This window comes from Pinus tabuliformis, chromosome 8, assembly GCF_031772625.1.
Source record: "Pinus tabuliformis cultivar Carrire ecotype Pingquan chromosome 8, CPIR1, whole genome shotgun sequence".
Taxonomy (NCBI): domain Eukaryota; kingdom Viridiplantae; phylum Streptophyta; class Pinopsida; order Pinales; family Pinaceae; genus Pinus; species Pinus tabuliformis.
The window spans coordinates 903,590,092-903,662,180 of record NC_142294.1 but is presented as its reverse complement, the minus strand read 5'-3'; the positions used below and the strand labels follow the sequence as shown (position 1 = coordinate 903,662,180).

Sequence of the window (72,089 nt, the reverse complement as noted above, 5' to 3'; positions counted from 1 at the left end):
AGTATCTTTGTTGAGTATCATTATTTTTTTGTGAATGGCTTCAACCCAAAATATTTTTGAACCTTCCTTTCATGCGTCATAGCTTTGGATAGCTTCTGAACAAATCTATTGGTTTCCTCTGCTACACATTTTTGTTGTGCAATCTACCTTATTGTGAAATTCCTCTTCATTACATCCTTCCTACAATAGTCATGAAACTCTTTTGAAGTAAATTCACCTCCATTATCAGATCTTATGCTCTTGATTTTACAATCATATTCTTTTTTATCCATGGCTTTGAAATCTTTGAAATTCTCAAAAGCTTCATATTTTTCTGTAAGAAAATCAACCCACATCATCGTGCTGAAATCATCAATAACAAGCATCAAGCACAATTTGCTTATGGGTGTCTGTGTTCTTGATGGTCCACACAAGTGCATGTGTACTAGTTGAAGTGGCTCTCATGATGAGCTCTCCATAGACTAGAATAGTACTCGATTTTTCTTACCTAATTAACAAGACTTGCAGATCATATTCTTGGGTTTTCACATGCTGGGTAAATCCTTGACAACATTCTTCTTGCTCGATTTGACTATCTGATCAAAATTAAGATGTCCAAGTCTCTTATGGCATAACCAACTCTCATCAATATTTGATAAGAAACACCTCTCCATTTTCTCTTTCAATACATAAACATTAGTCTAAGTTCTTCTAACTTCATCCACTATTTCAATTGTTCCTACAATCATGATTTGAAAATTTTTAGACTTAAAAATCACATCATAGCCTTCGTCACACATCTAAGATAAATAAGTAGATTATGCTTCAACCCATCAACATATAATACATTATTAGATTTACCTCTTCCATTTGACATAACAAAAACTCCTTTTCCAATAATATTACTAGGTGTATTGTTACATTACCCTTTTCAATTCCATGTTAAGAACATTCTTATGTCTCTTGACATGTGCCTGGAACAACCATTGTCCACATACCAGTTACTGCCTTCATTCTGAGCATACAAAAAATATGGCATTGCTATGTGTTCTCCATTTTTTCCCAGACCTTGGGTTCTTGTCTAATTTTATCAAAACAGGTTCAAGCCTCTTATCCTTAAGTATGCAATCAACTACTCTATGCCAAATATTTTGATATTTAAAACAACAAATCAAATTATTCAAAGGAGAAAAAGAATTGGTGTACCTGGGTCTACTATTCTTTTGTCTAATTAACTGATTTTTATACTAATTTCTTCTTCTTTCCCTAAGATTCACGTAGGATAAATTCTCTCTGCAATATGATGCTTTATGTCCATAATTAGTGTAGGTGAAGAAATAGCCTAGAAACATATTAACATACCTAGAAAACTATCTTCTAATAATTGGTCGGGCTTAGTTCTACATAATTCGATTTTCCTTTCCAATATTTTTCTTTTGATATGAAAAATTTCTACCTTCAATTTGTTGCAGTTGATCATTCTATGACTTTGCATTGGGCTATGTGTTGTGTTTGTATTTTTGTTGCTGTATAGTCCCTTCTTTTTCTACAAGTAGAAAGGTGATTGATTTTTTTACCTTTCAATTCTACTACTGATCTAGATTCAACCTCAAATCCACTACCAATTTGATATTTGGAGACTCTCTATGCTTCCAAAAGCTCATTTACATTATTCATCCCTTTTAAAAACTTTTGATTGAATCTCAAATGAGTTGTTTTTCTTTTCTAATTTTTTTCTCAGCAAAACAATTTCACCCTCTAGCCTTTCACAAGCTTGATTCTTCTCACTCAACTACTGAATTAAATATTCATTAATATTCTTACCTTCTTCAATTTGTAGGAGCAATGGTTCAACAACTTTAACCTTTTCTTTGATCAATAACTTCTTCTAGGATTCATTTTTCTTGATCAACTTTTCAATCTCTTCAAGTCCACTTACCAACTCTCTTTCTAAATCCACTTCGTCATATTCTTCATCATAATTAATATCTTTCACGTTAATATCTTCTATAACCATGAGCATGAATTCTTTTGGACTTTCATCATCTTTGTCATCATATGAGGATTGGATCATTTCACTTTCAGAGGATCTAGCTTCTTGGATATAGAGAATCCTCTTATTTGCCTTCTTCCTATATTTTTCTACTTTCCTAAATTTTTCTCTAGGATCGTAGTCCTTCTTCTTCTTTTTAGGACATTTAGAAGCATAGTGACCAAATTTTCCACAGTTTAAGAACTTAAAAGGTAACCTACCTTTATATTTTCTTAAGCCTCTCTTGAACTTCCTCACAAACTTGGTTTCTTCTTCATCTGATTCACAACATGAACCATCATGCTTTTCCTTGTGATGTTTATCTTCTTTAAAGGATGAATCTTTTGTTGTACGCTTTCCATTGGAAATTATCATCTCATAAGTAGTAAGTGTTCCTAGTAGGTGATTGAGAGTAACAGTGTTCAGATTATTCATCTCTTCAATGGATAAAAGCTTGAAACTAAATCTCTTAGGAAGAGATCTGAACACATTTTCAACTACTACAAATTCTTCTAATTTCTCATCAAGTCCTCTTATGGTGTTCACAACTTCATAAACTCTTAAGAAGTACTTTTCAATATCTTCATCATCATGCATCTTCAAAGACTCAAATTACATTCTAAAGCCTTGAATTTTAGCTTGTATGACCTTACTATCACCTTCATAGGAGCTCCTCATCGTGTCCTAGATACTTTGGTAGATGCACAGTCCATTAATTTGACCAATTTTGTTTTAGGAAGGATAGAAAGCAAGGCATTCATGGCTTTAGCATTGGATGTAAACTCCATCTTCTAATATTTCATAATCAATGTTGAAGGTTTTTGATATTCTTCTTCCACAACATCCCATATATCAACTCCAAGTGATTTAATATAGATATTCATCCTTAATTTCTAAAATACATAGTTTGTTCCACTGAACATACATGCCCTATTAGTAAATCGTCCTTCCCAGTTTCCCATGGTCCTCGATCTTTGTTCTAGATGTTAAATTGATTTGAAGCAACCTAGATCTGATGCCAATTGTTATAAACCAAGACAACACTGAGAGGGTGGGTGAATTAGTATTGTAGGAATTTTAAAAACTTTATTTTACTTGTAGTGATATTAGGACACCAAGGAATACTTGAACAATTTACTTAGATGTGCATGAAAAGAAATAACATAAGTAACACAAACAAACACACAAATTCTTCGAACTTTTCTTCAATTTCTTCACAAGGCCAGTTACAACTTGTTGTTACAAAATTATCTAGCTACAACCAGTAGGAAGCGACTACTCTTTGCTTTATTAGCTACAACTTAAAGGAGCTACAACCCTTGAATTTATCAGCTTCTACTGAAAGGACTTCCAACCCCTAAAAATTTACTAGCAACTATTGAAAGGAGCTAAAACCCTTGATTTGCAAGCTACAACTTGCTCGAACTCAATGATTCATCTTTAATGCAATTTTCATACTCAAATCAAGAAGGCCAGATCTTTACATAAAAAATTAAATATGTCTTCCATCACCAACACCTTCAACAATATTTTATTACTGAACACACCAACAACATCATAACCACACTTTCTCACACAATTGCTTGCACCATTGTTCAGTTGCACACCCATGCACAATGCACACACATCTTGCTGATTTTCTCCCTAAATATAGGCTTCTTCACCTTTCAATTAACTTCAAGTCTCTTCTTGCGTGAATCTCTTATTTTTGTATTTCTTAAGTCTTCAGTCACTGATCTAAAACCTCTCCAAAACTATTTGAGCTTAAACTTAATTTGTTATTTAGAACTCCAACTAAGTTTAGTTATTTTTTGTTTAAACTCTTAATCTTGAGTTTTCCATGTGTGAAACTCAAATTCCATCTATGCATGAGGTTTTTAACTCAATATTTTATTTGATATACTAATTTTAGGCAATCGGTGAGCTTATTTTCACTTTTTACTGTAGTTCCAAATATTGTTAACTGCTAATTACAAAAAAATACAAAAAAATGCCAAATATGGCATAATAGCGCCAAATTTCACGTTGTCAACTCATCCATGCATAAGACAAAATGATTTATATAAAAATACTACCAAATATGTGCTATAAGCTCTATTGGGTTTTATTTTGTTCTATAGCCCCAAGGGTTAATATAAATCACTTCTTGCCTTTGGTCACTATTTTGCACAAAACCAAGTCCTCGTCCTTAAGGCTTCGCCCCCAACTCCCTTATCCCGGTGCTATTGTATAAATAACTTTGGGGTTTTTGTATTGAGATGAGTTATTAGGTGGGTCCACCCACTACATCCAACAACCAATTAAAGTTTGTGTAGACTGAGTTGTGTCTCACAACTTCCATGCCCTCCTTACACTCAATCATTTTTTCATTCCTCCTCTACACAATCTAAAGATATTCCATGACCATACCACTGAGATGATGTGTTTTTGTGGGTTTTCCTACTACTTTTAACAACCAATCAATAATAGGTTAGGATGATTTTGTTTCTCACATGTACCACATATGCTCAATGCCTAGTTAGCCTGTAGGTATTAACATGCACACCTTATGATTCATCTCAGGTCAGCGATCCACGATGATGTCATGCCAATTTCATTGATGCCATGTGGTGCCATATGAGTGGTGACATGTGCCAATAGTAATGATGATGCTAATGCCATCTATCATTAGCAAAGACGGTGCTAATGACGTCTTCCACATTATTATAGGTTGTTTCATTAGCTCGTAGCCAATTGAGAGCCACTCAAAAGACAAAGAAAAAGGAAAATACATCTAGAGTTAAGAAAATAGTTACCAAAGAATAATTGCTACAACTACCTTAGCAAAGGATAAAAAGAAACATGGAAGACATCAAAGGGGTCGTTGCTTTTGGCAGATGTATTGAATGTTATTTCATTAGACTAGAAATTAGTCATTAAATTGACACTTTGATTATATTTTTATTATGTAGATGATTCACCACTAATTTAACTAGTTTTATTAGTAATACTGCATTTGAGACCTTTACCTTTGATTCATTTGTGGTTCCGGAAACTTATCTCTCAGCGAAAATTATTTGTAAACATTTTAAGGGATACATTTGCATTTCACTTAATCAAATTTTATTCGCATACTGTGTATATGTGTTTATATTTTCTCATGGTTATGCTATTAAAATAATATCTAATGTTGACAATAATTTGAGTAAATAATTTTACTTATAATCTTTAACTTGCTTTTAAGTTATTTTCATATCTTACTTTATTGTTTTAAAATGATTTTCTTGTATAATTGTTTTAAAAAAAAAATTCATAGGGGAACTCAATCGGTGATTGTCATATTATGAAATAATACGTAAACAATGATAATCAAAGTTCAAATTCCCTATCAGTCAAAACAACCAATACAAAATTTCTCTTTCTTAATTTGACTTTACAATATACTATACTATACTAATCCAAAAAGATAAAAGTCCCCTTTTCTTACTTAAGGTTTTTTATTTTTGGAGATGCTTTCTACTTTTATAATTCATATACGTACAATCTAATGTCATATACCTCAAGACTCCAAATTTGCCTATCATGTGGAAATAAATTAAAGCATACAACAACTGATTTGAAAGTTGCTAAACTTTTCAGAAGCAAAGAGGATATTGTCCTCCATAGGGTGCCGGGTCACTATTCTCTTTTATAAAACAATCTCGAAAAAAGGAACACTTACCTCGTAAAAGTTTTCATATCTAATTAACTAATTATTAACAAAATTTATTTTTATCATAAAATAATTTTCGTAATGTTAACTTATATATATATATATATATATATATATAAATATGCTTTTATTGGGTTTATTATTAATTTCTTAAAGCAAAATATCTACAAAAGCTTATAAAGGAAATTCACTTTAGGTAAAGTAGTCTCCTAATCAATTCCTTAAGATGGTAAGGTATGAAATTATCCTTTCTAATATGTAGATTAAAAGGGAAATTAGAATTTTTAACTTAAAATGAGAAAATACAAATTGAATTACATTTTAAAGGTATTAAATTCATTTCAATAAGAAAGGTAAGACACATTAGTAAATTGAGTTTATCTTCTGTGGTTAGGTGGAATAATTATATTTCAAATTTAGGTTTAATTTTCCTAAGATGACATGTTTATGTTTTTGAACAGTGTATATTGTTGTGTTGTTAAGTGAGTCTATACTAATGAGTGGTATAGTACCAATCTCTCTCTTGCCTTTGGTTTGAGAGGGAGGTTGAACTTCTTCCCTGGGTGGTACCCAATGCTAAAACAATTTAAGGCTTGAGGGTTAGTTGAATTGGTCAATTTCATATCATTAAAGCATATTTTCTATTGAGAGGTCATAGGTTCAATTCTCTTGACACCATCAGTGTCATACTATGTGGTTGAGCCAATAGGAATTAATCCTTTTGGGTGGATCTTCGTGGTACAAATATTCCTTGGACATAGCGATCACCGATATCTAGGGTCTGTGAACCACATAGAAGAAAAAATAAAGAAAGATAAAAGTTGATTAAATTCCCTGAACGAGGTGAATATCGAGAGAAATGGAGGGGGGAAGGGTTCTCACCATCCAACATGGTTGAAGAAATTAGGGGCATGGTAACTCATCCCCAAGGTATTTAATGCACTCAGCAAGTCTGTAGGACCAAATCATTTATGTGATTTAAAACGAATGAACATAATGTTGAAGAGGAGAGGTGGTGGATGATGTGCAAAATTATCAATCTTGCAACTCTGTAGAGGAGGACGATAACGAGGCTTCTCTGTTGGTGATTTTCATGCCAAACATTTCTTCTTTTGGATTGTTACTTGTCGACTTGTAGAGTTTGGTGTGGGAAGGGATGATGGAAGGTGGAGATTTTATACTCGGCCAATGGTGGAATTATGTTGCTTTGGTGGCCAATTTAATAGGAATAGAGGAAGCCCAAATGTTTCTTCAGTTAAGAGGGGAGACTTTTTACATCAATTGCACAAAAAAACACTAAACTCTGGGTAACTTTATTTTATTTTTTGACTTTGGTTTTCGAATACTATTCTTTTCTATTTGCAAGTTTCTTAGTGCCTGCAATGCGTAAAGAAAGAGGGTAATGTCATTGATGTTTTATGGAGTGAGTAGTTTCTTGTTTTTGGTTTCTTGGGTTGGTATTGGAGGTGAATTCTCAATATCTCATGGTCATCTATTCTCATATGCCTACAATTATTAATTTTTTTCCCATTTCTTGAATTTTGGGTGTATAAGTATCTACCTATGTGGTGATTTTGTCTTACTCTGTAAAGTATTATGGTAAAAATCTTTTACAGTGTCGTTGGAAGAGTTGAAGTGAATGTTAGTTGGATTGTTTTGACCTTTTCTCTATTTTATTGGCTTATCCACAACCCTTTCTAAATTACCCCTTATATGAAAGCAACTGTGTTTGTAATTTTAGTGATAAAGGGAGGGACATTATACTGGAACCTATATGGGCATAGGATATGGGGGAATTAAATATTCCTATCATCTATTCTTATCCTCAAGGCACAATATTAGCTCCTTGTGTTTCCTTGTTCAATTGTATCCTCAATCCCTTGTTGTCTCCTGGCTATGTATATTTTTGGTCCAATAGTCTAACAATGAAATTTCATTTTTCCTAGGGAATTCATTATAAGAATATTTTATGTTGGTGTCTTATAGTCTAGAAGAAGTGATTTTAGATGATTATTGCACCACCCTCCACTATGCGTGCCTAGAGGGAAACCTGCCTAAGTAATCCTTTGTTTAAAACATGTTATTAGTATGACATATATATGGTGAGGTAGACTTCTAGCAGATTGGAGTTTACATGTTGTATTCAAATTTTATTTTAGACTCTAGAATAACTATCTCCTACTTTAATGCCATGTCATAGCATGTGGGTGAGGAGGGGGGAACATATTACTAAGAGAAAGTATGAAGGCGGCACACCTGCATGCATCATCATTTGGAGGACTTCATTGTGTGGTACTAAGAACTAATATCAAGTCTGATTTGGGAATAAATCTCTCGACCCAAGGGAGAAGAATCCACTCACAGAGTCACCCTCTCAGACTTAGAGGTCTTGGTAGAATGTACTAATTGGATCCATGAAACAGGGCACACCAAGGGTCATTTTAACTAGTACATGCAAATGATCAAACTTTATTGGCAGATGGAATTCATATTGAGGTGCACACTGATGGAATGATAATAGCATATGGATGATTTCCTTCATTCAATGGAGCATTCCACTTCCATGTGAGAGGCATGGATCACCGATTATATAGGATAGAAAAAAACCTTGGTCTCCCTCTTTTGACGAGAATTGCTTATGAAAGCTCAAAGGTGCCTATACAAATTACAGTTGTGGATTTGAATCCCTTATTGTAGCTATCTCATGTCAATTTTTTGTGTATCTTATGTTATTAATATTTCCATGTAGTGTATCTCGTGACAAATCTATAGTTATATTTAGAATTTTATAGTCTTTTGTTGTTTTTTGTTATCATTGTCCTCTCTACTGAGAATATTTTTATGGTTATGGTTAGGTTTGTTGAGTGAAAAACTAATAAGCTAAATCAGTTTCTTAATGTAATATCAAGTTTTTATTAGCAGTAAAATTTCACCCCAAAAAACAATTAATTAAATTCAAAATCACAATTGTAACAAAAGTTAACAAAACAAAATTTTACTTATAACAAAGAAAAAAAATTAACTTTATATAAAATTCAAACATTTTTCTTTAAAAATTCATAAAAATTTAAAAAATATGTCAACATTGAAATGATTTTGAAAACTTAAAAGCTCTTAAAAAAATTGAATTTCTAAACCTACATTTATTTAAGCATAGTTTGGGTGGTAGCATTTGCTATGGAATATAATTAAAATAATGAAAATGGGACTTGATTTTAAATGCCACATGCTATTATACGTCTCAAATTGTCAACCTATTAATTAAATTTGACATTTCAACTATAGAGTTGATATTCCATCAAATTCTTGTCTTTAAATTAATTAAAGATTTAGTAAAAGATTTCAAATTATTTTTTTACTGAAAGTCATGAAAATAAAAATTTATTTGATCTACAATTATTTTATTAAGGAGTTGTCTATAATGCGATTTTTTGGAGATTTCGGTGACGGAATCCGGCGGAAGAAATTGAGGTTAAATCTTGATTTGTTGTAGTTAAAATGGTTTTTTAACTACATATTTGGATTCAGCACCCTGAAAAACCCCTGAGACGCTTTGATTGTGCAGAAACTAGCTATCAAACTTGCGATTCCAATAAATTGCTGTTAGATTTTGACCGAAAAAACCCACCAGAAAAACTTCTAAAAAATCGCATTATAGACAACTGCTTTTATTAATGATGGTGATAGTGACCTGCCTTCATTTACAAAAAAACATATGTCGTTGTTTAAGAATTTTGAAATTAAATCAACACTACTCCACTCTCCACTCTAAGACGTCCGTCTTCGCTGAGTCGAAAGTTACTTGGAACCATGTTTGACTCAACGGACCATGTTTCCCACCATCAACGAAATTTCCCACGTGATTGATTGAATTGAGCATTGACATTGTCTCAGCAATTTCTTGACAATATATATAGACTCAACCATTGTTCAAATATTCTCAAAATTTGGTCATTCAAGTCGGCGCATTCATTGTCTCCTTAAGTGCATATGGGTTTATCAATTTATTCTTGCGGTTTCGTTATAGTCAGGGCAGGCATTTCAGGTAACCAAACTCAAGTGTGTGAATTGGAGAGTATGTTTAGTGACAAAAAATTAAGAAATCATGGAGTAGAGATTGTTCTTTTTAATATTCAAAATAGTTAAATATAATACATAAAAAATATTAACAATAAGTTATTGGAGTGAAACTCGACTAAATTGAAGTAACATTAAACTAACTCTGACACCTAGGAGATAGTGAGATTAATACATCATCATTCCCTCCTAATCTCAATTGTTACCAGTAGAGACACTTGCAATGCATAATTGCTCTCTTTGAAATTCAAATACATTTTTTCTCACTAGCTTTGTGAAAATATCTGCAACCTAATCTTTGGAACCAAAAAAGCAAGTACTATTCCCCATTATTGATAAGCTTACAGATGAAATGAAAATGTGTGTCAATGTGCTCACTCTTTTTGTGGAAAACATGATTTTTTTATAAAGAAATTGTTGAACTGTTATCACAGTAAATAAGAGTTGGCTCCTTTTTAACATTTGAAATATCTTTCAATAATCTTCTCAACCAAACTACTTGACAAGCTACTAAATATGTTGCTATATATTTTGCCTTTGCAGAAGATATTGAAATGATTGACTATTTCTTGGATGCCCATGAGATCAGATTAGTTCCAAGGAGAAAAGAATACCCTGAGGTGCTTTTGCGATCATCTCATTGTTTGTATAACATGAAAGTGAACAATTTTCAGAATGTGTGTAGAACAAACCATATTTTATGTTTATCCATTATTCTGCTACATGATGATGTTCTGATCTGCCACTACCTTAGTTGTTGTCGCCTCTATATCCTCTCCCACTTCCTTTGCCTCTACCAAGAGAGAGATGTGCTTTGAAAACTTGTTCCATGGAATCTTCTAACAAGTTGAATCTTGTTTAGTGTGTTAGAAGTGATCCAATTAGTTGTTCTACTAATAAAGTTGTAAAATATTTGGATTTCAGAACAACTATTACAATCATGTCATATTTCTTGGGCAAGATTTGAAGGACTTTTTCAACAATATTATGATCTATAATGGTTTCACCAATGAGTTTGATCTTATTGACTATTCCCATGACTCTAGTCATGAATTGGTCCACATTATTTGTGTGAGTCATCTTCAAGATTTTCAAATGATCTATCAATGTCTCCAATTTAACAATCTTCACTAGGTCATTAGCTTGATACACAGTTTTCAAATATCCCAAGCTTCTTTTGTTGTTGATGCACTAGTTATCTTGTCCAAGATAAAGTCATGGAATGAGTTTTGTATCCAACATTTGGCTCTGTGATCTTTCTTTTTTAGTTTTGTAGCAACATTCCTCATATTATTATTCATGGCTGCTAATTTTTCTTCTATCATCTCTACATAACCATTCTGCAAGTTATCCCAACAATATACCGCTTGCAAAAATGTCTTCATCTTTAAATACCAAAACTCGTAATTTTTGCCTTAAAAAATCAGCTCTGAAGAATCCATTTTTTAATGCATATATTCGCACCTTTTTACAACCTTCTTTCGAAGAAAAAATGCAGCGCCCTCTTTTTTTTTAAAAACTTAATTTTTTTGTTTTGTTTTAGTAACAAACTCCTCCCCATTTTCTAAGAATAAGTGGATCACAAATAGAGTTCATTTAAATAAACTCCTTTTCTTTAAATATTTTAAATATAAAATCACAAATCAAAACGCACTTTTTGAAGAGGAATTTCATCTTGAACGAGGACCTTTTTAATGTTTCATTTGAATAGAACACATGAAACCTTAAAAAAAAAACTTTTTAATATTGGAGATAACGATATCTCGTGACCTCTTAAAACTTGAATCTCGTGCATGTTAGAAAAAACATTGTATGTTGAGTTGAGGTTCGAAACACCGTATGGTTGGTGGTCCTCTAGGTTTAGAATGAAACCTCATCTCCAATTTTTTCGTTTAGTGGAGGAACAAAATAACTCTTTTTTAAAATTTAGTTTCAACCTATCATGCTCCTTGTTTGTCATCTGTGAGCTTAAGTCGATTGTAGATTCCTGGAATATTCGGGAATCCGATTGACATGGGCGTGGTAAAAAATTGACCGCATCTATGTCCGTAGGATTCCCAAATATTTCGGGAATCTGCAATCGACTTAAGGATGGCCGCTTCTAATTGGGAATGTCATCAGCATAGAGGAAGTTGAAATGAAAATATAATCAATTTCATAAGTTGTTTATCGTCAACACACTTTTTCTTGCGTTAGGTCACTAGATTTTTTTTTTTTTAAATTCATAGTTCTTTTGAAAAGAGGGAGATGATCTATCTTGTCCTAGCTTCTTGGCCCTCACTAGCTTCTTAATCTTTGCAGCTCTCAACGAGTCTTACACAGACCAAGCTCTGATACCATGACAAAGAATGAAGAGAAATTTTGGAGCAATCATTGCTCTTATCAATATTCCAAATAGCAAAAGAGAATACATAGAAAACATTAACAATAAATGGTTGGAGTGAAACTTGACTAAACTAAAGTAAAACTGAACTGACTGTGACACCTAGTAGACAAAAAAAGAACAAATGTGATGACACCTAATAGATAGTAAGATTAATATCTCAACATTTTTATTTTCTTATCCTTGTCATTTGTAACTAGGGTTGTAGGAATCATGTATGCAAAGGTTCTCACAGAAAATGGAATAAAAGACATCCTCATTATGGAGGATATAAATCGAATCGGTGGGTGGCTGATGAAGCATTAGTTCCCTGGCCTTACAATAGAGATTGGTGAAGGGTGGGTACCAGGCGTTGGGAGTAACAACATGAATCCCATATGACAACTTTCCAACAAACACAGCTTCTGCACTTGCTATTTTGACTATAAAAATGTGGTATTCAACATATATGACCCAGGTATTCACCCATATTAATTTTTCCTCTATTTCACTTTAATTATGCACTAGCCATATAAGTATCCATTTAATTTAATTTAAGGTTGTGTGTGTATGAAAAGGATGCTCGAGTACTTGAATCTGTTGCAACAACTTCATATGAGTTAGCATTGCATTCTGCTAATCGTACGTTTGCCATTGAATCTACCTCAACACTGGCTAATTTTATTTCTCCATTGCAATAATTGAAATATCAGAAATTGTAAGTATTCAAAGCTTGCTTTCAGATTTATTTTTTTGTTTTCATACATTCACAGCCTCTAATGCAGTTGAATGTTTATGAAATGCTTCAACATTCCATCAACACCATTGGAATTGAAAATAGATTATATCTTTCATGCTTTTAAGATGGTAGCTATGCATTCTATAAATTTTCATTTTAGTTAGAGAATGAAATATGTGGATCAGAATGATGTTAAATAAGATTACATTCGACACATCACTATAATAAATCACTGTAGTGACACTGAACTATAACTCAACCTAGATCGAACTCAACTAGTTATGACACTTGGATGGAATTAGATTCTCCAACACCCTCCCTTAATTACAACCACATACAAATTTAATAAATATGTCCGCTAGTCTAACTCTAAAAAAAAGTTACAATTTACTTGGTAAGCTTGTGTATGTTGTGTTCTTTTCATCATCAATATTCTACTTACATAAGTTTATAATAAAAATATTTCTTCACGACTCCACTTCATGAAATATCATTAGTGTTTTCATCATCTATGGTGCCTTCAACATTTATTTTTGCAGGTTCATAGCAGAATTCATCAAAACATGGTGTTGCAAGCCATGCTTCAAAGAAATTTAACTCTTATTCATAATTGTCTTGTTTAACTACATATTGGAAATCAATGGTAAGTGTAAAAAATATCCACAGGACCACATTGGTTTTGTTCCTTCTGCTCTGTAATGAGAGATGTCTCTTATTGTGCTTCCTTCTTTCTCTCTTTTTTTGTCTCTATCTCTTGGACTTCATTACAAACTTGTGCTACTGCAAACATGTTTGCTAGATTCACCAAATGTTTATCCACTTGTGGCTATGCACAATGGGGTTCATGGGCATATAGGTGCTCATACTCTACTTCTTTCGCAAATTCTTTACAATCATATCGCTGAGCACAATGGTATTCACCAAACTCTTCATCTTCAACTAGATTACTCCCCCTTATGCAAAAAATACTATCAAGGGCATCCCAACCCTCATTGTTTGTGTTATCATCTATATATTATTTTATGCATTTCAATGCAAAGGAATTATCTGTCCTTTTGGTTTTGAAATCTTTGAAGAAAATCTTGAACATACAAATTCAATTTCCAAAAATAAAAAACATTTGAAGATAACAAATTCTTTTGAAAATCTTATGCTTTCCTTTAAATAAATCCTTAAAAGTGCTTTCCTTTAAAATATGCTTTGGTTTTGGAACTAAAAGAATACACTTTGGAAAGCTTTCAAATTACCATTGAAGGTTTTGATATGCCTGTTGAGCCTAACTTGTAAGTGAATTTAAATTTCAAACTCCATCCAAGACTCGAAGGTTGGAAATAAAATTCGTTCTTTCAGAGAGGACCTTCATGTTGACCTTCAACTTGTCATCAATGACGCTAATGACCTTTTATGATTTTTTGATAAATTTATGGTGCTAGCACATTTAGGCTGCAGATACCATGTTAGAGAATGAAAATTGTAAAGCAAAATTCTCTTCTTAATATTATAAATTAGTTAAATAAGATTACACTAGAGACATCACTAATACATGACTATAATGAGACTGAACTACAACATAACTGAACTAGTATGAACTCAACTAACTATGCAACTTGGATGGACATTTATGAAACTTAGCAGATGGTTCAAAATAGATTCTCCAACATAATTTACGCAAATATTGCAATTGTGATTGACTACTCATTAATTATGTAAATAAACATTATATTATGAAGTATTCATGGTGACAATGTTGAGATTCATCACCCTCAACAACTGGCATGAATCTCAACAGAGTCTTCCCATTGACCAATTCTCTCCCTCATGTTTTCCTGCCATAAATTCTCATTAAATACTACTCCCACGGTATTTTCATGCTCAGATCACCTAAAGCTTCAACAGTCGGAATGTGTGTGTGGCATGTTTATTGTGAGGCCTTAAATGCCTGTTTCTTGCTTGATACGTAGTTGAAGGAGAATCATTTGATTTCAAACAATTACAATGATTATGATGTTTCTCACCATGGTCTCATAGGAAGTGATCAGGTGCTCAAAATTATGCTAAAAAATTAAAATTTTATAAATTTGTTAAGCTTAGCTTCAGATCGAAGAGCTCGGTGTTCTGATTCCAACGGTGCACACAACACTTAAATTGATCTCGTATGTAGAAGTTATAGTAAGTTAAAGCTTAGATTTGACAAGCTTACATGGGAGGATTGGATGACATGGCAAGGAACTTCAACGAATGAGGAGGCACCAAGTGGCAAGATTCCATTGGCCCCTGCATGTCGCAAATCACAATCGCAGGCAGGTCAACATTAGAAATTATCCACCAACAGGTATCGGGTTGTGATGTGATCGCAATCGCACATCGGCGAAGGGAAGCATTGAAGATAATCACCCCCCAACATACCTGGGTTGCGATGCAATATAAAAATCACAAATCGCAACGTGGTGCAGAATCCTGCTTTATGATTGTCGCCTATTCTCTGCCAATGGCGAAATACAATAAGTTCTCGGATGCGAGAGGATTATCAATTCCAATTTAATGTCTCGTCGGGTCCGTCAAATTGCAATCTCATATCATCGCTTGATTCACAGTCCATAAGACCGCAGAACTCCACCAATTGCGATTTGCAATAAATGGTCAGCTGACAGATTAAGGCCCACCATGGGGCAAAATTCTCACTCAGTTAGTAGATTTTGGAGCGAAAATTATGGGTTTTTGTCAGGTTTGGAGCATTGTAAGCACAAAATTTCACACTTTTGAGCATAATAGAGAGGCCCAAGCCATTGGAAGTCGGACTGAGGAGACATATCCCAGGAGCGGTGAAATCCTTTATCATGTGCTTGTTGTAATGTGTTTTCGATGATGTTCTATGCATATTTATGTTGTTGTTTAGCTTCTGGTTTATGTTAAATTGCTCATAAAATTAACATAAAAACTCTTTATTTCACTTGCAAAAATTGATGAATCCTTGAGCACAATGAAATAATTTTTTTATAATCGGAGGAAGATCTTAGCACTGCAAACTAATAGTCTAAATCAGATCACGTAGGAAATGTCGTCATAACTTGTTAAATACAATTGCAATTAGGGTCAATCGAATGGAAATACTCGATCACAATCCTCCTAAAACTTTGTTGGGATGCGTGAATATGTAAGAATTTTAAATTCACGTCTACATCTTCCATGTGGAGTAGTATTTGTCAATTTAATAATCGATATGAGTAGAATGTCAGAGGAAATATTAGGAAAATTTATTAGTATCGAGACATAGGATTAGGCTTATAATTAGCATTGATTAAAGAATTCATACAGATTGCATAGAATACAAACAATAATCCTCACATTATTAGTAAAGTCAATTCTATATACCTATATGAGCATGATAGCTTGAATCTTTTTCAAAATTTTAGGTTTTGAGCAAAGTTGTTATTTATCATGATGTACAGTTCTAGGTGATCAAGTAGGGCCAACTTTGCAATTAATGCAGAGTTTGGGAACATTAGTCATGGTGAACTTACACATTATCTTTTCTTCAATTTAGATCAACGACTTCAATAGGCAAGTCATGTTTTCGAACGAGAAAAATTAGCTCCAAAGTTCCATATTTGTACTTTCATTTAGTATTAAGCCAAAAATTTTGTTATGTCAAATCAAAGGGAAGTGATGGACAACAGTGAAGGTAGTTCCATTGCATCACTTACTCTAAGGTTTTTGCCTATTTTCAAATTCAATGGCAACAGAATACACCTTGCACGAAATGATCAACAAATGCAAGAGATCCATATAGTTAGGACATAGTGAACACTAGTGTGTTCTTAATTCATTTTGAGGACACTGATACCTTATTGGTCTCTCATATTACTGCATTATCATGAGTGCATGCATTGTGCTTGTGTTTTTCATTTATGGTATACTTCATGTTTTTATTACTAAGTAGATTTATAATAATTTTAAATTTATTAAAATATTTTAACATAAAATTCTTACATTTACATAGTATAAATATTCTTTGATTTATATACATTGAGTAGATATATCAATTTTCATTAATAATCTCTTTATAATGAGAATTATTTACTATCTAGATCCATCTTAACTTCGAATCTATCAAGCACTGAGAGGGATCAAATATCTCGAGGTGCAAACCTCTTTTTTGAGTGCAAAACTTTAGGAAAGGTTTTCACCTCGAGAGATTTGATCCGTATAGACACTTAATAGATCCAAAGTTAATATGGATCTAGGCTAGTTTCAGTTGTGTGTGACCAAGGAATATTTGTCAAAGATATGATTAATTTTTTCAATAATATGTAAATACATCTAATATTAATATAATCATTTTAAATATGCTAAATATGTCTGAGATTAATCTCGTCATTTTAATTTTAAATTTTCTTATTTACCTAAGTTTGTTGAGATGATAAATATTGTTAATAACTTTAATGATGAAAATTTTGAATGCAAAGTGACAATGTAATAGTGTTGAATGATAGAAAATGTGAATAATAAAAATGTAGTCAATTAAAAATAGTCTTCATTGTGATCGATATCAAACTATTTTCTTCTACTAATATTATTGTCATCCTTATTAGTTTCTTCATCTTTTCATATTGATTATATGAAAATGACAGTTGAAATCATGAACCATTTAAATATTTATCTCAAGCTCTTGTAGTAAACATCATACCTTGTCTCTCTTGCTCTCCAATATTAATAGGTTGAATTACTATAACACAAAAACCAATGTACATTGCCAATAAATTTTTGTGCTTACACTAATATCAATGCACATTGTTAATCAAATCACTTTAAAAATAATGTACCATCATACATCCAATTACATCAAATCAAAAATCAACATTTAAACTCAAATCAATGCATCTAATGCAAGCAATTAAATAATATTAGAAAACAACTTCTATAGTGAAATCAATGCGTCTAATGCAAGAAATCAAATAGGATTAGAAATTAACATCTACACTCAAATCAATGCATCTAGTGCAAGTAAGAAAATAGGATTAGAAACCAACAACTACATTGAAATTAATGCATTTAGTGAAAGCAATTAAATAGGATTAGAAATCACTATCTACACTGAAATCTATGCATTTAGTGCAAGTAATCAAATAGGATTAGAAGTTATTTACATTGAATTCAATGCATCTAGTGCAAGAAATCTTCTTCCCTCTCTCTCCCCCCATATATATATATATATATATATATATATATATATATATATATATATATATATATATATATATATATATATATCCCCATATCTCCTTCTTTCTCTCTCTATCTTGCCCACCCAAACACACGCTCTCTCACTCCATATCTATCAATATATTCATCCGTCTATCTCTCTCTCCATCTCTCTCTTCTTCCCTCTCTTCAACTTCCATTAATATCTCTATCTCCCTCTGTCTCTCTATATCACACCCAAAACATACACTCACTTTCTCCAATATATATATCTATCCCTCCCTCCTCCTCTCCCTCTTTATATCTCCCTCTCTTCCCCTTCTCTCCCTCTCTCTTTCTCCACGTTTCTCTCTCTATGTATTTCTTCTTGTCTCCCTCCCTCTCCCCTCTAACTTCATCTCTCTTTCCCTCCCTCTCTCCACTCTCTCACATCCTCTCTCTTCCTTTCTCTCTCTCCTTTTCTCTCCCACCTTGCTCTCTCTCTCTCTTCACCCTCTAACTATGTTACTATGTCCCTCCATTCCCCCTTATCACTCCTTATCTCCCCCCTTCTCTCCACCTATCCTTCTTTGTCTCTTTATCTAACCCCAAAACATACACATTTTCTCTCCATATTTGCCTTGTCACTCTCTCTCTCTCTCTCTCCCACTTCTCACTCTCTATGTCTTTCTTCTTCCCTCCCTCTCTCCCCCTGCAACTCCATCTCTCCTCCTTTCTCGCTCCCTCTCTCCTCCTCTCTCTCAATTGATCTCTCTCATCCTTCATTTCTCTCCCTTTATATCCTACCTCCCTCTCCCTTCCCCTCTCTCTCTCTCTCTCTCCCTACCCTCCAATACTCTCTCTTCCCCCATCACTCTCCTCATCTATCTCAAGTCCTCTCTCTCCCTTTATCTCCTACCTCCCTCTCTATTCCCCCATCACTCTCACTCACTCTCTCTCTCTCTCTCTACCCTCCAATCCTCTCTCTTCCCCCATCTCTCTCTCTCCAGCTATGATACTATATTCCTCCCTCTCTTTCTCTCTCCTCCTCTCCCCCCCTTCTCTCCATATCTCCTTCTTTGTCTCTTTATCTCACCCTTAAACATACACACTCTCTCTCTATCACTCTATGTCTTTGTTCTTCCCTCCCATATATATCTAAACTTAATATATATCATAATATATTAATATATATATATTTTTTCTCAATTTGTCTACTTCTATTATTATACAAAAAGATTCAAAAAGTTACAGCAAGGCCATAGCCTTGAAAATCTTGCCATGAGATTGAAAATTAGCCCAGATGAACACATTCCAAAATTGGTGGACTTCCTTATGTTACGTCTTCTCCTAAGACTCTAAACATTGCGAAACAGGGACAAGCTCAGACAAACAACCATTACGCTGCTGTACAGCGCTAAACAAGCAATTTCAGACATACAGACCCAAAAAGTCGACACAGAGACATATAGACACATACTATGACCTGACACAATCAGAATTGTGAGTTTCAAAAATAGAGTAATGCGCCTACTTCTTAGGCTGCCAAGAGCAGAATGCCATACAAGATCAGTCGTCATCCGTAGTGTAGGGTTCCTCCACTACCCTGCACCCAAATTGCAAAGAGTCTTCCGAGTCTGAGTGAAGGACCACCGAGCCAGTTGGGACTCCCTGAGCAGGCTCGCTTGGACCAGCAGGGGCAGCTTGAGTCGCCAAGGAGGAGGTTCCCATGACCAGGCGTTGAGTATCAATTGGAGGCGTTGTCCCTTGTTCTGGCGGAATTGCCTGATGAGCTGCTACCTAGCCGCTGATATTTTCACAATTTTCTATAGTAACAGAAACTAAGAAAGTAGAATTGGCAAGAGTGCAGGGGATACGATAACGGACTGTTGGATGCACCGCATGCTCACATTCAACCATCCTTCCATGCCCGTGACCTCTGCCTCTTCCAGCTTTGGAAACATTAGGGCGGTTTTTCTCAGGTGCCAACTCGACCGAGGAAGAGGGGGAGATGGGGGCAGAGCTCTGAGTGATGGCACGTCCACAGGAGCCTCCACGTTTGCTTCCCATTCTAGGACGCTCTCTCAGCATTGCAATATACAGTGGATTAACCAGCGCACAAATACACGGAGGGGAGTGACTAACTAGAGCGTGAGCCCGTTGAACTTGAGCATATTGCCTATGAAACACTCTCGAGCCTGAAACAGAGACGGACTTGGGCACAGAGAGTGAATGCCCCTGAGCTACCAACAGCACCGAAGAGGAGTGCGAAGTGACTGTAGAGGAATGCGAAGAGGCCGCCGAGGAATTCCAAGAGACCGCAGAGGAATGCGAGGAGGCCGCGGGAGCACACACATTTTGAAGCGCCATTGCACACTTTACCAGGAGGTAGATGGAGGAGTAAAAGAACCGCATTAAAAACCCTGTGTGGGACCAGCTCATTTGATCTGCAAGGTACCTCGTGGCATGCATGGGCTGACACCTGCCCATGTGAAACGCCACCTTCGTACCATCATGCCAATTGAACACCCGCATCCGGGAGAGAGAGATCTTTCTGCACCAAAGAAGTGCAATCCTGTTTGAGTTGTTCATCGGCTGCCATTTCAAGAGATCCTGAGAAGTAGGGAAGTTGCTGAGTTGCGCCCTGGTTGGCCAATCTGTCTGCGACTTGATTTGCTGTTCTTCTAACATGCTGGAAGGTTATGCTTTGGGGATTTCTTAGCTTTTCCTCCAGTGATTCCAATCTACTGAGCAATCTCCAGCTGGATGCTATTTTGACTGTTGTAGTACCGGCTTGTATTCTGTTGGCTGCGGCTATAAGGATGGATGAGTCTCCTTCGACCTCTAGAGGGAAGAAGTGCTTTTGTTCTGCAATGCAGATCCCTTTCCAAAGTCCTTCCAACTCAGCTGCATTGTTAGTGTCCTTGCTAATAGATCCATAATATATATGCAATATAGCTCCCGTATGGCTTCTGAAAATTCCTCCAAATCTTGTCGGCCCAGGATTACCTTTGGCTGCCCCATCAAAATTCAGCTTGTAAGAGTTAATTGCAGGAGGGGACCAGGATAGCGGAGAGGCTGTGCTTGTTGGAGGACGGGCCTTAACATTGGCTAAAAAGGAGAGGTCCAGATTCCAGTCTTTCAGAATGATACATTCCTGCGGAGATTCTGGCAGATCTGTATCATACCAGGTTCTGATGGCTAGAGTTTCTTGAAGATTTTGTTTTAGGAGGAGCCATAAAGCTTCTATTGGCCGGCAGGTGTTGTTGAAGATTCTTTAGTTTCTTTCCTTCCAGAGAATCCAATAAAGAAAGCCTGGTATTAGACTCCAAAGAGAGTTAAGAAGCTGGCTTTTAAAAGGGTTCTTGGTCCATTTCCTTATGGTTTCTGTAACGTCCTCCATCCGAGCTTCCGATCTCCTGTTACATTTTTCAGTTCTCTCCCACAGTTGCATAGCTAGCGGACATGTTTCCATTAAGTGTCTGACGGTTTCAGAGTGGAGATTGCAATTTGGGCATCTTGATGGGCCAATGAATCCACGCTTTTGCAGATTGTCCCAAGTGAGTATGCACCTTTTACTTAAAAGCCATAAAAAAGTGGAGACTTTAGGCCATACTCCTGGTTGCCAGACTTTTTCCCATATTTGGTCCTTGTCTGTCTGGATAGCTGAGTAGCGCAATTGGTATGCTTCTTTGGTGGTGAATGTTCCTTTGGGCGTATGTCCCCATCTTAGTTTGTCCTGCTGATTGGAGTATCGAATTCTTCTGTAATTGAGTTCTTGATCTATGTTAGTGTGCACTTCTCCTTGCCAATCAATCTGCCAGAGGCTAGCGGGTTTCCAGATTTGGAAGTCATGGTGCGTGGGCTGTTGCTAGAATTGATGAACAAATGTGAGGTTCGCCTGCTGCATGTGAGTTTGCCATAGTGGCTTTTGGAATAAAGTTGCCAGTTTCGGGAGTTGTTGCCATGAATCTTCCCAGAACCTTGCCGTTGTGCCTGAGTGAATTTCCCAAAAACTATGCTCTTGAATGAAAGCACTGTGGAGCTTTGTGGCATTCCATATTAGAGACCCTTGGGTTGTTGTGCTGATTCTGATAAGATCATTCCATTGGCTGCCTGGGGCATATTTTGCTTGCCAGAGTCTTGCCCATGGTGAGTGTGGCTTGGAGATCCAATTCCACCATATTCGAGCTCCCATTGTATTGTTGCTTTGGAGAGGATCCCTTAAGCCCAGGCCACCTTCAGATTTGATTTTTCATACTTCTTTCTAGTTGACAAGAGCCCATTTTCTGTTCAGGCCCGAGGAGCCCCATAGGAAGTTGCGCTGAAGGTTGCAGATTACTTTAAGGACCCATTTTGGTGCTGCCAGGATGGAAAAAAGATACAAAGGCATTGCCTGGAGAACCGATTTGATCAAGACAAGTCTGCTAGCCATGTTTAGAGAGCGAAAAGTCCAAGACGAAAGCCTTGATTCTAATTTGTCTAGGAGAGTCCTCCAAGAAGCGTGCTTGATGGCAGAATCAGCTAGAGGAGCCCCCAGGTATTTTGATGGAAGCTTGGCAATAGTGAACCCCAGAATTCGAGCAATATTCCTTTGAGTAGAAGGGGGAGTGTTGAAAAAGAAGAGCTGAGATTTAGAAGCATTGATAGAGGTGCCAGAGGCGTCAGAGAAGAGGGAGAGCAGGGATTTGAAAACAGAGGCCTCTTGAGAGGATGGATGACCAAATAACATTGTGTCGTCTACAAACTGTTGATGGGAAAGAGGATTAAGACCATGGAGGGAAATTCCTTTTAAAGCATGGGTGGAGACAGCGGATTTGAGCAGTCTACTGAGCCCTTCTGCCATTAGGACAAAGAGGAATGGGGAAAGGGGATCCCCCTGCCTGATACCACGGGAGGGGCGGAAGGGCGAGGAAGGGGAACCATTCAGCAAGACAGAGATACTAGGAGAGGAAATTAGATTCATAATCCATCTGGTCCAAGTTGAATTGAAACCGAAAGCTAATAACATCTTGTGAATGTAATTCCAACTGAGTTTATCAAAGGCTTTAGAGAGATCCAGCTTTAGAATCATTCCTGGTTTTTTTTTAAGCTTTAGAGAGTGAATAACCTCATTCGATAGAATTATACCGTCCATGATCTGTCACCCTTCTACATAACCCATTTGCTCTGGAGAAATGAGTAGAGGAAGGAGAGGTTTGAGCCTGTTCGCTATTACTTTTGAGATGAGCTTATAGATGACATTGCATAGCGCTATTGGTTGGTATTTATCAGGCTTATTTGGTTCTTCACCTTTAGGTACCAACGCTAAGAAGGTTGCATTGAGGGAAGGAAGAATCCAGTGCATAATTCTTGATTCCTCCACTAGTTCCCATACCTCTGTCTTGATGAGCTCCCAAAACTCATGAAAGAAATTGGTCGTGAAACCGTCAGGCCCAGGTGCCTTGCCGTCTTTAAGTTGGGCCATTGCTTCTTCAACCTCCCTGAGTGAAGTGGGCTGGAGCAGTTTGTTGTTGTGGTCCTCCGTTATGATTCTTGGAATGTGCTGCGTGATAGCTCTAATTGCCTGATCTCTGTTACCTGTGGGCACCTTGAGAATATCCTGAAAATAATCTTTGAACTCCTTCTCCATATCTTCATGTGCTTCTAATCTTGTCCCTTGTTGATTGTTTATAAATGCAATGTTATTGTACATTCGCCTTTGGATGGCAATTTTGTGGAAGAATTTGGTATTCTTCTCGCCCTCCTTGAGCCACCTAATTCAAGATTTTTGACGCCAGAGAATTTCCTCTTGTTGCTTGCGAGCTTCTATTTGATTCCAGAGGATCTGCTCTTGATGTGTCTGCTCCTCTGTCCTACCTTCCAGGATGAGAGTTTGTTGAAGCGCGTTCATTTGCTGTTCCAGCCTCTTGCGATTCTCCTGGATGTTGCCAAATTGTGTATGATTCCAGCCTTTGAGGACTTGTTTTAAATTTTTCAACTTTTGTTGGAATTGATACATTTTGGCACCCTATGGCGGGATGAAAGATTGCCATGCTTCACTTACCACTGTCTTGAAGTTAGGATTTGTGAGCCAGAAGGCTTCAAATCGGAAAGGTCTATTGCTGCGAGTGCCCGGCCGAGACCATTGTAGCATTATTGGCCAATGATCGGATCCTCCTTGGGGTATGATAGAAGCGTGGAAGTCCCCTCCCAGATGTATTGCATTATCCGAAATGAGGAACCTATCGAGCTTAGAGGCTATATGATGTATGCCCTTGCGCTTATTGGTCCAAGTAAAGACTCCATTGGAGGTTGGAATATCCATGAGTTGATTGTTGTGAATGAATTCTTTGAGGCCATTGCTGTCACTTTCTAACCTGATTCTGCCTCATTTTTTCTCCTCCATTGATTTTATGATGTTGAAGTCGCCACCACTGATCCAGAGGGGGAACTGCCTGTTTTCATTGAGAATAGTAAGAGTTTCCAGAAGATCCAATTTTTGCTGAAGAGTCTGCGGAAAATACACATTTGAGAGATGCCCATGGATGTTGGTGCCAATGAGATGGAATGACACTTGGATGAGGTGATGGGTGGCATGAAAATCATATAGAGTGAGAATCTACGGATTCCACAAAATGGCTAATCCACCTGAAGCCCCAGAGGCATCGAATGAAACTGAGCAGCTACCTGCCCAGATCTTGTTACGAATTCTTTCTATAGCAATGTTGTTGCTTTTTGTTTCTTGAAGAAAAACTATTGACGATTTTTCTTGTTGAATCATGTTTTTTATCATACGGTGTTTTGAGGGGCTATTGATTCCTCTCACATTCCAGGAGATGAGCTTCATGGATAATGGGGTTTGGGTTTATAGAACTTTGTCAACTTAGGGAATCGCCCTGATTCCATAAGTATTTCTCCTACTATGATAGTCCTTTGAAGGTCTGTCTTGCGCCCCCTTTTCTTAGTTTCTTTGAGATTTTTTTTTTCTGTCCCAAGGGCTTCCTGCTTGTATACCAAGACTTTTGTTGTGCTGCGTTTTGTTTAAGACTCCTTCAAGCCTGTCAATTTGCCAACGGGGTATTGAGTTATATTCTTTTTGTTTGCAAGTCATTTCAAGTTTGAAGATATCTAGACCATCTAGGCTGACATGCTCCGGATCTTCCTCCATGATGATAGGGGAACTCTGGTCTTCCACATCTGTGACTTCCTGTAGACTGAGAGCAAGAGCTGCATCTAGATCCATGGCCAAGGGCTGCTGGTTGAAATCTAGAACAGATTTCCCCTGGGAAGAGGGGAAAGTGTCGAGGTCAAAAACCATTTTATTATCCGAAAGGGGATTGGTTAAAGGGCGAGAAGTGTCTGGAACGGAGGACTGCATGGGGGCAGAGGGAGTATGGGAGGAAGAGGGCAAGGAGGTGTTCTCCTGAGGTTCAGAGCTTGGTTTATCCTGAGGATCAGGAGAAGAAAGCAAAATGAATCTGTTCTGGGTATCTGTTTTGATGGAGCTGTCAGGGACTGCCTGGTTTTTCTTGGCATGCCTACGGCGGTTTGGAACTTTAGTGAATCCTTCCGAGTCTTTATTGGATTCATTGGTTGAAGATTTGGACTGCGAGTTCAGAGGACAATCTTGGAAGAGATGGCCGTGTTCATGGCATTTATGGCAATGAAAGGGGATATGCTCGTAATCTAAAGGCTGAGTCCATTCAAAATCATCATGAAAGAGACTTACCGAGTCGGCTAGAGCTTTGGTCAGGTACATCTGGACACAGATCCTGCCATACGAGGTATATTTGCGGTTTGTGTTTCCTCAGCAACTTTGATGAAGGTCCCTAGTTTGTTGCCAATATATGCTAGCGTGTCTTCTTTCCAATATTCCACTGGGAGGGAATACATACGTATCCATACTGGAGCCCAGCTGAAATCTTCTTTGTCAGGATTGAACCTTGGCTTCCATTCCGTGAGATAAAGTCCTGAAGAGTTAAAGAAATACGAGTCGCCTTCGAATATGCACGATTTGTCCTCCACACAATGGAAAATGGCTGTGAAGAAGCCTTTCGGTCCAAGATGTAGGGTAACCTGTCCTTTGGGCTTCCATTTTGAAGCTATCCATCCCTGCAGCACCTTTTCAGTAGGCCAAAATCCAAGAAAATTTCCTATTAGCGCATGATCCTCCATGTACTGGATCTCACCATTAATGCGATGACTTGGAAGATCAACTTTGATATGCAGGTAGCCGAGGTCGCCTTTGGCTGTGACGAAGAGGCTTTTTGTTGCGCATCTTTTTCTTTGTCAGCTGCATCGCTTTGTGCTGAAGGAATCGCTTTTCTGTTCGTCCTTTGTCCTCCCTAATCTATTTCAGGGAAAACGCCAGAAGGGGTCAGAGGAATCGCATGCTGGTCAATGTGAGAGGCTAGAGATGTGAAAGGAGGGGGGAGGATCCCACCCGTAAGGCCTCCGTGACTCGGGCAGGCATGCACGACGTGTGGACGGTGAACGTGACGGGCGGGCACCCCTTTGCACGGCAGACGGGCGGTGAACGCGACCCTGGGTAGGCGCGCACGACGGGCGGGCGCCCCAGGCACGACGAGCGAGCGCGGTTATACAGCGAGCAGGCGCGGTGAACGCGACCCGAGTAGGCGCGCACGATGGGCGGGCACCCCGGGCACGACGAGTGGGCGCGGTTATACAGCAAGCGGGCACGGTTAACCGGCGAGCGGGCACAGTTCTACAGCGAGCGGACGCGGTGAACGCGACCCGGGTAGGCGCGCACGACGGGCGGGCGCCCCGGGCACGACGAGCGGGCGCGGTTATACAGCAAGCGGGCACGGTTCAACGGCGAGCGGGCACAGTTCTACAGCGAGCGGGCGCGGTGAACGCGACCCGGGTAGGCGCGCACGACGGGCGGGCGCCCCGTGCACGACGAGCGGGCGCGGTTATGTGGCGAGCGGGCACGGTTCAACAGCGAGCGGGCGCGGTTCTACAGCGAGCGGGCGTGGTGCGACGAACAGCCGAGCTATAGTGCGACGAAAGTATGTAACAATGCGACACTTGGAAATAAACTAAGTGTTGGAACCTGAATTATATGCGATGCTTAAGAAGCTAAGCCGACTTGTATTAAGGCTCATTTGGGGTGTTGAAAGTGGAGTTATGGGGTCGGCCTTAGGGCTGGATACCCCCTCCAAATAGCACGCAAGGATGGGTATATATGCGAGGAGACTTGAGCTCATTTGCATCATCGAAGTTCATCACAACTTCGCTATCTCTTCTACATCGAGCTAGGGGTAAAAGGGGCGCAGTAAGTGCGCATATCTCATGCGCTTAAGAGAAGAGTGCGCAGTTTTACCGGGAGTTGATTGTAGGTCGACAGAGTACGGTTGTAAGGCAGTTTTGTGCAGAACCGAGAGGAGGAGTTCTTGGTGTCTCGGGTGAGCACCCTCCTACCGTAAGAGGTTGGCACATGGTTGTAAAAGGCTGTCTTTACCTTGATTGTAAATATTTCTAAGTGTTGGCTTGGATTTTTCCAGGCACACTTGTATGATGTATTATTGAAGATTATCATAATATATTGTTACCAGGCAGACTTGTTCAGGAGTTGCCCCTCCCTTTATACTTGGTTGCAATTGTTATTGTCTTGGTTAATTGCATATTGGATAATGAATGAGTATGGGCTTCATTAAGTATAAAGGCTAATGCATTTTACTTGGTTGCGAAACACAAACTAAGTATGTTAATGTGAAAAGGCGTAGTCCATGTGTACAAGTATTGTTAAAAAGAAAGTGCACGGTGGTGCCGCACCTCGCCGGACACGGTTGGAAGACTACCGTAGGCCTGGGGGCGTGACAGGTGGTATCAGAGCTCGGTCTAGAGCTGGTGAGCAGGGTTGCTCGTGACAGGTTCTTGCAGGTGAAGGAAACCGTTTCACACGAAGTGGAACAAGGGTTGGTTCTATTGCAGGTAACTTGGGAAGCTGTTGAATGGTTGAAACTAGATTGCAGAGAAGCAAGAAGTTGTTAGAAATGGCAGCTGATTCTCAGGCTGGGTCTAGTCACACAGTAAAGGACACAATGAAGGATACTACTCTTGGGTTCATTGAAAAGGTGATTGAAAAGATGGAGGCTTTGGAGACTTCTTGGGATAAGAAGATGGACTCACTTGCAGAAGAGCGAGAGACCAACTTGAAGACCAAGAAGGAGCTTGAAGAACTCCGAGTACAACATGATGAACTCCGAGCACAGTATGAGTACACTGATCTTATGTGTACACAACTTGAAGTAAGGGTCAAGGAGGTTGAAGAAGCAAAGGATCAGGGTCTTGCAGAGATCGTGAACTTGAAAGGAACTCTTGACAAGGTAAACAAATCTCTTGATGAAGCCAAGGATGAGATTGCGGTATTGAAGAAGGTCGTGAGGCATAACTCAGTTAGAGGAGTGCCTCATGTGAAAGTCAATGAACCGGAATCTTATGATGGTACAAGCAGTGCAAAGACTCTTGGCAACTTTCTATGGGACATGGAACAGTACTTGGAACGATTGAGTCTACCTGATGGTGAGACACAAGTCAAGGTGGCTGCTCAGTTCTTGACAAAGGATGCTAAGATGTGGTGGCGAAGGAGGGTGGATCAGATTGCCAATGGCAGTGCTGATGACATCATTTCATGGGATGACATGAAGAAGGCTTTGCAGACTCATTTCAGTCCTCAGGATGAAACATGGGAAGCAAGGATGAAGATTAAGTTCATAAAGCAAACCGGAAGCCTACAAGCATACCAGCGAGAGTTTTCAAGTGCAGCTCTGGAACTTCCCGACATGGCAGAAAGGGACAAGGTGTTCAACTTCATTATTGGGTTGAAGCCTTGGGCACGCAATGAGGTGAAGAGGCAGAAGATTATAACATTTGAGGAGGCTTTTGCTGCGGTTGATAGGTTGGTGGATCATTACGATGAGACTTCTAATGAGAAAAAGAAGTCTGACAAGCCAAAAGAAAAGAAGAAGGATGATGCTTCGAAATCAGATGATAGTCCGAAAGCGAAGAAGCCTTTGAAATGTTGGATATGTGCAGGACCACATGTGGTGAAGAATTGTCCCTCTAAACCGAAGGTGGCCGCTGCTGCACAATCTGATGATGATGATAATGCTTCTGTGGGGATGATGCAGATACTTGGTGCTTCTGCTACTACAGAAGTGACTTCTAGAAGAGATCCGGAAAGGAACAGGTTGGAGTATGTTCAGATGAAGGTTGGAGGTGCTGATGTACTCACTATGGTGGATAGTGGGGCTTCACACAACTTCATGAGTGAAGATACTGTGAGAAGGATTGGGCTGAAATTTGTACCGGTGAAGGCACAAATGAAGACAGTGAATTCTCCTCCTATGGGGATTCTTGGTATAGCTGAAAAGGTGGACACTACACTTGGTGAATGGACCGGGAAGGTGGACTTCACTATAGTGCGGATTGATGACTATGAAGCTGTATTGGGGATGGAATTCATGAAACAATTTGAGGCTATGGTTGTACCACATTTGAGGAAACTCTTCATTTATGATGGAAGGGAAGATGTGCCCATTGGTGTTCCAACCATTGGTGTGACAAAACCTGATCATAAATTAGGAGGAATGCAAATGGAGGATAAGGAGAAGGTGAACAAGCGGTTGTCCACTGTTGAGGCAAAGCTTGTGGAGCAGTCATTGGTCATTAGATCACTTTCAGATAGCATCTTGGACTTGTCAAGAAGGCTAGAGCTAGTGGAGGACGATGATGATGATGATGAAGTATATGTGAGGCCGAATATCCATAAGGAAGATCGGGAGGCATACCTACAAAGGATGGAGATTGAGGATCCTGATAGATGGATTGAATCGATTAGTGAGGGAGAGCCTTCAGGCTCTTCTCCCTCTACGTCTTCTTAGATGACATAGAAGATGGGGCTCATTGTTAGCTGCTCATGGCAGTGAGCCCTTAAACATGTTGAGAAGGTATGATTGATGGTGCAGGGATGATTTGGCATCAAGCATCATGACATGTTGTAGATGGATGGGGTTTCCATGGACCTGAGCATGGATTGTAGATTCTTGATGAGTCGAGGATGTGGCTGATGTTTGAGAAATAGTTGGTGAGGACATGAGGATGTTCACTCTCATGGATTGAGCGTGATGGTTGGATTAGCTACCCAACTAGTTCAGACATGGGTTCGCGAAGTGTACAGAGATGTGTTGGCATTATGCTGGAGTATCCTGACATTGGTTCACATGATGATCATTGAGATGACTACTACATGATGGAGATGGAGCTTTATATATGTTGCAGTGATGTTTGCCTTATATGGAGAAGTCTACATCATGGTCGATGTTGATCTTGGTGGAGAGCTACCAAGATGGTATGTTGTCGAGGATGACAACGATTTCAGGTGGAGGAGGATGTAAGGCCTCCGCGACTCGGGCAGGCACGCACGACGTGTGGACGGTGAACGCGACGAGAGGGCGCCCCTTTGCACGGCAGACGTGCGGTGAATGCGACCCTGGGTAGGCGCGCACGACGGGCGGGCACCCCGGGCATGACGAGCGGGCGCGGTTATACAGCGAGCGGGCGCGGTGAACGCGACCCGGGTAGGCGCGCATGACGGGCGGGCGCCCCAGGCACAACGAGCGGGTGCGGTTATACAGCAAGCGGGCACGGTTCAACGGCGAGCGGACGCGGTGAAAGCGACCCGGGTAGGCGCGCACGATGGGCGGGCGCCCCGTGCACGACGAGCGGGCGCGGTTATACAGCAAGCGAGCACGGTTCAACGGCGAGCGGGCACAGTTCTACAGCGAGCGGACGCGGTGAACGCGACCCGGGTAGGTGCGCACAACGGGCGGGTGCCCCGTGCACGACGAGCGGGCGCGGTTATGTGGCAAGCGGGCACGGTTCAACAGCGAGCGGGCGCGGTTCTACAGCGAGCGGGCACGGTGCGACGAACAGCCGAGCTATAGTGCGACGAAAGTATGTAACAATACGACACTTGAAAATAAACTAAGTGTTGGAACCAAAATTATATGCGATGCTTAAGAAGCTAAGCCGACTTGTATTAAGGCTCATTTGGGGTGTTGAAAGTGGAGTTATGGGGTCGGCCTTAGGGCTGGATACCCCCTCCAAATAGCACGCAAGGATGGGTATATATGCGAGGAGACTTGAGCTCATTTTCATCATCGAAGTTCATCACAACTTCGCTATCTATTCTACATTGAGCTAGGGGTAAAAGGGGTGCAGTAAGTGCGCATATCTCATGCGCTTAAGAGAAGAGTGCGCAGTTTTACCGGGAGTTGATTATAGGTCGACAGAGTACAGTTGTAAGGTAGTTTTGTGTAGAACCGAGAGGAGGAGTTCTTGGTGTATCGAGTGAGCACCCTCCTACCGTAAGAGGTTGGCACATGGTTGTAAAAGGTTGTCTTTGCCTTGATTGTAAATATTTCTAAGTGTTGGCTTGTATTTTGCCAGGCACACTTGTATGATGTATTATTGAAGATTATCATAATATATTGTTACCGGGCAGACTTGTTCGGGAGTTGCCCCTCCCTTTATACTTGGTTGCAATTATTATTGTCTTGGTTAATTGCATATTGGATAATGAATGAGTATGGAATTCATTAAGTATAAAGGCTAATGCATTTTACTTGGTTGCGAAACACAAACTAATTATGTTAATGTGAAAAGGCGTAGTCCATGTGTACAAGTATTGTTAAAAAGAAAGTGCACGGTGGTGCCGCACCTCGCCGGACATGGTTGGAAGACTACCGTAGGCCTGGGGGCATGACACCACCCCTCCTACAGGCGAAGCCATTGAAGGCTGTCAGAAGGAGCCTGGCGGCGCGAGCTCGGAGGGTTAGGGGAGTGCAGCGATTAGGGTTATCAGAGTTCTTGCGGGTGGGACGTTCTCATCATCAGAGCTCATTCTCCCAAAAATATATTATTAATATATATTATAATATAACAAATTTAAAATTATATTAATCCAAAGTTATTAAATTTAATAATATTAATATTATAATATATTAATATGAATATTATGTTTAATAATAATATTAATACTAATATTTTAATATTAATATTACAGCTAATAATGTTTTTTTGCATGGTATTAATAATAATCTGGCCCATAGGCTTCACCTAAATAAAACCTGTTTTTTTGGTGTTCGTAACTATAAAGTGGATTATGAAATAAATATAAAAAGAGGTTTTATGTATTTACCATACCTATGGTTTATTTATATTTTTATTTATTTATTGATGTTCATTTCCAATCATATTTGATATATTTTTATTTATTTACCATACCTATTTATACCTCTTTTATATTTATTTATTTACCATGCCTCTTTTATAAATATGGTATTTGGCCCATGTTATTTCGCCCATACGCTCACCCAAATAAAACCTCTTTTTTGAGTTTTCTTTAAATATAAAGAGGTTTATGGAGTAAATATAAAAGGATGTTTTACTTATTTACATACCTCTAGTTTATTTATATTTTTATTTATTTACCATACCTCTTGAGTAAGTACAAAAGAAGTTTTATTTACTTACTATAGCTCTTTTTTGAGTGTTGGTAAACCTCTTTATATTCTAAATTTATATTGTGTTTATATATAATAATAATTAGATTGATTTTTAAGAAGGGTTGACATTAAATTAAAAATGTTAAATATTAAATGCTAAACATTAAATATTAAATATTTTGTTTATGTTTACATATTTATCTAAGATCTACCCATACCTGATTGTAAAATAATAACAAATGTTATTTTTTCCATTTTTTATTAAAGTCCAAATAACTTTGTAACAATTAAATACCATTTGAATTTGGATGGATCAACAAAAAAAAATTAAAACATAATAGTAATACCGGCATTATGGATATTGAAAATTCTAATTACGATATTGATGAATATTGAAAATACTATTTACAATAATTAGTATTGAGAAGAGTTCTAGTTCTTATCTCATGATTAGATTAAGTAATCAATTTCCATGATAAGAAATAATCACATTAAACGTATATATTGATGGGATGTCATATTAAATTTATGTAATTTTAGAAATTTAATTAAAAATGTTATAGCATTGTAAGTTGTATATAATTTATTTTAATAATATTTAAAAAAGAGTTTTTCTCAGAGATTACATTGAGTAATTATTTGGAGCTCATGAATCACGGTAGAGGGTTTGAAATGTTGGCTCCATGTAATTAATCAATGTGATCTCTCAAAAAAAAAGTATTTTTTAAACATTATGGATTACAGAAGTCTAAACTTAATAATATTGTTAATGATGATTTCTATTTAATAAAATTCATTTTGGGATATATCATTTAATATTTATAATTTATTTAATGAATTAATATGTTACAAAAATATTTAGCATTTATATCCATGGGGTCTTGGTCGGGTGCTCTATTAAGACACTCCTTGATGTGAAGTTCAGTGGTTTAATTTCCTGCTAGATCTAGGTGATATATTGGACATGATAAAGATGTAGCCCTCCAAAACTTATATATATATATATATATATATATATATATATATATATATATATATATATATATGAGTATATTAGGAAGATGTGATAAAATTTAATTTCTAAAATCATAACTGTCTTTTGTTTTTTACTAGTATTATTGTTAAAATAAAGATTAATTCTTATGAGCTTTATAGTGAGATTGAGTATTTGTCAATTCCAAAAATGTTTTGTGATGAAAGAGTCTATCACCTATACAATCCTAAGAGGGTTGAAAATGAAAAACACTTCATCCTAGATTGTCCATCTTATCCTCACATTCTATTTAGTTTTCAAAATACTTATCACATTACAAATTTGTTTAATTTTTTTAGTTAGCAAAACTATGGTGATCTGGTATGTCACTTCTTTTTAAGTATAGAAATAAAATGTTAAAGAATTCTAGTTATTCTATTATCTTCTTAATGGCCAATAAATTATAGAGATCTTATAGGACATTAATCATCATCATCGTATACAATATTACCAGCATAAATCCATCTTAAGTACAGATCTAACATGAGCTGAGAGGATCACATTTCTTGATGTGAAAACTTCTTTAGAGTGCAAAATATAGTGTGTAACTTTTCATTGTGTTAAATTTGTAACACCCCCTCCCAGTTCTACCCAAAGTAACCATTCCAATTGGGGTAAACATGAGGAGGAATGTTACTAAAATCATATTCGATGTCCTATGTCACCTTAAGGAAGTGGAATCGACGAAACATCACATACAATCATCCAACATAATCAACAAACCCCTGAGGAAACAAGTCAACCACTGAGACAGCCTGTTCCTGGACCCCACTGCTATTCTGAATCTCTTAGGCCTCAGTAACTCTCATGCTATGGGAAAGGGAGCAACCAACAACCTAAAGAATCTTTCACATGCCTACTTGCCAATGAATATGGTCCAAAATTGCCAGTTCTGGGCCAGCAACCCTAGGATTTGAGCCATTCTTCTCGCCCAAAATCTCGGCCTCTGCCCATAACTTGTTGTAAGTTCCAGAATCCATGAAAAAACATGATGACAATTTCGATTAATCAAAATCATCTCAAGACTAGGCCCGAGCATCCCCAACCAGGACTGACATTCTATCAAACACTTGGCATCAATCCAACCTACAGGTCTAGGTTACAAGACAATGCATAAATGACTGAAAGAACTTATGAAACATAACCAGAAGGATCACATCATTCTCCATTTAACAGTACAAGTAAATATATGAAATAACCATGACATAAACTAGTCATTCAACCATGCTTATAACCATCATTAAACCATGTAAATATTAGAGATATGAAAACCATTAAATCGAAATATAAATCAGTTGAAAAGTAAGAGAACTTAGATTTTATTAATCATAGGCAAATTCGACCAAGTTTGGGACTTTGACGTACCACTCGACCATAGAAATGGTTGAACTAAATATGTCTTTAAGCTAGTCACCCCCGTGCCATATTCCAAGCATGAGTGTGGGATCTCATAGAAGAACCAAGGGAATCTAGAGGTTAAAACACCTCCACCCTCCCCAAACCATGATCACAGCAAAACTAGTGCTCCGATCACAAATGAACAAAACTTGGAATGCCATCTAGAATCCTTCACTATCCTTGAGGAATTCTCCATCTCATTGTCTGTTAAGCTTTACCGCAATCCAAACCGGATCACTAAGCCCTAAACTGAGACCAGTCTTTTAGGCTCTACCATAATCCACACTGAGATCACTATGCCCTAAACCGAGACTTCTCCCTTCGAATTTACCATGTATCCCACCAAAACAGGTCAAGGGATTCCTTGGCCTTTGTGAATGGAACTTGAGAGCACCTCCACCCCGGATTTTGAAATCCATCTGGTAAACCAAAGCTCAAAAAATGAAATAAACATCCCAACATAACATGGGATCCAGAAAAGGGATAGGCTAGGTTGAAAACCACTGTCATAACTTGGCAAAACCATGCCACCGAGCGTAAGAGAACCATACATGAACATGCAAAGCCATGCATGTCCAAACCAAATAGGAAATCACACATGAAAAATGTCACCTACAAGTATTCCTACTGAAGCTGCTCGATCCTACTTTCCTTTCCTTGTTCCTTGCTTGCTTTTCCTTTCCTTTCATTGCCTTCCATTTCCTTTTCTTTGAGCTAGAGTGCTCCAAGAAAACTCTAAGCGACGAAGAGACTGAGAGAGAGAGAAATGATAATTAGAGATTTCCAAACTTGAACTTACAAAAGAATAACATTGTTAAGACCTAATGTTGAGCAACCTACTGACTAATCCTCATAAGCCTTTTTATGAATGATTCCTCTATTTTCTTCATCTTCCATTATTTTCCTTCAGTTCCCTCCTCACATGAAACCTGTGACCTTTCACCTTATTTTTCTCCTAATTTCCTTTATCTTCATAAATAAATGTGCGAAAAATACCTTTTTTCCTTTTAATGCCTTGCCTTAGACTTTTCCAATTTTCCTTAGCCAAAATGCACATCCAATGATTCTCACTAGGATATCTTTTCCCAACATTTATCTTGGAATATGTGTCCCTTAATCGTGGTCTTATTTTTACCTTTATTTACATTATTACATGGAATTTTCACCAGGGTTTCTAGAGAATCCCTCCCTTGGGGAACACCATGCTCAGTGTTACACCATGCCAAGACCTCAACAAAAACCGCTAAAAATAAAACATGCTGCCCATAGAGGTTTCTGACTTAGCTCGTTACAATATTTACAATGAAATACTTTCTCAAAAGAAAAACATCATTACAACATGACAAGATAATAACTATACCGCATACTAGAGCTTTATAACACGACGTATTACTGTATTTGAAATAACCACATATACACATATGCACATTTGCTAAATCAACAAACAAAAGGATATCATGCCCATATCAATCAACAAGGGAATCCAGAGGATCACACTTCCACCCTCAAAGTAATACCAAGATTCACCTCCTTCCCAAGAAATCCAGAATCCACTGTCATAGTCAAAGCGACATCCAATGTCCAGTGCTACATTTCCTCTCAGTGAACAATTACAAGTTCATTTTTTCGGGGTGCACTTCCAATGTGCATCTGATTCCATTTGTAAATGCTAATGACAAAAAATATATATATCCCTGACATTCCCTTCTTTGCTACGCAGTCTCTCAGGAAATCCGATCACCCCCTCTGTGTAGTCACTCACCTTCCAAGTTCCCCGGAATCCACTAACTCGGGAAATCCATCCTTTGGCAAGGCTTCCTCGCATCAGAAGATACAAAAACCAAGGCATATATTTGCCTTAAAACCATCATACTAGTTATAACATTCTCATGGAAATCAATGGGCACTATTGGGTATCAGTGTCCCACAATGGCCCTACTATTGAAGTGTTTTACCAGAATACTGCTAAATGTTCAGATCATTTTGTTATTGTTGCCAATTATTATAGTCGATTTAGTCCACCCAACCATGCATGTTAAAGCATTCCTATTCCAAGAACATAGTTTCCATTAGATTTAAAATAAATTGAAATAACTTAAAATCATACCTCATTGGTGGTTCGTCAATAAGGTACACTTGCAATCATGTTCTCTTCCTGTCACAACAAGTTAAACTAAGTGTTTGATAAAAACATCAGGTATAAACATATGACATCTAGTTAGCTCAAAACACAACCATCATAGATCAACATCATAAATCACATGTAACCATAAAAAAGCATAATCATAGATCACATATAATCATCATGTACCATAGTCGCAAATCACATTCATAATAAAACTGCATTAAAACATTGATACTTATCCTTAATCAATTCTTAGCTTCTACCTTTGTCTTTAGTCTATACACACTCTAGATCAGTTGCCACACTAAACAAACACCAAGTGCCTTCTCCTCAGCCATGTGCACATACACATAGTGTGCATCACACACATACATCTACACACGTCATACAACACCATGCAATACATGCATCTACATTGTACCATATGTACCACATGTACATAGTACTACCTGTACACTACAACCACCTACATAATGTGTGCACAACATCACGTGTATATGGCACCACCTTCACAACATGTACACAATGCCACATGTACACTGCACCACTGTACAACGTGTACACAATACCAAATGTACACAACATCACATGCACGACATGTGCACGACACCACATGTACATAACATCACATGCACGACATGTACACAACACCACATGCACACAACACCACCTGTACAACATGTACATGAAAAAACATGCTCACAACACCACTCATAAAATCATGCACACAACAACATATGTACATAGAACTATATGTACAACATGTGTACAACACCATATGTACATACCACTGCATCTCCAAGATGAACATAGCATCATCTATACACAACTCTTCATATACAACATGTACACAACATTATTTGTACACAACAATGCATATCCAACATGTTCAGATCACCATATGCACACAACACAGCATATCTGTCATGTACATAGCACCATCTATACCTAGCACTACATATGCAATATGCACACAACACTATATGTACCATCTTGTACATAACATTTCATAAAACAACATGTACACACTATGTATACACAACACCGCATGCGCACAACATCATAGATGTAACACATACAACATATACACAACAATAGTATCTGACATCCAAAAGAACATTGTCTCTACCAAGAAACCTTGCTCCCAGGCTCTTATCTATGCCCGTCACATCATGTCACATATCACACTGCTTTCATTTCATTGATGTATCCTTCCACATTACATGTTATAAACATATGCATAATACAAGTATGCAATATCATTTCATATCCACATGATACTGACCTCGTAAATTTGTTGTGACTACCCCTCCCACTCTTTTCCTCATGAACCAAGAATCTCTTCATGCCATTCACTTGCATAAGAAATCATTCCTCCACAAGAATGATCCCTGACAACCCTATTAGACAGTGACAACATACATACATACATAATACATATGTAATCATTAGCATAAAAAAATCATCATCTTGTCAGATAATGACATACATACATATATAAACATCAACATAATCATGATCATGACATAATTACAAGATAACATAAGGTCTATGTTAAGATAACTTCCTTCATGCATGCACAACATTGAGAACAATTTCTCCCAATGTAGGCAAGGCATATAACACCTCAGATCCATTTAATTTACCTTTTCTAGTTACCTTTCACATGTTTGTACTGACATCATCCATTTACCAGTATGGACCAACCAGTCCAATCAACTATCATAGTCTTACCTTCTACTATGCTTACTCACGCACAAAGCTTCATTTGAGTCTTACCTTACCTATTGCGTACCACATGACTCTCCCCAAGCTCCACTAACTTTCCTCTTTCCCAACCAATTCCTAAGACTCAAAACATAAGATGCAACACAAGAAACAAACATGAAGAAGATCATGAAAACACATAACAACATACAACACCGCAACAAAGTTGCATAGCTATGCACCAGACATGGACAAAATTATAAATCAAGCACAAAAATCACAAAATACCAAAGCGCAATACTAAAAACACACACCATCACTCAATCCCCATGGTTCCCAGTGCTTCCAAAGGAAAGATCAACCTGAGCCTTCTTCAAGATTCATGACAATCTTTCTTGCCATGCAACTCCCTACTACACTGCCATAAACAAATAATGTCAGTACATAAATAAACATAACAATACATCAGTCACATTATCTTGTCGTGCCAAGCTTTTTGCCTTACAAATAAACACATCCACACCATCTCTTAAGGGACTCCAATTATCTTGACAAGTCCACCTGTAACTAGAGACTATCTAATATACATGTCAAGTACATGTTCATGAATCTAGCACTATCCACCTAATGTCAACAAAATCAAGGTTAAGAAGACTCCATGTATGTAAATCACTCATTCATTTGGACTTAAGGTTTCCAAACATAGGCAAACAAATTCTTGTCCAATCCCTTCCTTTTACCTTTTTACCTTGTTGCGATCGAGGCTTACTATGTACTATCACATCACCCAACTATTAGTTGTATAAACACATCAACTATTACCTTGTCGCATGTTTCCTGCAACTGCTCACACATGTCAACCACATGTTCCACATATCAAGACAATCATATCTATCATTTCAAAATCAACATTTACTAGGACTAACAATGATGTCATAAACCATAGTCAACTCATAGTCATCAGTCATAATACATAATTCTACAACTATCACCCATCACACTCGAGTACATGCCATCTATCTCAACTTATATGTATTAGCACTGTTACACAATAATTTGTCACCGTCCCTGTTACCCCTTCTCCCGCACATTGGAGGACTTATTCCGGGACCTGTGAGAAGTGACATAACCTGAAAATACTTGTATTGTATCCCCTTGAGTATGTACTTCATATGCCCTGAAGACACCTTCTGCAAAATACCCATAAAAGTAGCCCTTTTTCCATTGGCATGGTTCTACTATGTATTACTCGCGCCAATGGGGGAAATCCTCCAAAGAGGGCACGCCAGCTGGTGCTCTGTCTCAGAGTCGCACTCGCGCCAGCCCATTTGGGTAAAGTTTTTAATAAACAAACTTATGAAGGTTCTTCCTCACCTATTCATGAACTGATTCCATCTTGAGTTAGTTCAGTTGGGCTTCGAATCTCCATAGAAGGGAAGTAGTTGTCCACCTCTCATGGAAGCTTCTTAGTGATAAAGCCAATCCCATGAATCTTGTGGATGACCCTAACTCCTTCTCCTCTATCTATAAAAGCTTGTCCTTTTTCCTTGGACAAGTTAGTCTCCAAGTTCCAAATTCTAAGTCCCAAAGTATGAGAATTGCTAAGCTCATGCTACAAGAAGCCTTCTTCATTCCCATGAAGCTAAATCTAAAGTGAGGAGATTCTTGTCCAAGTAACCAAGGAGAGAGATGCTTTTTCCCCATTCCCAACAAGCTTTGCAAGGCATGTGCTGCTGATCACCCAGTCAAAGGAGGATTTGACGTTAGAACTATGGTTGTATTCTTCTTTGTTTATAAATAATAGACGACTATCATTATGGTTCCACTCTTATTGTCTTTTGTAATGATGATTGAGTTATATCCTTTCTGACTGATATATAGTTGCATCTATTGGATTTTATGCTTGTGTTTGTGTCGTTCTTTGCATGTGCAGGTGTCCGTTCACGAGGATCATGGGGATTGTGACTAGTCGGAGCAAAGGAACGGGAGCGACGACTCTTCTACAAAATTTAGCGTTGGAATCCAGGTAGGCCCTCATCATCGGTCTTTGATTTACAATTAGGAACCTGCGCACTAGCGTTGTTTGATTGTTGATAGACCCCATTTGGGTTAGTAGGGATCGCCTCTGTCCGCAGAGGGGATTTACCTTCACAACAAGCACAATCATCTTGAAACAAGATCATTTGAACACATAATCTTATTATGCAATTCATCAAACATTCAACCAACTTGCAACATACCATGTTAAATAAATCAAGTAGATGACATAATGAAATATTTAAGCACCAAATATACAACATAAGCAAACTCATACCTTACTATGTCGTAGGGGAGGCTATCTTGTATGCACAATCAATCTAGTTAGCACGGTATAACTTCACAACATATCAACTCAAACATAAAAAAGATCATGATATCTAGAATAGTCACTAGCTAACATGTTTACATCATAACTTATACACAAGCATCATTCACACATATGCAAAGTCAATCTAGATTAATACAACACCACATCATAAATATGTTGGCTCATACCTGAATATCGTAACCATAACCATATGCATAGGTCAATCCAATTTAGCATGATACATATAACATTAAGCTATAAACGCTATAACCCTAATCATCAAGCTAACTGTCATATAACAACAAGTTAACCTATAACATACTCATCAACAACATATAACATAATCATCAGGGTATCTAATATAAAAGAAAAATAGCAATGCGTACAACAACAAATTACTACCATTATTGACTATCTGACACATGCACATATAACTACACTAATCAACTAACATATATCATGAATGTAACCATAACATCAAAAGACATGTACCTAACCCTAATGTATATAACACACATACAATACATGTATTACAATCTGCTCTCACCCCAAATTACAATGCTACAACCTCATTATGATTCTCTACATCTCCTGCTCTATCTCAACCAACACATTAGCATCATAACATATCAATATCATCCACTAAATATATGAAATAGCCATGACATAAACCAATCATTCAACCATTCTTATAACCAGCATTAAACCATGTAAATATTAGAGATATGAAAACCATTAAATCCACATATAAATTAGTGCAAAAGTAATAGAACTTAGCTTTTATATCATAGGCAAATCCGACCAAGTTTGGGACTTCCACGTACCACCTGACCATAAACATGGCTCAACCAAATGTTCTTTCATCCAGTCACCCCCATGCCATATTCCAAGCATGAATGTGGGATCTCATAGAAAAACTAATCCAATAACAACCAAGGGAATCTAGAGTTTAAACCATCTCCACCCTCACCAAACCGTGATCATACCAAAACCGGTGCTCCAATCACAACTGAACAAAAATTGGAATGCCATCCGAAATACATCACTATCCTAGAGGAATTTTCTATCTCCTTGTCTCTCAGGCTTTACCGCAATCCAAACCAGATCACTAGGCCGTAAATCAAGACTAGTATCTCGGGCTTTACCGCAATCCAAACCCAGATCACTAAGCCCTAAACCAAGACTTCTCCCTCAGGCTTTATTGTGTATCTTGCCAAAACTAGTCAAGGGGTTCCTATGCCTTTAGGAATAGAACTTGAGACCACCTCCACCCTGGATTCTAAAACTCATCCGATAAACCAAAGCTTGAAAATCGAAATAAACATCCCAACATACCATGGCATCCGGAAAAAGGCTAGGATAGGCTGAAAACCATTGTCATAACCTGACAAAACCATGCCACCGATAGCAAGAGAACCATACACCAACATGCAAAGCCATGCATGTCCAAACCAACTAGGAAATAACACATGCAAAAGGTTACTTGCAAGCATTCCTATTGAAGCTACTTAATCATACTTTCCTTTCCTTGTTCCTTGCTTACTTTTCCTTTCCTTTGCTCCAAACTAGAGTGCTCCAAGAAAACTCTAAGTGAACAAGAGAGTGAGAGAGAGAGAAATAATAATGAGACAGATCCAAAATTGAACTTACAAAATCCTAACATTGTCAAGACCTAACACTAAGTAACCTGCCAATTGATCCTCATAAGCCTTTTTATGAATGAGACCTTTATTTTCTTCATTTTCATTATTTTCCTTCAATTTCACATTCAACCTGTGATATTTCACCTTACTTTTCTCCTAATTTCCTTTATTTTCATAAATAAAAGTGCCAAAAATGTCTTTTCTCCTTTTAATGTATTTTCCTTAGCCAAAACACACATCCAGTGATGTGCACCAGGATATATTTGCCCAACATTAGCTGGGAATAAGTGTCCCTTACCCGCGGTCTTATTTTTTCCTTTATTTACATTATTACATGGAATTTTGACTAGGGCTATTACAAAATTGTATTTCTGAAAGCTATATAGAGTATATACATGACTAAATAAATGTTTTAACTATAAAAATTTACTTTTTCATGATATATACATAATTTTTTTAAATGATATATAATATATACATAATTGAGAGGGAGAGGATTAATGCAGGGGAAATGCATGGTTTTGTATCATTTGATAAGGGGTATACTGCAAGTGGAGAGACCCCTTGGTCAACTGAATCTCCTTGTACATCTACGCTTGAAGTTTCACACCTTGGTTGGGGTCATTCGTACATTCTCAGATATTTGGAGATTGCTACTAATGATTTCTCATATGAAAATGTCATTGGGGAAGGTGGCTATGTAATTGTCTATTGTGGTTTATTGCCTAATGGTAAACCTGTAGTCATGAAAAATATGCTTAACAACTGGAAAGCATCATGTTGTTACATTATTGTGAATCTCATATTCTATTTTGAGTTGGTATCTATTGCGAAATGCCATTGCTTGGTTTTTTTCATAGGGAACAAGCTGAAAGGGATTTCAGAGTAGAGGTGGAGGCAATTAGGTGAGTCAGGTAAATAGCGACCTAGATTTTAGACCATACACTCCAAAATATTCTACATAAATATTTCAAATCAAACCATAGATGGCAACACTTTATCTAATAGTACAAAACTTAGATGGAAGCATTTCATTTGAAAATACAAAACTGAGATGGCTAGTGCTCAGTTTCCCAAGGATGATTCCAGCGATAGGGATTTGGAAAAATCTGTGCTGCAGATTGGGTATGGGAATCTTTCAAAACCTAGTTCTGATACACAGAAAGATCAAGATTTGAGGTGGATTTGGGCATCAATGTAAAGCTGATCGAAAGGTAGTGGTATTTGTTGTGAAATGACATTGCTTAGTTTTTTCACAGGGAACAAGCTAAAAAGCAGTTCAGAGTGGTAGTGGAGGCAATCGAGTGAGTCAAGTAAAGAGTGGCCTAGATTTTAGGCTAGGCACTCCGAGATCTTCTACAGAAATATTGCAAATCAAAGCCTAGATCACATCACCTATCCGATAGTACAAAACTTAGATGGAATCATTTAATTTGATAATGAAAAACCAAGATGGTTGGTGCTCAATTTGCCAGGGATGATTCCAACGATATGGATTTGGAAAAATCTATGCTACAGATTGGGTATGGGCATCTTTCAAAACCCAATTTTGATACAAAGAGAGAGCGAGCTCTGAGGTGGATTCGGTCATCAATGTAAAGCCAAATGAAAGGCAATATCTGCTGTGCCCACATAGTCAGAAGCCACAGAAAAAGGTTGAAGAAGGGCGCCATGAAATAGGTGTTGTGGTTGAGAGGGAGAGGATTAAAGGGACATGCATGGTTTTGTATCATCTAATAAGGGTTCTACTACAAGTGGAGAGACCCTTAGGTCAACTTAATCTCCTAGGACATTTGTGCCTAAAGTTTCACACCTTGGTTGGGGTCATTCGTACATTGTTAGAGACATGGAGATCACTACTAATGGTTTCTTAGATGGAAATGTCATTGGTAAAGGTGGCTATAGCATTGTCTATCGTGGTTTATTGCCTAATGGTAACCCTGTAGCCATGAAAAATGTTCCTAACAACATGCAAGTATCATGCTGTTACATTATTTTGAATCTCATATTTTGTTTTGAGTTGGTCTTTGTTGTGTAATGCCACTGCTTGTTTTTTTTTTGCAAGGAACAGGTTGAAAAGGAGTTTAGAGTAGAGGTGGAGGAAATCGGGCGAGTTAGGTAAAGAGTGACCTTGATTTCAAACCAGACACTCCCAAATCTTCTACAGAAACATTGCAAATCAAAGCCTAAATGGCAACACTTCAATAAATTTTCTCAGGCATTTCTTCAACATGTGAAGCCTTTGGTTTATTTACATTGAACTGTTGGTAGACATATTTTATCATTCAAGGATTTCTTACATGTGTCATGGTTTAATGTAGTGGTTTTTAAATTTATTCTTCCATGCATGTTATGTGATTAATCCACACATGAAATGGCTTTGTGTATAAGCCATAGAGAAGGGAGGAGCTAGCGCAGGAGTGGACCATCAACAAGAACAAAGAGAGCTACTGAGGATAGGAATTAGCTGCAACCAATAGGGAGAAACAGAGCAGAAGGAAGGGAATAAGTGAATCAGGGGATTTTGTCTATCCAATTGCTATTTTTGATGACTCAATTTCATATCCTCTAGATGGTTCAAAAAATGCCAATGTTGAGCCAACAACATAGACGGGGAAAAGAACGGAGCAGTAGTTCCAAGACAAAAGTTAGAAGTTGATCTAGTTATTTTTGAAATCACAATAGAGTTTATTATTTTGGTTGCACTATAAATTTTTTTGGAAATATTTTAATGCGGGCTTCCCACACTCTCTGTCTAAGAATATGAAATTAATATTTATTTTTGTTATTATGAAAAATTACATTTGTTATTTACAATTTTGAGTGCCATCAAACACTGAATGTATGCAATTCCACACCCATAAACCCTATTGTACATTCATACATAGATGTGCATGTATAGATTTATATGTATGTATCTATGTGTATCTTTGTTATTCTTTTCATTATGAACCCATACACTGTCATATTACAGGAATTCTCATAATGAAGATGGATTGGCTTTTACGGTTAAAAATCACTATGGGAACATCAAAAGGCCTTGCTTATCTCCATTCCGGTCTAACAACAAACACTCCTATCATTCATAGGGATTTCAAGTCCATCAATATTCTTCTTGATGCAGACTTCGAGCCCAGGGTATCCATTACCTTTCTCTTTCTTTTTCAAAAGAGCTCCATTAACGAAATAGAGGCTTACAACCTGTAAAATAATCATTATAAACTATATATCAATTGCTTTAGGAAATTTTATTTTTCTCAAATTTCCATTGGTTACATCGTTATTTCAAGGAGATTTAACTTCTAATGTTCCCCTCCTTTACTGAAATTTTTTTGTCTAGATATCAGATTTTGGCCTTGCCAAACTAATTCCCTGTGAAGACGAGATGTATGTAAGCACCAAAGTTCTTGGTACCTTTGGTTATTTTGATCCTGAATATACCACATTATGTATTTCACTTTCAAATCCATTTTACTAATACTCATGCAGATTTCTTCTTAGGGAAAATTTCATTGGATGGTAAAATCATATATACCTGAGAAGAAATCTCTACTGCAGTGAACCAAAATAATCATCAACAACATCCTTGAAACACACCTTTTGAAATGTACACTATGAAATTTGAATTGATAAGAGAAATCGAATCAAACTTAATTTATATGGCACTGGGAACTTGGAAGTCACTCTTAAATTGTTTGTTATAAAAAAATGTTTATTTCTTTGGATGGAACTTCCTTTCACTTCAATAAATTGATTATATTTAAGAACCATTAACGAATACCAGTCTATTGGAAAATTTGAATTTAGCACTGTCTATATTTTGCAGCGTATTGAAACACGGTGTATATTAGCACAGCATATTAAAAATTATGATTCGTAGTCTTGGATTATTTTATGAAACTCTACAATTTAACCAAATATGGTCAAATTTAGAATTAAAAAAAGCTTAAAAGAATTGACATTGGTTTGAAGACAGATGCTTGCTCTATTCCTTTTAAGCGATAAGCATCCACAAGCTATCAAGAGTTGGTGCACCGTTTACACTATCTGCATATACCACCCTTACTGAGTGAATGACCTTGATGGCCTAAACCCTAAACTTGTTTGAAGAAAAATGAAAGCAATCTAACTAGTGTTGCTAAAAGTGGTATTCCATTTATATATTGTTGTTTTTTCTAAGTGTTGAGACTTCTCAAATTATATGGTACTCCACTGTTACATAGGGTGGGAGATCAATCATCAAACAACTCCGATTCATTATTTAACACCTGTTTTTGTTAATTTTTATATCCATTGTTTATTGTACCTGGGAGGATTACTGTAAGCAATCTGGCAGTGGCAAGCATAGGTCCTGGTCAAAGTGTAGATCAAGCTAAAAGGCAACTTTACATTGGTGGTATTTCATATGACACGGCCAATGATAAGCTTATAGAAGTTTTTTTCGAATACGGAGAGATAGAAGAAGGCTCAATTGCATATGATAAGAATACCAACAAATCTAGGGTACAAATCTAATATACATCGGTTTACTTTATGGTGGGAAGTTTAACATGCTTCTGTTGTTAGATATGTATGCATGTTTTTCCAAGAGCTAGCTCATTTGGCTATATTTGTATTGGTTAATGTTGTATGTATTTGTCACCAAGAGGGTATTTTCATTTGTGACTTTCAGGACTAGAGGCTACAAAGCAAGTTCTTAAGGAACCAAACAAAACCATTAATGTAAGTAATAGCCAGTACTAGATAATGTTGGTCATATTAGTTGAAGGGAAGTTGTTGATCTTGACACCTATGTTTTGTGCTTGGCATGCAGGGAAGGACTCTTACTGTGAAACTTGTAGTTGATGGTCAAAAGGAGAAGTTATCATCACAACCTCCAGTATCTCCACAAGTGCAAACAACTTATGGAATAGAATATCTAAGACTGAACTCATATCATAGGCAAGAGCATCAGTTACCATCCTCTACACCACCACCAATTGGTTTCTCAACATATCCATCAGGTCTTTCAGCATATGCATCTCAGCCTCCATATGCAACACAACCTACATAAGGGAATTCAGAGTGGAAGTTGATCTAGTGAGTAGGCTTAGCCATCCAAACTTATTTCGCTTGATAGGCTATTGTGCTGAGAAAAGTCAATGGCTTCTGGTTTATGAGTATATGAAAAATGGTAATTTACAAGATCACTTGCATGGTAAGCAACAAATAGAGCATAATATGAAATGTTTCAAAGAACATAATTTTTTTTTTTGGATGGGGGGTCATGTTGAAAAATATTTGTTTTTGTTATTATGAGAAATTACATTTGTTATTTACAATTGCAAGTGCCATCAAACACTGGTTGTATGAAATACCACACCCATACACCGTATTGTACATTCATACATAGATGTGCATGTATAGATTTATATGTATGTATCTGTGTGTATTTTTGTTATTCTTTTCATTATGAACCCATACACACTGTCATATTGCAGGAATTCCCAGAATGAATACGGATTGGCCTTTACACTTAAAATCACTATGGGAACAACAAAAGGATGTGCTTATCTCCATTCCAGTCTAAGAACAAACACTTCTATCATTAATAGGGATTTCAAGTCCACCAATATTCTTCTTGATGCAGACTTCGAGCCCAGGGTATCCATTACCTTTCTCTTTCTTTTCCAAAAGAGCTCCATTAACAGAACATAGTCTTACTACCTGCAAAATAATTAGTATAAATTATATATCAATTTCTTTAGGAAATTGTGTTTTTCTCAAATCTCAATTGGTCACAACATTATTTCAAGGAGATTTAACTTCTAATGTTCCCCTCCTTGACTGAAATTTTGTTGTCTAGATATTAGATTTTGGCCTTGCCAAACTAATTCCCTATGAAGATGAGATGTATGTAAGCACCAGAGTTCTTGGTACCTTTTGTTATTTTGATTCTGAATATACCGCGGTATGTATTTCACTTTCAAATCCATTTTACTAATCCTCATGCAACTTTCTTCTTAGGGAAAATTTCATTGAATGGTAAAATCATATATACCTGAGAATAAATATCTACTCCAGTGAACCAAAATAATCATCAACAACTTCCATGAAACACACCTTTCTAAATGTGCACTAAAAATCTAAATTGATAAGAGAAATTGAAACAAACTTAATTTATATGGCACTCAGAACTTGGAAGTTACTCTTCAGTTGTTTGTTATAAAAAAAGTGTTTATTTCTTTGGATGGAATTTCCTCTCACTTCAATAAATTTATTATATTTAAGAACCCTTAATGAATACCAGAGTATTGGACAATTTGATGTTGGCACTGCCTATATTTTGCAGCGTATTGAAACACAGTGTATATTGGCACAACATATTAAAAGTTAATATTCTTAGTCCTGGATTACTTTATGAAACTGTACAATTTAACCAAAGATGGTCAAATTGACATTGGTTTGATGACAGATGCTTGATCTATTCCTTTTAAGCAATGAGCATACACAACCTATCAAGAGTTGGGCCACCATTTACACTGTCCGCATATACCACCCCTACTGAGTGAATGACCTTGATGGCATAAACCCCAAACTTGTTTGAAGAAAAATGAAAGAAATCTAACTATTGTTGAGACTTCTCAAATTATATGGTACTCCATTTTTACATAGGCTGGAAGATCGATCATAAAACAAATCTGATTCATTATTTAACACCTATTTTTGTTAATTTTTATATACGTTGTTGTTTATTGTACCTGTGAGGATTACTGTAAGTAATCTGGCAGTGGCAAGCACAATTCCTAGTAAAAGTGTATATCAAGCTCAAAGGAAACTTTACGTTGGTGGTCTTTTATATGACATGGCCAATGATAAGCTTTTAGAATTTTTTTCAAATATGGAGAGATAGAAGAAGGTTCAACTGCATATGATAAGAATACCAACAAATGTAGGTTACAAATCCAATATACATCGATTTGTTTTATGATGGGTAGTTTAAAATGCTACTTTTGTTAGAGATTTATACATGTTTTTCCAAGGCCTAGCTCATTTGGCTATATTTTTATTGGTTAATATTGTCTGTGTTTGTCACCAATAGGGGATTTGAATTTATGACTTTCAAGACTCGAGGCTACAAAGCGGGCTCTTAAGGAACCAAACAAAACCATTGATGTAAGTAATAGCTAGTACTAGATAATGTTGGTCATATTAGTTGAAGGGCAGTTATTGATCTTGACACCTATGTTTTGTGCTTGGCATGTAGGGAAGGACTATTACTATGAAACTTGTCGTTGATTGTCAGAAGGAGAAGTTATCATCACAACATTGAGTATCTCGACAAATGCAAACAAGTTATGGAATAGACTATCCAAGCCTGAACTCATATCATAGGCCAGGGCCTCGAGTACCAACCTCTGTACCACCACCGATTGGTTTCTCAACATATCCATCAGGCCTTTCAACATATGCATCTTAGCCTCCATATGCAACACAACCTACATAAGAGAATTCAGAGTGGAAGTTGATCTATTGAGCAGGCTTAAGCATCCAAACTTAGTCTGCTTGATAGGCTATTATGCTGACAAAATTCAACGGCTTCTGGTTTATGAGTATATGAACAATGGCAATTTACAAGATCACTTGCATGGTAAGCAACAAATATAACAAATATGACATGTTTCAAAGAACATAATTTTTATTTATTTATTTTTGGATGGGGGGTCATGTTGAACAATATTTATTTTTGTTATTATGAAAAATTACATTTCTTATTTATAATTGCGAGTGCCATCAAACACTGGTTGTATGTTATACCACACCCATACACCCTATTATACATTTAGACATAGATGTATGTGTATACATTTATATGTATGTATCTTTGTGTATTTTTTGTATTCTTTTCATTGTGAATATGAAATTAATTGGGTATTCAAGATCTTCTCTATTAGATTGATGTTATTTTATGGTGCCATGTCTATTCAGCTACGCTACACCAGAGTATGTTAGCATAGGAATGTTGACTGAGAGAAGCGACGTCTACAAATTTGGAGTACTTATCATGGAGATTATTTCAGGAAGATGACCTGTTGATTATGGAAGACCTATCGAGGAGGTTAGAATATAAAGTTCCCTTCAATCCATTGCTAAATTCCTTTAGTACTTTCATGCAATAGAGGCATATCGTTAAGGTCTTCAATCCCTCAATGAATTTCTTCATTACTTTCATTTAAATTAACACAAGCATAAATTTTTGGTTTGAAAGAGGAATGAATCTTTTTAAATATAAACATTTGTAGGTAAACTTGGTAGAATGGCTGAAAATGATGATGGAGAGTTGAAGGTCTGAGGAAGTGGCAGATCCATTGCTCGAGGTTAAACCCATATCCAAGGCATTAAAATGAGCATTGCTAGTATCAATGCGTTTTGTGGATCTAGATGTTTCCAAGAGGCCAAAGATGGGCCATGTCATACACATGCTGGAGGTAGACGAATTCCCCTTTCGTGATCTATGTTTTTTCTTTGGAACAATAACCATGTCGTTGCAAAGTATGGATGGAAATATAATTTTATATATAAATAAGAAAAGTATGAGTCACCATGTTTGTTTATATATAAACCAGCTGATATGTATGTATACAAAGATATTTAAATGGTGTATACAATATATAAATTTTAATTCTTGTATATTTCTCATGATTTATGTTTATGTTTTATCACAATGAATGTGGATATAGCTAAAGAGTGACCTAGATTTCTGACAAGACGCTCTCAAATATTCTACAAAAATATTGCAAATCAGAGCCTATATAGCAACACTTTACCTAAAAGTACAAAAGTTAGATGGAAGCATTTCATTTGATAATACAAAACTGAGATGGCAACATTTCACTTAATGACACAAACTTAGAAAGTAGCATTTCATTTAGTCAAGGCATGTGATTCTCTATGGTTAATTCAATATATTTTCTCAGCATTTCTTCAACATTTGAAGCCTTTGGTGAGGCGTATCTAATCAGTGAAAATTATTTAGAAGAGAAGAATTAAATTGCATATAAAGCTTAGGCTGAACTTGAAGATAGCATCAGTAAATGACTTATCATCATAATGCAAAGAGAGGTATTGGCACCTTATTTACAACAAAAATTGAACACTAGGGATGAGAATGTGGTCAAGTCGCAAGTTGGACAAGGAATCTAGACTCTAAAGTACCAAGTTCCATACTCACTAGCACTAAACAAACTATCGAATATGTTGTTCAAATCTCCTGCTACATGTCCCGAGTCGCCCCACTTATTAACACCTAGCTTGTTGAGTGCACTAAATGAAGCCATATTATATAGACTGAAAATATTCTGAAATTGTAGAAACAAACTAGACAATGTGTTTTCGGTTGTAGTCTAGTGATTAAGATGGGTCATTGTCATGATTAGACCCAGGTTCAAACCTTAGTAGACTTAAATCCATGAAAATTAACTTGTTACCGAGATTTGACATCCATTCATATGTTCCAGGTATGAAACTCAGCAGCCCCAACTTTGTTGGAGAACATCTCAGTGTCTGAAGGCATAAATCTATGCACATTGAGCTCTAATGCTTAGACAAAATATTGGTAAAAGGTAATTGGATGGTTTGTGGATGAAGAAAACATTTGGAGCCTAATTCCTGAATCTAATAAAAAAAATTAAGGTTAAACAGTGATATGGGTTTATTATTCCTCAATTTATGCCTTATTTACGGCGTTTCCTTTGCAACATCTGGGGAAAATTCTAGTTATTTTTATTTTAAAGGGGCATGTGTCGACTCCAGGGAAGGAAGATGGATGAAAAAACTTACACATCCCTCATACTAGGTTGTAGAAAGAACCTTTCTGCTCAGTGATAAATAATCGACATTAAAACATTTTAATAACATGTACATCAAGACATTTTATCATGCAAATTAAAAATGGTTTTTTATTATTAATATATTTTTAAATATATGTGAATATTAATTTATATTAAAATAATTTATTTATAATGTACATTGAATATTTTTTTACAACATTAAAATATTTTATTTTAACAATTTTTTTTCTATACATAGATATATATGAATCTGACATATACATAAATTAGTTAACATAGATCTTCAAATAGTTTATTTAAATTTCTTATTGAAATGTTTTTGAAAAGCATAAGATTTAAGCATCTTACTAACACATTTTTTTACTTCTAATTACTTTACAACATATTTATATTTTTTTTATTATAATTGACATTATTTTTGTATTTAGAACATAATTTCTATTTTTGTTTTAAAGGGAACAAACGGACCGAAAAACTTACACATCTCCTCTCCTCATACTGGGTTGTGCAATGAACCTCTTAGATCAAACAACATAGATCCATCTTAAGTATGGATCTAACATGAGCCTAGAGGGATCAAATTTCTTGATGTGCAAACTTCTTTCGAGCGAAAAATATAGTGTGTAATTTTTCATTATTTAAATTGTATTTTTGAAAGCTATATAGAGTATATACATGACCAACTAAAAGTTTTAACTATAAAAAAAAATTCATGATATATACATAATTTTTTTAAATGATATATAATATATACATAATTGACATTAAAATATTTTACATAACATCAACCCAAATTAAAATGGTTTTTTATTATTAATATATTTTATGTATATGTCAATATTAATTAGTATTTAAATATATCAAAATATTTTATTTTAACAATTTTTTTTCTACATATAGATATATATCGAGTTCATATGTACATAAATTATTTAAGATAGATCTTAAAATAGTTTACTAAAATTTCCTGTTGAAATATTTTTGGAAATTATAAAGCTTAAACATCTTACACATTTTTGTTTACTTCTAATTACTTTTCAATATATATATATATATATATATATATATATATATATATATATATATATATATATATATATATATATATATATATATATATATATATATATATATTAATTGCAAGTCACAATTTATTTCTATTTAGAGCAGAATTTATTTATTTGTATTTTGAAGGGGCACGTGTCAATTCCACGAAGGACGGATAAACTTATACATCCCCTCATACTCAGGTGTAGAATGAGCCTTTCTGCTCAATTATACATAATTGACATTAAAACATTTTAATAACATGTACATCTAGGCATTTTATCATGCGAATTAAAATGGTTTTTTTATTATTAATATATTTTTAAATATATGTGAATATTAATTTGTATTAAAAAAATTTATTGATAACCCACATTGAATATTTTTTTATAGCATTAAAATATTTTATTTTTAACAATTTTTTTTCTAGATATATTTGAAGTTGATATCGACATAAATTAGTTAACATAGATCTTCAAATGGTTTATTTAAATTTCATATTGAAATATTTTTGAAAAGTATAATATTTAAACATCTTATTAACACACCTTTTTTACTTCTAATTATTTCTAATTACTTTATTTTTTTTGTATTTAGAAAATAATTTTATTTTTATTTTAAAGGGAACAAACGATGGACACACTTACACATCCCCTCATACTGGGTTGTAGAGTGAGCCTCTTGGCTCAATAAAATAAATATTTTTTCATTATTTATATTATTAATATAATAATGATTATATTTTTTTTCCCATTTCACAATGAACTTTCAAACTATATATTTATAAATTTGTTTTCAAAATAATTATAATAAAGAAATTAATACTTTCAATTAGTGTTAATGGTAATGTAATATCTCTACTGTAAATACTCATGTAAGTAAAATAAAAGAATTTTATTTACAATTTTGATATAGACAGAATATTATTAATAAAGTTCATCTTTAACCATTTTAGTTAGGTTTCATTTCTTGATAACCACATTTAACATTCTTTATTCACCACATTTTTTATTCACCTTAGAGCTCTTATGGGAGAAAAGAGGGAAGAGGAAAAACCGTGGGAGAATTAGACTTATGTCTGTCATTCACTCCAAAATTATTGGAGAAGAGGTTGTCTGTCATTTTCTCAAAAATTATTGGAGAAGAGGTTTGTGTGAGACTGGAAAAATAGCATGAGTCGTGGGACTAAAAACAAACACCAGGCATCACTATTTTTGTAAACAAATGATGATGTGTTGTGGTTGTTCACAATAGTGATTTGCTTGAAAACCCATGGATTCAATGGTGCCTTATAATTGAATGTGCCGAGTTACGACAATTTATGATACAGAGGTAAGTTTTTATGCTTTAATTTTTAATGGTTTAAACTATTGCAACAAAGAATGAGTATTTCACCCTTTCCCATTTCTAGTTCTCTCTTTTAATGGATGAGTAGAATGCAGGAGAAGAGAAGGGTTTTTACTTGAATAATCTCTATAGGTAGATAGATAAAGATTGATTTTTATATATTTTTTTGGGTTAAGAAAATATATTACTACATGTAGATAAAGATTGTGATCATATATTTTTCTTGGTAAAGAAAATATATTTAAAGATTGTTATTATATGTTTTTCTCCGTAAATAAAATATATTACTGCATGTAGATAAATATTACTACATGTTCATAAAGATTGTGATCATATATTTTTCTTGGTAAAGAAAATATATTACTACATGTGGATAAAGATTGTTATTATATATTTCTTGGTAGAGAAAATATATTACTACATGTAGACAAATATTGTTATTACTATATATAGAAAAAGATTGTTATTATTTATTTGCAACATTAAAAGTTAAGTAACCTTTCTTGTCCTTATATAACATTGCATATCTTTTTTATGTAAGAAAAGATATGATGCATACTCTTTTCTTAAAAAGGGATTTCGTACTGGTGTACGAAATAATAACAAATCCAAGTCATTTTGCTGGAAGTGAATATAGATTAAAGAGGGTAATTTGTGAAGTATTCTCATGGTTAAGAGTGTTCTTTTGAAAAATAATACTTAGTTATGAGAAAATATAATAATCTATGCATAGATGAAATGAAAATAGATAATATAATTCATAGGAATATTTTTTGGAAAGAATATGTTTTTATTATGTGTGAAAGAGAAGTTAATGGTGTTAATTCCTTTGCAAGATTTGCAAAAGTTACATGTTTGGGTGAGTTAAAGGAAAATGATTTGTGTGTTGCATATTGGATAGTTTGATTTAATTGCATGGTTTAATGTATAAAATGTTGCCATTATTATTAACTTAGTTCTTATGCCCAAAAGAAAAGTTGATTATGATACTTTCTTGAAAACGAATGTATGGGAACTTTGTTATGATATTTTTTGGAAACAAATGCATAATAACTTTGTAAAACTATACAGAAGCATAGAAACAATAGTTGATTACATGTAAGAAGATATAACTATTGCTTCATAATAACTTTGTACATAAATGATAGAGAAACTATGCAGAAACATAGAAACAATAGTTGATTACATGTATGCAGATATAACTATTGTGTTAGATATTTTAAAGAGAAACATGGATTTGTAGAGCTGTTGTGTTAGATCTTTTAAAGAGAAATATGAATTTGTGTGCAAAAAGGGGAAAGTATTATGGAAAGTAAACCTAGTCACTTGGAATAAATGTACTACACTTCCTTTGTAAAATACATTATTATATCCACATGAAAGAAATAATGACTAACACATTAGTTCTCGTTTAGAGCAATGCATGTCTTTGTGTATGCAATAGATTTTGTAAATAAATCTATCTTGGAAAAAATGATTTTTGAAAAGGGGCTTACGTTTTCATGCATAATAATAATGTCTATCATGTTAGCTTCCCCTTAGAAGGGAACATCTACTGTATTGGAAATATTAAATAGTTACATGCACATAGAAGAAGCTAAGGTGCATGAAGGACAAAGATACGTTTCTATTATCATTTAAGTGAAATGGATGGTTACAGTTGTTTCCTTTGGATATGAACATGTGCTAGTGTGAGAATGATCATAGTAACGAGGTAATTATTTTGAAATTATTGATAATTATTTGTTTATACATGGACTTGTTAGAAGAAGCATGTTGTGATATTATATTTACATCTCATGTATGCATATGAATAGATGTTAAAAGATCGCTTTTAAGTAATGATTATTGATTGCATAATACTTTTTCTACTCATGTTACCAAATATTGTTGACGTCAACAATGACATGAAATGATGTGATTTGTGCAAAAGAAAAATTATGTTTAACATTGTGGTAGATAAGAACTATTCGTTCATGTTGATGAGTACGAGTTGCACGATGGTGATGGAACAATCATGCCACATGGATGTAGAGAGTGGTGATATGTGGGTTAATGGTTTCAAGACAATTGTAATAGCTTTTAGCTAGGTATGTGGTATTTTAATGATATTTCATTGTAATATTTTATAACAATGGATAAGGGATGGACTCCCTTATAATTCATTGAGTGAGGAGTGAACACCCTTACGAGCGTTTACTAATAGAATTGAACATTTGTTGGTTTTTACCCAATGGGGCTTCCAAGGTATATCGGTGTTCAATGATGTGATTTCTTATTATGTTAGTTTTGTGATGTTGATTCGTCGCATAATTTGATGTTGATAATGTCAAGTATGTGATTAATTAATGTCGTTGAAGGAATCATGAAATGGATGCAACATTACAACATACAATTTATGTTAATATACTACAAGAGTGGTGTTAATGGTTATGAAACATATTATTCCTCTACTAAAGTTACTTTATGTACTAATTAACACTCTATCTAATGGTTAATGAGGAATGTGGAATAGTGATTTGGATAATTGCCGGTGGGTAGTTTGCGTAAAAAAAATTCTATCTCATTGCATTTTCATGCGAGTTTACCGGGGTATGTTACAAGTGGTATGAGAGCTAAAGGTTTTAGCACTGGTGCCTTTACGAACTATTAAGTGGAAAATAAATCAAGGTATGCCACTAGTGGGCATTAGCTCAGGTATGAGTCTAACAATCTACACACTGATATATACAATAGTCTACTTTTGACATGATATGTGTTATTCATGTTTATAAACACATTAAAGAGTAGTAGGTAATAAAGTCTATTGCAAAACTATGTTTATGAAATTTAAACACTCATGCAGATAAAATAAAATAAAACATTTGTCACACTTATGAACAATCTTGAACACCCACTAAGGAAAGTGACAATTAACTACCAACTTTTGCAAATATGGAAATATTAATGATACATTTAATGAACATGAAAGTTACAATGAACTAATTTTAATGAGTGAATGCATGAATGTAAATATGGGGAACATCCTTGAATAAAACAATAGAGTGTTTTAAAAGGAAATTGGATTAACCACTTTAGATATTGAAAATAAACAATGAGTCAAGTAATGAGACTTGATTGTAATAACTAATTGTTGATTAAGTTTTGTCATGGATGCATTAAGATGGTTGGTAGTTGTGATTGGTTAGTGTTGCATGACTAACTAATAAAACTTATATGCATGAATTGAATTTGATTTAAGCTTATTATAATTCGTAAACAAGTGATTATGGCAGTTACTTCATGTATCGGTTTGTTGATGACAATGCACAGTGGGAAATTGCAAATGATTTGGAAAGTGAATACGTGTTAAATGATTCATATTTATGACTAACGTTACTGATGGGATTAAGTAGTAGTAGCTTAATGGCAACAAGAAAATCTGTCAAAGTAAAATCACTTTGCAATCATAAATGAGAAGTATAATGTTATATGATATGCATGATTGTGTTACTTTGAAAATTAAAATGCATACAACATGTATGTTAGTTATGTTTTCTATCAATCTAGATATTGTGGACCCACGTTGAGGGTTAAGTGTAAATACATCCTGTACATCCATGTTTATTTTGTTAATGATAATGTTCATATGGTTCATTATGTAAATTGTTGTGGGAAAGAGTGCTAAAAGAGAAATTTAACATGCCATATAGTTGTGAAAGGCCAAGAGGCCTTGGGTTCATGGAAGTTGCCTGTCCGAAGGGGTTGATGGCACTTACTGCCCAAAATTCCTCTCCCTAGAGATAAATTATCTCAGTAAGGGAAAAGATTTGGCCACGATGGTGAAGAGGGTAGAAATCCTGAGCCAACTATGTTGATTTGGAGCTTATTGGAGGAGGCCCAAACTTCCTCATAAACGGGACGTTGTCAGAGGAATAGGTAGGACACTGCCAAGAGGAATTCTATATTGAACCCTATGTGGTCATTGGAATTCTTGAGCTGTTTGGCTAGTGGATTTCCATACTAGACCTGGTATGGTCTCTGTCAAATAATTGTCTAGATGCAAAAATGAATCGATCTGGTTGTGGAGACTAGTTCCCACAGGTTGGGAGGAGCATTTTTTTTCACTATGATTCTTGTAGGAGAACAAATTAATTAATTAGTTATGTGTTGTGTTAAAAATGAATTTTATATATAATTGCGTAAAATATGTCATGCACATTTAACATGAAAGGATATTAGTTCTCAATAACGATTTATTGGAATTTTAGTTCCTTTGTTGTATTACCAATCTTGTGAATGTTTTAGTAGAGGATAAGAAAATTTGCACTTGGTGCAGTTATTGACTATTTTGATGATTAGAGAGCTAGGTTCTCTCTTGATACTTTTAGAAGTACTATGTGGATGCCTTTAGTGAGAGTTAAGACAATGTGCATGTGGTGCAATGATTTATCATTTTGATAATTGGAGTGTTAGTGCTCTCTAAGTACTTGTAAAAGTACTATGATTTAAATATGACCTGACATTGCATAATTGATTAATAGCTAAAAGTATTTCATTTGATTCAAAATATTGTGACTCATGTGATTGAATTTGTTAGTCATACATTACAGGTTACTTACCATAGAGTGTTGATGGGTCATCTAATCAATATTAAAGTTTTTACATGAAAGTGATCATGATTTTCTATTGGAATTGGTAAGTAATGGTAAGTTGATATAGAGATTTGTTTTTGTACATTATGAATTTGAATATGGGCCAAGAGATGAAAATTAGAACTTGCATATTTTTGCAGTTATAAATGCTTATGACTACTGATTTTTCTTATGTTAAAACATTATAGTTTTTGTTTATTATCATTTCTTGGAATGAAATCTTTCATTTTAAAGAGGATGGACCCCCTTTTGTGTGGTTTAGATGGTTATATCATGAGTAAAAGCTGAAGTTCCAATGGCAGATGAACACCGAGGATGGTGTTCTCCTTAAGGGGAGAGTATGTAATATCCGTATTGTAAATACTCATGTAAAAACTTAAGTAAAATAAAATATTCTTATTTGCAATTTTGATATAGATAGAATATTATTAATAAAGTTCATCCTTAACTGTTTTAGATAGGTTTCATTTCTTGATAACTGCCCTTAACATTCTTTATTCGCCTTGTATCTCGGGAGAAAAGGCGGAAGAGGAAAATCCATGGGAGAATTGGACTTATGTCTGTCATTCACTCAACAATTATTAGAGAAGAGGTTTGTTTGAGACTGGAAAAAACACGAGGTGTGGAACTGAAAACAAACAGCAGGCATCACCAGGCATGGGACTGTTTGCATGGGGGACTGTAAACAAACGATGATGTGTTGTGGTTGTTTATAATGGTGATTATCCTTGAAAGCCCATGGATTCAATGGTGCCTTGTAATTGGAGGTGCTGAATTATGACAATTTATGATACAGAGGTAAGTGTTTATGCTTTTAGCTTTTAATGGTTTAAACTATTGCAATCCAAATAATGAGTATTTCACCCTTTCTCATTTGTAGTTCTCTCTTTTAATGGATGAGTAGAATGCAGGAGAAGAGAAGGGTTTTTACTAGAATAATCTCAGTATGGGTAATTTAACATATTATTACATGTACATAAAGATTGATTTTTGTATATTTTCTTGGTTAAGAAAATATATTAATACATGTACATAAATATTGTGATCTTATATTTTTCTTGGTAAGGAAAATATATTAAAGATTGTTATTATATGCTTTTCTTGTTAAATAAAATATATTACTTCATGTAGATAAAGATTGTTTTTTATATATTTTTCTTGGTTAAGAAAATATAGTACTACATGTAGATAAAGATTGTGATCATATATTTTTCTTGGTAAATAAAATATATTTAAAGACTGCTATTATATGTTTTACTTGGTAAAGAAAATATATTACTGCATGTAGGTAAAGATTGATTATTATATATTTTTCTTGGTGAAGAAAATATATTAATGCATGTAGATAAAGATTGTGATCATATATTTTTCCATGTAGATAAAGATTGTTATTATATATTTTTCTTGGTAGAGAAAATATTTACATGTAGATAAAGATTGTTATTACTAGATATAGAAAAAATTGTTATTATATATCTTTGCAACTTAAAAAAATAAGTAACCTTTCTTGTCTTCATATAACATTGGATATGGCTTTTATGTAAGAAATGATAGGATGCATGCTCTTTTCTTAAAAAGGGATTTTGTATTGGTGTATGAAATAATAACAAATCCAAGTCATTTTCGTGGAAGTGAATATAGATTAAAGAGGGTAATTTGTGAAATATTCTCATGGGTAAGAAAGTTCTTTTGAAAAAGAATACTTAGTTATGAGAAAATATAATAACCTATGCATTAATGAAATGAATAGAGATAATAGAATTCATAGGAATCTTCTTTGGAAAGAGTATGTTTTTCTTGTGCGTGAAAGATAAGTTAATGTTTTCAATTCATTTGCAAGATTTGCAAAATTTACATGTTTTGGTGAGTAAAAAGGTAATGATTTGCGTGTTACATAGTGAATAACTTGATTTAATTGCATGGTTTAATGCATAAAAGTTTACCATTATTATTATCTTAGTTCTTATGCCTAAAATAAAGTTTGATTATGATACTTTCTTGAAAACAAGTGCATGAGAACTTTGTTATGATACATTCTTGGAAAAAAATGCATAATAACTTTGTACAGAAATTATAGAAAAACTACGCAAAAGCATAGAAACAATAGCTAATTACATGTATGAAACAATATTTGATTACATGTATGAAGATATAACTATTGTGTTAGATATTTTAAAGAGAAACATTGATGTATTGTGTTAGATACTTTAAAGAGAAATATGAATTTTTGTGCATAAATGAGTAAGTATTATGGAAAGTAAAACAAGTAGTTACTTGGAATAAATATACTAGATATCCTTTGTAAAATACATATATCCACATGCAAGAAATAATGACTAACACATTAGTTCTGGTTTAGAGCAATGCATGTCTTTGTGCATGCAATAGATTTTTTAAATAGCTCTATCTTGGAAGAAATGCTTTACGAAAAGGGACTTACATTTTCATGCATGATAATAATGTCTGTTGTGTTAGCTCCCCCTTAGAAGGGAACATCTATTGTATTGGAAATATTACATAGTTACATGCACAAAGAAGAAGCTAAGGTGCATGAAGGACAAAGATACGTTTCTAGTATCCTTTAAGTGAAATGGATGGTTACAGTGGTTTGCTTTGGATATGAACATGTGCTAGTGTGAGAATGATCATACTAATGTGGGTCATTATTTTGACATGCTTGATAATTATTTGTTTATACATGGACAATGTTGTTAGAAGAAGCATGTTGTGATATTATATTTACATCTCATGTATGCACATGAATAGATGTTAAAGATCGCTTTTAGAGAAAGATTATTGATTGTTTACTACTTTATCTAATCATGTTATCAAAGATTGTGGACAACATCAATGACAGGAAATGATGGTGATTTGTGCAAAAGACAAATTATGTTTAACATTGTGGAAGATAAGAGCTATTGGTCCATGATGATGTGTACGAGTTGCAGGATCGTCCACTGATGGAGCAATCATGACACATGGATATAGAGAGTGGTGATATGTAGGTAACTAGTTTCATGACAATTGTAATAGCTTTTAGCTAGGTATGTGGTATTTTAATGATATTTCATTGTAATATTCTATAAAAATTGATAAGGGATGGACTCCATTATAATTCATCGAGTGAGGGGTGAACAACCTCATGAGTGTTTAATAATAAAATTAAATGTTTGTTGGTTTTTACCTAATGGGGTTTCCAAGGTATATCGTTGTTCAATGATGTGATTTCTTATTATGTCAGTTTGGTGATGTTGATTCCTTGCATAATTTGATGTTGATAATGTCAAGTATGTGATAAATTAATGTGATTGAAGAAATGATGAAATGGATGCAAGGTTACAACATACAGTTTATGCTAATATACTACAAGAGTGGTTGTTAATGGTTATGCATCATATTATTCCTCCACTAAAATTACTTTATGTACTAATGAACGCTCTATCTAATGGTTAATGAGGAATGTGGTTTAGTGATTTTGATAACTACGTGTGGGTAGTTTGTTTAAAAAAAATTCTAACTCCTTGCATATTCATGTGAGGTTACCGAGGTATGTTACAAATGGTATCAAAGCTAAAGGTTGCAGCATCGGTGCCTTTAGAAACTGTTAAGAGGGAAACAAATCGAGGTATGCCACCAGTGGGCATTTTCTCAAGTATGAGTCTACCAATCTACATATTGATATATAAAATAGACTAATTTTGACATGATATTTGTGATTCATGTTTATAACCGCATTAAAGAGTAGTAAGTAATAAAGCCTATTGTAAAACTATGTTCATGAAATTTAAATCCTGATGCGGATAACAAAAAATAAAACATTTGTGACACTTATGAAAAATCTTGAACACTCACTAAGGAAAGTGACAATTAACTACCAACTTTTGCAAATATCGAAATATTAATGATACATTTAATGAACATGACTGAAGTTACAATCCACTAGTTTTAATGAGTGAATGCATGAATGTAAATATGGGGAGCATCCTCGAATAGGATGATAGAGTGTTGTAAAAGTACATTGGAAGAACCCCTTTAGATATCGAAAATAAAAAATGAGTCAAGTAGTGAGATTTGATTGTAATAACTGATTGTTGATTAAGTTTTGTCATGGCTGCATTAAGATGGTTGGTAGTTGTGATTGGTTAGTGTTGCATGACTAACTAATAAAACTTATATGCATGAATTGAATTTGATTTAAGCCTATTATAATTCATAAACAAGTGATTATGGTAGTTACTTCATGTATCGGTTTGTTGATGATAATACACTGTGGGAAATTGGAAATGATTTGGAGAGTGAATTCCTGTTATATGATGCATATTTGTGACTAATGTTGTTGATGGGATTAAGTAGTAGTAGCTTAATGGCAACGATAAAACCTGTCAAAGAAAAATCACATTGCAATTGTAAATGAGAAGTATAATGTTATATGATATGAATGATTGTGTTACTTGGAAAATTAGAATGCATACAACATGTATGTTAGTTATGTTTCCTATCAATCTAGATATTGTGGACCCATGTTGAGGGTTAAGTGTAAATGCATGGTGTACATGCATGTTTATTTTGTTAATGATAATGTTCATATGGTTCATTATGTAAATTGTTGTGGGAAAGAGTGCTAAAAGAGAAATTTAACATGCCAGACAGTTGTGAAAGGCCAAAAGGCCTTGGGTTGATGGTGGTTGCCTACCCGGAGAGGTTGATGGCACTTGTCTGCCCGAACTTCCTCTCCCTAGAGATAAATGTTCTCAGTAAGGGAAAAGAGTTGGCCAAGATGGTGAAGAGGGTAAAAAGCCTAAGCCAACTCTGTCGATTTGGAGCCTGTTAGAGGAGGCTTAAATTTCCTCATAGACGAGATGTTGTCATAGGAATAGGCAGGATGCTGCCAAGAGGAATCCTATCTTGAACGCCATGTGGTCATTGGAATTCTTTAGCTGGTTGGCCAGTGGAATTCCATACTAGTCCTAGTATGCTTTCTGTCAAAGAACTATCTGGATGCAAAAATGACTCGATCCAGTTGTGGAGACTAGTTCCGACGGGTTGGGAGGAGCATTCTTTTTCCACTATGGTTCTCGTAGAAGAAGAAATTAATTAACTAGTTATGTGTTGTGTTAAAAATAAATTTTATATATAATTGTGTAAAATATTTCGTGCACATTTTAACATGAAAGAAGATTAGTGCTTAGTAAGGAGTTATTGGAATTTTAGTTCCTTTATTGTATTACCAATCTTGTGAACGTTTTAGCAGAGGCTAAGACAATTTGCACTTGGTGTAGTTATTGACTATTTTGATGATTAGAGAAATAGGTTCTCTTTGGGTACTTTTAGAAGTACTGTGTAGATAGTGTGCATGTGGTGTAGTGTTTTATCATTTTGATGATTAGAGTGTTACTGCTCTCTAAGTAATTGTAAAAGTATTGTGATTTAAATATCACCTAACATTGTATAATTGATTCATAGATAAAAGTATTTCATTTGATTCAAAATTTTGTGACTTATGTGATTGAATTTGTTAGTCATACATTATAGGTTACTTACCCTGGAGTGTCGATGGGTCGTCCAATCAATATTAAAGTTTTTACGTGAAAGTGATCATGATTTTCAAGAGTAATTGGTAAGTAATGGTAAGTTGATATAGAGATTTGTTTTTATATATTATGAATTTGAATAAGGGCCAAGTGATGGAAATTAGAACTTGCATATTTTTGCAGTTATAAATTCTTATGACTATTGATTTTTCTTATGTTAAAAAATTACAGTTTTTGTTTATTGTCATTTCTTGGAATGAAATCTTTCATTTTAAAGAGGAAGGATCCCCTTTTGTGTTGTTTACATGGTTATATCATGACTAAAATCTAAAGTTCCAATGAGATATGAACACCTAGGACAGTGTTCTCATTAAGGGGGGAGTATGTAATATCCCTACTGTAAATACTCATGTAAAAACTTAAGTAAAATAAAATATTCTTATTTCAAATTTTGATATAGATAGAATATTATTAATAAATTTCATCTTTAACCATTTAAGCTAGGTTTCATTTCTTTATAATCGCCCTTAACATTCTTTATTCACCTTAGATTTCGGGAGAAAATGGGGAAGAGGAAAAACCGTGGGAGAATTAGACTTATGTATGCCATTCACTCGATAATTATTGGAGAAGAGGTTTGTGTGGGACTAAAAAAAAACACGAGGCAAAGACCAAGCATCACCAGCCATGGGACTATTTTCATGGGGGACTATAAACAAATGATGATGTGTTGTGGCTGTTCGCAATGGTGATTTGCCTTGAAAACCCATGGATTCAACGGTTCCTTATAATTGGAGGTGCCAAGTTATGACAATTTATGATAATAATGTCTATTGTGTTAGCTTCCCCATAGAAAGGAACATCTATTGTATTGGAAAGATTACATAGTTACCTGCACAAAGAAGAAGCTAAGGTGCATGAAGGACAAAGATACGTTTCTAGTATCCTTTAAGTGAAATGGATGGTTACAGTGGTTTGCTTTGGATATGAACATGTACTGGTGCGAGAATGATCATATTAACGGGGTAATTATTTTGACATGTTTGATAATTATTTGTTTATACATGGAAAATGTTGTTAGAAGAAACATGTTGAGATATTATATTTACATCTCATGTATGCACATGAATAGATGTTAAAAGATCTCTTTTAACAATTGATTATTGATTGATTAATGCTTTATCTAATCATGTTACCAAAGATTGTTGATGACAACAATGACATGAAAGGATGGTGATTTGTGCAAAAGACAAATTATTTTTAACATTGTGGCAGATAAGAACTATTGTGCCATGCTGATGATTACGATTTGCAGGATGGTCCACTGATGGAACAATCATGCTATAAGGATGTGGAGAGTGGTGATATGTGGGTAACTAGTTTCATGATAATTGTAATAGATTTTAGCTAGGTATGTGGTATTTTAATGATATTCCATTGTAATCTCTTATAACAATGGATAAGGAATGGACTCCCTTATAATCCATTGAGTGAGGGGTGAACACCCTCATGAGCTTTTAATAATAAAATTAAACGTTTGGCGGTTTTCGCCCTACGGGGTTTCCATGGTATATCGGTGTTCAATGATGTGATTTCCTATTATGTTAGTTTGGTGATGTTGATTCATGGCATAATGTGATGTTAGTAATTTCAAGTATGTGATTAATTAATGTGGTTGAAGGAATCATGAAATGGATGCAAGGTTACAACATACAGTTTATATTAATATACTACAAGAGTGGTTGATCATGGTTATAGAACATGCTATTTCTTTACTAACACTCTATCTAATGGTTAATGAGGAATGTGGAATAGTGATTTGGATAATTACCTATGGGTGGTTTGTGTAAAACGATTTCTAACTCCCTCCATTTTCATGTGAGGTTACGAGTGTATGTTATAATTTTATAATACATTATTTGATGATATATTTAATTATATTATTAATTTATTTAAATTTAGATATGATTGGTTTATCTAATTGCATCAAAAAAAACTTTAATAGTTTAATCTAATATTATTATCTATATACTACTCTTTTTCAAGTGAATTTGGTTGAAATTTAATAGTGTTAAGAAACTTTTTCCCTAGACCTAACTTAAATCTTTTAAACTTTTGTATTTTTAATTTTTTTTTACCATCAATATTATTTGAAATTCAAATAAAAAATTATAAAAATTGATTTAATTTTTTTTAATGGTATTTATTTATATATTTAAAAATACAAATTAAATAAAAAAATTTATATCAAATAAAACTATTTCTACAAAATATAAAACCCAGTAAACTATATATTTTATAATTTAACTATTTTATATTAATTAATTAAATATTTTATTACAATGATATTTAAATAACTAGAAAGACCACCCAATAAAACATTATAATTATAAATTTAAAAACAAATAAATTTTAAATTTATTTTTTCAATTATATTCATATATATAATTATAATTATAATTTTATTATCTAAAAATAATTAAATTAAATATTTAACATATATATATTAAATTAAATATTTAACTTTTTAATCATTGATTTTGTAGAGTTATCTTTTGTATTTTAATTTTTTTTAATTTATAAATTTTAATATATGATGTCATATATTTTTAAAGATTATATAAAATTGATTTTCTTTTATGTTTATGGAATTTAAGATTGAAATTCTCTATATAAACTTTTTAAGTTGTTAGAGTGAACCTTTTAAGTTATAGGTTCAACAATTACACATCAAATTGTTAAATGATATTTGGTTTCGTAATTTTCTTTATGAATGATATATTTTTCTTGTAATCATCAATGTATGCAAGTTCATATGGATTATATTTAAATAGGATAATAAATTAAATATAATTTAATTAAAATAATAAAATATTGGAAAATTTATGTTATAAGATTAAATTTTGTCAATTGCATTTATATAGAGTTAATGCGTATAATGGTTGTTATTTTCTCCAACTAGATTAAAAATTTTATTAGTAATATGATGAATTATAATAAATTAAATATTATTGTATTAACTTTGAGCCTTGTGAATTCTTGAACATACATCTTAGTTGGTTTGGTACCAACAACCAACATAAGAGAGACATTGATTCCCTTCCTCCTTAAGAAATATAAAATGAAAGTGTAAGTTTTTTAACATACATATATATTATTTAATTCTTAATATTATGTATTAATTCTTTTATATTAAAAATTGTATATTAACAAATTTAACACTTTTTTTTTTTTCCGGGGAAAAAATCAAAACTTTTTATTAAGAGCGATAAAAAGTTTTACAAGCGATTGAATCATATGCCACCACATCTGGCTCAGGAGTCTGCTGTTCTGCTCAACATTTAAGGAGCTGTTCTGCTGTTCTGTTGGACACGAAACCTTTACAATCAACCTCCCAACGGAGGTGCAAAAGCAACCATGTAGCATATATGCGAAACAAAAACTGGGGTCTCCTTCAACAGAAGGAAAACAACCCCAAAATACAAAAAATATATATGTCTTAAAGCCCGTGAGCAGTTCCAAAACGGAGAGAAATTAAAAAAGTCTGCTTGCTCTGTTTTTAAATATGCTGCTACTGATAACAAGAACTAAAGAAAACAAAGCTGGAAAAAACATAAATATACATATAATATATAATGCCGCTACAAAACTGCTGTCAAAATAAAGCTGGAGGTCAGATGTCAAAGAGACTGTGCATAAGGAGGCATATTTGATCTGACTGAATGCCCCTGTCTGATCTCTTCTATGACCCAGTTGCCCATATCCTGTTGTACACCAGCTTTAGATAGCTGGTCTGCTTCTTCATTCTTGTCCCTGTAAATGTGGCAGATAGAAAAAATATTAAAAGATGCCTTTAATAAGAAGATTTCTTCCACTAGAGTCCTCAATATCTGATTATGACAAGATGCTTTTCCATTGACCCAATTTATGACATTAAGAGAGTCCCCAAAAATCTGTATCATGTTTATATTTATGTGAAGAAGCCAGCATAAAAGGTCACGAAGAGCTGATAATTCCGCATAGTTATTAGTGCCATAACCCAGCCCAACAGAAGCTTTTAGTGAGTGATCAGGATCGATATGTATGCACAGGCTAGCTCCCGCCCTGTTATTTTGTGAAGCCCCATCAAAAAAACCCCAAGGGATGCCTTCCTGAATGTTGATTTGTTTTTGCTTTTGCTTAGGATCTTTTTGCTCAGGGGGCGGTAACGCAGAGTAAATGGCCGCTATGTTAGTGGCAATGACGAAAGAGGGAATGTCCTTGTCTTGAAAAATGCTTTTATTCCTGGCAAGCCATATTCCCCAGCAGAATATGAGTGGCAGGTTTCTCAGGTTTCCATCAGGAAAGTCTTGCCACCATTTTCTCCAAGCTGACTCCAAAGAATCGAGACCCCACCTAGCATTTATCTTGAGCAGCGCAGTGACCTCCTCCTAGATCTGTCTTGTGAAAGCATAAGATATGAAAAGGTGGTTTATGGATTCATCATCTGACTTGCACAGTGGACATCTACCAGGCCCAACTAAGAATCTTGCCTGTAGAATTTCCCAAGTTGGGACCTTCCTTTTTAAGATACACCATAGAAAAAGTCTGGCCTTTGCTGGGCTTTTGAGTTTCCACAAATTTTTGGCCCACCAATCCGGAATGCCCCAGCCTTTCTTTCCCATCAAGAAAAGGTATCCATCTTTAGGCGAGTAATCCCCTGTTTTACTCTGGGCCCAAAGCAAGCAGTCAGGTTCATCTTTTATCCTGACATTTGAACGTTGAAGTTCTTTTATGAAAACCTCCCACTCAGCCTTCCACCTGACATTTATTCCCAAATCGACATCATCCTTCCAAGCCTGTCCCCAAATAGTAGACTGTCCAACCTTCTCCACCTGATTTAGTGATGTAATACCTTTACTGTCCAGATGTCTGAGAAGTCCAGGTGACAGAGCATAATCTTCATTGCATCCTACCCAAGGGTCTCTGCCAATCCTGATGAGTCTACCATCACCAACTTTCCAAGCTTCATCAATCCAAATTTAAAATAAATTTACATATATTTATTTGTTTTATATTTAATTATCACATACATTTATTTAATTTTAATTTAAGATGGAGATGAATTATAACAATAAATGGAGTTGAGTATATCATTTGTGTTTTTCCTTCAAATTCCAATAGGTATCAAGTTTTCAAAGTTTTAACTTTTTGTTTGAAAACAAATTGTTGTCTTTTTCAACCCTCTAAGTTTTATTTTCTAAACTTTGAAACAAGAAGAGGAGCAAATAATCCACATGTTACCTATCCAAAATTACAACATGATAAAAATACTCAAAGATTCCTTAAATTGTAACAGAGAAAGACACCAATTCAATTAGTTTAGGCTTTGAGCAACTTATGAAATGTGTATTTCTCATTTGTTTTTTTTCTCCATTCAAACAGTTCTCATCATAATAATCTAGAAAATAATATAAAGAGTGGTAAAATATCACAATGATATCTGATCGAAGATTGCTTCTCGTTTAATTAAAAGTTTGAGTGATAAAAATCTGATATATTATAGATTTTATAATGTACTTGTACGTACTTTTAAAATTCTACTTTACCAATACTTTAACCAACCGTCATCTACACCTCTGGGCATGTCTTTGCACTCTCAGAGTCCATCCCGACTTTCGTCTTTGCACTCTCAGAGCCCGTCCCGACTTTCACCGAATATGGGGAGCAAGAATTCAGGGAACACATTGTCTATAAATTGTCAGAAGAATTTCTCCAATATTCTGGCAAAAGACATGTGCTGGATGACCGACTAAAACTGAACAAGGTACAAGCTGCGTGGATTATGTAGAGGACAGACAGATCATCGAATCTTCACATTACAGACTGTCGAGCAATATTCTGACGGATTTGTACCTTTGATGTTGCAGGTAGTTACAGAAATACAATACACAAAACATGGCCCTACTGTTAAGACAGAAGATGGGTCACTTTACATGGCCAAATATGTTATTTCGTCTGTTAGCCTCGCAGTCTTGCAAACTGATCTCATCAAGTTTAACCCCCCTCTGCCTCTAAACACATCGACTACGCAATTCTCTTTACGATTTTCTTTCATCCATATTAAGAACAATTCTGTAATGTAACTATTGTTCACCAATAATACGATTGCGGTGCAGTGTTGGAAAAGAAAAGCTTTCTTCAATTGCGATAGCAGAACTTACACGAAGATATTCCTGAAATTGCCCACTAAGTTCTGGCCCACCGGGGATGCCACAGAATTCTTCCTTTATTCCGACCCAAAGCGTGGATATTACACTTTCTGGCAGGTGGATATTGTGGCCAAATAGTTTTCCTACGCAGAAAACGCGTTCACAGCATAATAATATAATTTTGATAGAAATATGATTTATGCTGCAGCACATGGAAAACGCTTATCCATAATCGAACATCCTGGTTGGAACACTCACAGACGAGGAATCGAAGCGCGTAGAGGCACAGAGTGATGCGGAGACAAAAGCAGAAGCAATGGCGGTGCTCAGAAAAATGTTCGGCGATGGCATTCCTGAAGGAGAGGAAATTCTGGTTCCAAAATGGTGGAGCTTTTCCAACTTTGGAGGACAAAAGCCACTTCCACGACACGGTAGAGCTAAACTATATCGCATATCTTCATCGTTTATTTCCATCGTGCCATGGACCCACATCTCAAAATTATCCATTGCAACGTCAAATGTCCATTGGCAAAAGCTACAGCCTTGTACCTGTTACTTCATTCCAATTATTGCAGACATAATGTTATTTCAATGTGCTGCTTGCAATTTCAGAGACAATGTATCATTTTTACGTTACTTTCAATAGCAGGCGCGGGCTTATTTGTTGGCTATGGGAATTAAC

General features: G+C 35.4%; 1 pseudogene; it reads left to right on the top strand.

Moving 5' to 3' along the window:
* The first annotated feature begins 30,593 nt into the window (after positions 1 to 30,593).
* Positions 30,594 to 71,545, top strand: LOC149238463 (uncharacterized; annotated as a pseudogene).
* The last annotated feature ends 544 nt before the right edge of the window (positions 71,546 to 72,089 follow it).